At 55.8% G+C, this 69,483-nt stretch overlaps 1 protein-coding gene and 1 long non-coding RNA gene across 2 annotated transcripts; one reads left to right on the top strand and one right to left on the bottom strand.

The window, feature by feature from the left end:
* Positions 1–9,943: 9,943 nt before the first annotated feature.
* Positions 9,944–36,470, bottom strand: WNT4 (Wnt family member 4). The gene is made up of 5 exons (XM_052657954.1): positions 36,394–36,470; positions 20,813–21,048; positions 11,301–11,432; positions 11,039–11,181; positions 9,944–10,411 (listed from the first exon to the last, which is right to left on the bottom strand). The coding sequence occupies exons 1-5, from the start codon at positions 36,468–36,470 to the stop codon at positions 9,944–9,946; spliced, it is 1,056 nt and encodes a 351-aa protein (XP_052513914.1).
* LOC128064936 (uncharacterized) lies at positions 26,714–28,115 on the top strand. Its single transcript, XR_008201025.1, has 4 exons — positions 26,714–26,805; positions 26,891–27,050; positions 27,237–27,371; positions 27,940–28,115. It is a non-coding gene; the product is annotated as an uncharacterized LOC128064936 (long non-coding RNA).
* Positions 36,471–69,483: the final 33,013 nt, after the last annotated feature.

The following is a 69,483-nucleotide window of genomic DNA, read 5'->3' as shown; positions in this document are numbered from 1 at the left end:
TGTTTTGGCTTCCAGATTCAGCAGTCTGGGTTTTGCTTCCTTCACGAGTTTTTTCCCTTCAGATGTTAAAGGGTAAACAACCTTGCTTTGAGATTGGGAAACTGGACGTTAGGAAAGAAGGAGCATTAAAAGGGTTGCAGGGTGGTTTTAAAATTAACATGCAGGCTGTAGGCATTGGAGTAAAACAGATCTAGGTTTCAAACCATCTGCTACTGAACACTTGTGACTTTGGACAAGCCCATGAGGCCCCTCTCAGCTTCAGCTTCTTCCTTAAAATTGACCAGTGCCCTTGTTAGAGGGTTGGGGAAGATCGGAGATGGGGCACGGGGAATGGCCTGCATGCTGCCCCGGGGTCGGTCCTGGGTTGTCTTCTGCTCTGGGGAGCTGGGAGCAGGAATCCCAGGCCTGGTTCTTGGGAAGCTCACCCCAGCGGCTATAGAATCTGATGCATTTGCCCTTTCCCAGGAGAAGGGGGAGGATGTCTTTAAACTTCTTTCTGGCTGCTGGGCCCTGGGACAAAGGGGAGACAAGCCCCAGGGCTGAGACAATCATGTCTTTATTATCTCAGATGTCTCAGGCCTGTCCCCCGCCTGGAGATATATGGCTAGGAAGGCTAGCTGCATGGCCTCGGCGCAATTCCAGGTTCTCGGAATGTCTGGCTGTTTTATAGCAAACAAGATCACGCACAACAGCCCAGCATCCAGGCATCTCCGCCCCAGCAAGTTCTTTCTCTCCGCCAGCTTGTAAAACAGTGGGACCTACAGCAGTGTGACACAGGCCCCATGCCTCTTGGGGTCCCAGCAGCCTGGTACAGGGTAGCAGTCCTGGGCAACGGTGAAGCCATCTAAGGCTCCGGGCACAGGGCCAGCAGTGCAGGCCTGGCCGTACCCAGGGACAGTCTTTCAGGCCAGGCCCCGCCTGGCTCAGTCCTCACTTGTAAGCTCTGGGCTGCCCTGATTCTAGCCCGCTTCTCTCCCTTTTGACCCCTGGGCAGCAGCTGTAGGGAGCCACTGAGAAGGCTTGTTTACAGATGCATTTGGCACGGGCTGGGGAGACCAGCAGTGATGAGTCCTTGAGTTCCAGCTTCCAGCTGCTCCCAGGTGTTGAGGAGCCTTGCACTCTGGGCCCTGAAGAAAGAGTCCTCACTGTTGTGTTTGGCTGAGGCTTCGGGAACTTGGAGCTGAGGAGACCAGGAGACAGTGGGTCAGATGGCCGTCAGGGCATCATTTATAACAAAGCCACGTGGGCTGGCCCTTCGGGAGGCCTTGTGCAAGAACCAGGGCTTGGGGGGCCCAGGTCGGGGCTTTTCTCGGGGGCCCTGAAAGGGGAGTGGGCTCCTGCAGTCCTGGGTACTGGTGGATGGAGATGCTTTAATCTACTCTCGACTCCTTTGTGCTGGAGAAGGAACCGAGAGGAACAGCCATAAAGCTGTAGCTTTTCAGAGCTTCCAAGGGTTCGAACCCACTGCTCTGCTGCCCTTTATCAGGCTGGCAGCCCACTGTGCGGCTGTCTAGGGCTTGGCAGATGTCTGCGTTGCATTTCATTCTGGAATGCATGCCTCGGGTCACTTGACATTTATTCAGTGCTTTCTGAAACCCTCCTGCCCTTTGCCACGTAAAATAGATCAGATCTCGGCCTGAATCGGGAGAGTCCGAGGGGGAGAGTGTGAGCGTTCGAAGCAACAGCATGTGTGACACAGTGGACCTGCGAAAGGGGCCCCCACCCGTTCTCTACTGCATGCGTCCCTTGCCAGCTGAAGTCTGGGGTGTGCACCCCGATGCACCCCGCCCCGCGAGTCTCCGCCTGGCGAGCGTTCTCTGCCATTAGCAGCAGTCATGATGGCCCCGGCTGAGTACCCGCTGTGTTGTGTGGTGGGCATCATACTAAGTGCCTGATGTGCTTTACCTTCCCAGCGGCTCTGTGGATCCCTGAGGAAACAGTTGGAACAACCCACGCAAGCGACACGGTGGGACACGGTGGAGCTGGGATTTATTTGACTCCAGAGCTTTTGACCATTAGACTCCCCGGGAGAGGAAGTATTAGAATAGCCAGGGGACAAATGGTGTATGTAATGTGAAGTGCTTATTTAAGTCACAAGATTTATTTTGAAATGTCAGATAGAACTAACAAAGCAAGGGTGTTTTGTCACTCAAAGGCAGGGGGCATAGGTTAAAGGTTGGGAACCCCTTTCTTGCTAATGAGCTGAGCCCTCTCCTGGGTGAACTGGGCAGAGCTCTTACCCTTGAGGGCAAGTTGGAGGGGAGTCACCTGCCTTTCCCCTCACCATGCTAGGGTCCTGCTATCAAGTGAAGCCTGTCAGGCTTGCAGACGGGTGCCTGAGCAGCCTGGAGCCCAGGAATCATGTTCCGTATTGAGCTTCCCCTGGTGCTGAGAGGACAGGGCTGAGTATGTGGGTGTGGGTGTGGGCAGGCGGGGGTGGGGGGGGGGTGCGATGACACCATCAACCATGTTGCTTTGGTACCTGGCCAGATGGGAAGGGGGGAACAAGCATCCCAGGTCACAGTGAAGGGAGTGTGGCAGAGAGCTCACTCAGTGGACCCCCACCGCCATCATGGTCCAGTTCAGTAGGCTCTGAGACGGCACCAATGGGGAAGCTGAGACTGGGGCTAGTGTCTCTGAGGCCACTCAGCTAGTGAGAGGACCCAAAGACGGTCAGTCCCAGGCCCGTGCGGCTTCAGCTCAGGCCCTGTCCACTGTGCGGTGCCTGTTCTCTCGAAGCATGATTTTAAAGTCACTATTCCTTACCCCCTTCTGATTCTAATGAGCGCTCTGCCCCCCGCCTCCCGGACTGAAGCAGCCTCAGTTCATTGCAGCAGCCCTGCGTCCTCCTGGTCACTTCTCTGGACCTGGACCCAGTCCAGTTCTGTGATGAATCAGAGGCGCAGCAGTGCACCCTGTCCTGGCTGTGATAGCCATCAGCTATCCCTGAAACTTCCCAGGTGGCTCCAGCCGCAGTCCCAAGAAGGAAGGGGAGGAGGCCCAGGCTGCAGGAGGTGCTGAAAGGCGGGAGGAGGAGGGATGGGGAGACTCCCAGAGGATTCTTGTGTCATCTGAACCTGATGGCACCGGGATCCCACAGTGCCGTCCCCTGCACCCCAGCGAACGCCCTGCCTCATTCTTGAAACAGGCAGGGTGCTGGCCGAGGAAGACCCTCAGCGTCCTTTGCTGCCCTTCCCAGTCCACAAAGCGCTTCCCCACTCACTGCTTCCTGAGAGCCACGGTGGTGGGGGGAGGGGGTGGGGGGCTGTACAGGAAAGAGGCTTTGGAGTTAACCATGAGTTAGTCCTGCTCTCTGCTACAGGTGAGGAGGAGAGGTTACTAACTTGCTTCAGATGCCACAGGCAGCCAGCCGTGGAGCTGGAATGAGAGCTCCATGTCCCGGGGTCTAGAAGGGGCTTCACAAGACCAGAAGGGAGAAGGAGCATCCATAGGACTCTGGTTCGGTGCCCGTTGAAGTTCTGTTTAGGAATCTGTTTGTTTTCCTTCCGTTTCCTAGTAGAAGATCTTCCTGAAAAATACCTCCCTTTTTGGCTGAACTGAAGGGACTCATCTTTTCACCTATACCTTGGTCCAGGCTAGAAGCTCTAGAGCCAGGTATTGGAGCAACCCAAAGAGTTCAGCGCTGTTTGTGGTGGGCAGGATGCTGACAGCCTCTCTGACAGGCTTGGAGCCAGGCCTAAAGTCTTCGGCCATGCAAGCCAGGGCAGTGGGTACTGGGCCAGGCTGCCGTCTCCAGCTGTGGCTTTGTCAGCCCTAGCAGAGTGACACCATTCTGTCCCCATAGTGACAGCTTCCCCATTCTCTGACCCAGAGAAAGCTGTCTACAGAGCAAAGTGTAGCTTCCCAGCAGAGGGGCAGAGTTGAGCTGAGCCCAGCTAGAGATGGATAGTGCTGTTAGTGGGGAGGGGTCAGCCCAAGACTGAGGCTCTTTGGCACAGGAAGCACCAAAGGTGGGTCTAGGCCAGCAATGGGATTGAGGAAAGATGAAGAGTCTTGCGGGTGGAACTGGAGGGGGTCCCGGTGACACATATCCTGCCCGGGAGCCTGGAGGTCTGGCTCTGGCTGTGGGCAAGTCTTCCCTTTTGTGGGCCTCAGTGTCCTTGTTTGTAAAATGGGGGTAAGTCCTGCACTTGCCTCCCAGCTGGTTTATCCAACAGGAGGTATTCCTGTTCCATTATTCGCGTGTGACCGTGGCACACGATAGCACTGGTAGACTGTGCTAGTGGGGGCCTGACTCTGCAGCCAGTCAGTGTTCAGTCCGTGGCGATGGTGTTGGGTATTGGTGATAAGCAGAGCGTCCCAAGGGGCCTGGCCAGGCGGGAAGCCATGTCACTTCCCCAAGCTCCGAGGAGGCTGTGCTTTCCTGATGCTACAAAGTCCCTGGGTACCTGGAGGATGCAGAACCAAAATGAGGATAGAGGGGTTAGCTCAGAAAGGAGATGCTCCCAGGCCGCAGGCTGGTGAAGGTGGAACTGGGCTGGGAAGAAGCGAGGCTGCAGGAGTAGGGCCTTGTCTTCAGGCTCGCCCAGTGGCTGCCGGCTTCAACCAGGACCAGTCTGTGCCAAAGCTTGTTCTGTATCCCTCCTGCCTCTCTTGGCGCCATCTCCCCATCTATCAATCTCTGGGCCGCAGGTGGCTTCTTCTGGGTCCCTATTTATCTTTTCAGCTGTGGGGTTTTGCCATGGCCTTGCCAGGCTTGGGGAGTGGCCGAGGGGCTGGAGACTGGCCCTGCTCCAAGGTCACATGCAGTCTGTTCTCTCGCGAGACTGGGAGTCCCCTGAGGGCAGGGTCCAGGTGTGAATTGTCTCTGGGTTCCCACGTCCAGCGTGGAGCCTGTAATCCTTGTGTCCTGACCATAGGGCCCAGCCCCTGCTGGCTTCAGTTGTTGGGCAGGCAGAGTTGGCCCTCCTCCCTCACAGGTGGCATGGGTGGGAGTGGGGGTGGGTGCCGAATCAGAGTATATGGCTCCTTGTGTCCAGCTTCCTCTTCCTGGCTGGCCCAAGGCTTGGGAACAGTGGCTGCCTTTCTGGGGCAGCTTGGGGCACCTGGCCAGAGTATGCTCTGTCGGGCACTGTCAGCTCTTCAGCAAGCCCCAGTCCTCCTCTTAACCTAGAGAAGGCCCCGGGTTATTGGTGTTGTTCTTGGCGGACCACCGGGCCCCTCAGCAAACAGGGAGGCGAGTGTGCACCCGGCCTGGGCCTGTTTGTGTTGGCCTCGCCAGGCGGGGGATTAGCTCAGCTGGGCTGCTAATTGCCTCCGAAGTGCCGGCCGGGATGCTGACAAGGGCTGGGCCTCCACGCCCCTCCTCCCCAGCAGGCATGATGCCAGGCCTGGGGGCCTGGCCCAGAAGGGCCCCCTTCTCTCCCCTGTCAGCGTCTGCTTGGCCTGGACTCTTGAGAGGCGGGCAGGGGGTCAGCAGGGCTGGCGGCTCAGGAAGGGCTGGGGGAGATGCCTATGAAGTCATCGCCTGGGCCAGGCCAGGCCAGGCCCCCCTGCCCCCGCTCCCCTGCATCCCGTAGACCTTCTTGAGTCCGACGCCTTCTCCTGAAGCTCAGCATTTTCTTCTCTTAGGAAGCTGCCGGACTCCTCTGCCCATGCCTTCTGGTCCCTCAGCGTCTTCCTGTCTCCTGGTGTCTTCTGTTTCCGTGTCTGCCCGCCCACCCTCTGCCTTCCTCAGCTCCTCTCAGTTGCTCAGAACTGTATCCTTCCTTCTCCTCTTCATTTCCCTGTGTTCTCTGCCTCTTTCTTGACCCAAGATCCACTTTAAACCCTGCCTCTGGTCTCTCCAAGACTTCCTTGGGCCACTGGCTGTCGAGAAAGAGCTGAGAAGGAAGTCTGCTTTAATCACACGCTTTCCAGAACCCTTCAGGCCTGAGTCTGAGGATGTCGTCAAGGATGGATCTGGACATGGCCTCTCTCTGAGCTGACCGGGCCTAGGAGTCCTGGAAACCTTCCATCCTCAGAGGCTGAGCTGCTGGGCCCCACTGCCTAAGCTTCCTGCAGCTCCGGCGTGCCCCCCTCCACTCCTGACCGCCCTCCTTCACCCTCCTCCCTGTTCTAGTCCCGCTTCTCACCCTCGTTGGGACCTCAGTTTAGCCTCTCCTCTGGGGCCCAGGGGCAGCTTTACCACTGCTTGACTGCTCCAGGCTGTCTCGGTCCTGCTTTCCTTCCTGGAGATCTCTGCCCTGAGCCGGCTGCCGGCTTCTGAGCTCTGAGGGGCAGGGTCAAAGCAGGACCAGGACCCTGGGACCCTGCCTTCAGCGCCTGGCCTAGTCCACAGTCTGCTCTCCTCTTCGTCGCATTCTCTGTCTGACCCTCAATCTTAGAGCTGCCTTAACTGCCCATGGCATTCCTGAGAAGGGAGTAAGATTTATAGTAGTCACTGCCATTTGTTGAACTTTACATGGTTTATTTGACACCCCCAGTAAATAGATTCGATCATTATTTCATCCTATATGATGAATGAAGTTGGGGCAGGGGAACAGCCCCATATCACAAATGAAGAAAATGAGTTCCAGAGAGGGGCAATGCGTTGCTCAAGGCTCCATGTAGTGAAAAAGTGGCAGGGCTGGGATTCCAACCCAGGTCACTTGGATGGCAAAGCCTGGGTCCTTCTCCCGCTTCTGGAGAGTGGTTGGGCAGGGACATCTCCACCGCTTTGCTCCACCGTCTTGGACCCTCTGTATCACCAAGGATTTCACCCTGATTTGAGGATGTGTCCTGTTCTGGACCCAGTCCCTTCCCCCAGTCCTTCACCAATTTGTGTGTAGCCCTGCTATCCTGAAAGCACTTGGCTTTGGCCCTTTTATACCCCACTAAATGTTTGGAAAGCCAAGCACATAGCAGCCTCACTGTTTTCCAGGCTGGTGTGGATTTGCTGCACAAGTCCAGGGTGGGGGTGGGGGTGGAGGACCATGGCCCCCTTGGGAAGGATGAAGACTTCATCCACTGGACTCGGGTTCCTGAGAGGCCACCTTGGGCCTCGCCCATAGCTGTGACAGAGTTCTGTGGAGTTTTCCATCCAGACTCCTCATCCTGACTGGGCTCCAATCTTGGAATTTACTTTTAGCCACAGGCCTTGAATACTTGTGTCCTTAGGCAGGAACTAACTTTTTTTTCCATTTGTCCCCCACCTCCTCAGTCCCCACCACTTCACCAAACCCTCCTCTGACCCTCGTATCTGTCCCTCCTTTCCACATCAATGCCCAAGAAGGGTTCTGATACCTTGGATCAGGCCAAGGTTTGAACAGTTGATTGTGGCTCAGTGAAATGCAGATACAGCCTCTGGGTGTTAAAGGTGAATTCCAGATAGCAGGCAGGTAGGTCCTTAGAGCCATCCAACCACTTACCCAGGAGAGGGAGCAAAGAGGGTCCCCATATCTAGAATTGGCTACTGTGTATCTGCTTTTCCCACGTCCTTCACCAAGTCTCTCTGCTCCCTCTTCTAAAAAAAAAAAAAAGTCACTGCCACAATTGCAAGATAAAGAAATAATCATTTTATTGTGCACCAGACTATTTCATGAGGATGTCACAAAGGCAAGGAGCCTAGTATAAAAGTCAGGGCATGGGGTGGGGGCAGCAGGGGGTAGCAGCATCCAGAGCTGGGACTAGTCCAGCCCGAGGCCTCAGAGGACACCTTGCCTTGTGATCAGACTAGTGGGGAGGGTTTCGGGCAGGGCTTGGGCCCTCTGGCCAGCCTCCAGAGTGGGTGACTGCGTCAGTCATTTTCCTGCAGCCGTGGAGCCCTTTGGGGTGCTGGTGGCACCCCAGCAGTGGTAGGGCTGGGCAGAAGTTGCTAGAATCGAGTCTGCTTCACTGAGGCTACACCCTTCCAGAGCCACAGGAGGATCAGCTTTGAGGAGCCCCCTGGTAGGTGGAAAGATGAAGCCTGTGAACAAGCACAGGCCCTCTGACTTCTCCCTGGGGCGGTGCCCATATCATACCAGCATCTAGCCGGAATCTATTCCCCTGCCTCTGGGGACAGGACCTGGGGTGGGGGAGGGGTCTCTACCGCTTCCTTTGTGTGGGTCTGGCCCATGCCAGTGAGGGATAGTGTTTTTCCCTGGCGCTGAGCAGACAGCTGAACAGAGCCCGCCAGAGGAGCAGTGAGCCCAGCTGGGCAGCTAACCGTGGGGACACTCAATCGGCTCAGCTTTCATCCACATCAGAGCTTGCCTGCCCCAAGATTATCCCTACGTTTGAATGTGGGTCCAGCATCTCACTTGGTTTTGGCCTTCTTTTCGGATGGACACTGAACAGAGAGCTTGGCTAGGGGCCAAGGGTGTTGACCCTGTCTTCGTGAGGGAGCCAACACCAGGAGGTACAAACCTCAAGGCCCGGAGAAGCGAGTCTAACAGGCCAGAGCCTGTATTGTGGATCTGGGGCTTTGAATTCAGATACTGAATCTTGGAGGCAACAACCGGGAGTCTTGAGAACCTGCAAGGGGGGATCCTGAACCTCAAGACCTCAAACCAGGAGCAGAAAGCCTCAAAGTTGGGGCAGCTTGGAGAGTGGGCTGGGAGTGAGGTCCCGGGGGGGTCAGGAGCCCACCTGAGAAGCAGCTGGGTCAGGCCGGGGCTTGCTGTGTACAGGTCCTGCCCACAGACGTCTGGGCTGGGCTCCTGATGGTCTGAAGGGTGCACAGGGCCAGGCCTAGGCTGTGGGGCTGGCTCTGGGGGCGCTGCTTCAGGCCCCACGGTACCTGGGGGCAGGGGTGCCTCCGTGCTGAGACCTCGCTTTGTCAGCCTGGCTGCTGGCCCCCGCTTTCCTCCGAGCCGGCTCTGCCCTCCTTGGGGAACCACGTGGGCTCCAGCTCGGCCTGTGGTCTGCGGCTCCCGCTGCTGGAGTCCCGTCCCTGAGGCTCCGACCCAAGGGGGCCCTACAGTCTCTGGGACTTTGGGAACAGGCTCCCAAGAGGAGGCTTGGCTGGAGAGCTCTTCTGGCTCCGTGTCGGCATCTATGGGTCCTGGACCCAGCCGAGCTTTGCCCTTTGTCCTGTGAAACGAGCACAAGTGTGCGTCCCTGTCTGGTTGGCCTCCCAGGACTGCCGCAGTCATCCAGTGAGACGGCCCAGGACAGGGCCTAGAACAGTGTTTGCTCAACAGATTTGGTTAAGAGGGTGAAATGAAAGTCAGGTGAGGGCTTTTGCACATGGCCCTTTCCCGCGTATGACGTTAGTGTTCTTAGTTTCATGGAGGAGCAGCCCTGTGAAGAGTCACGGTGAAGGCTGAGCGGGGGTCTCTGATCCAGGCTGCAGCCGCACTCCTGCCTGGGCGGGACCGGGAACTGGGGGAAGGGGCGCGTCTCCCTCTCTGAGGGTTGGGGTGCTGCAGCCTGCGCTGGTCCTGGCCTCATCTGCTGCTCTTGCCTAGAGGGTCCTGCAGAGATTGAACCGCTGGCTGCCCATGGAGACCTGGTGTGTCTACCCACTCCTTTTCCAGGGGGCTTGAGGGGTGATGAGGCTGAAGCTGCCAGGGGCCCCCGCGTAAGTATCAGGGCGAGGCTGCCATCAAGACTGCACTGTTCCCCAGCCACCCCTCTCCCTGAACGGCAGGGTCAGTCGGCATGGGTGGCTGGGACACTCTCCGTTACCCACCTGAAGTCCGCAAGTAGAAAAACGGGTACAGACAAGAAGTGAGTGGTCAGCGGCGGCCACATGTGGACAGCCAGAGGCGCAAGCAAAGTCCCTTTGGTCAGTGGCAGCCACAAAGGCCCTCGCTTCAGGGCGGCCCCACGGTCAGTGCCCTTGGGACCGCCCGCCCAGTCCGGGCAATAAATAACACAAGGGACCCAAAAACCAAACCAAAACAAAAAATAACAACCAGTATCTTTTGGGGCCGTGGTGGCTGGCTGGGGGCACTGTTTAAATTATCGGCCTTTCCGGGGGCCACGAGGTGGTCGCTGGGCGCCGGCCGGGCAGCGGTCACCGGCACGTGTGCAGCTCCACCAGCCGCTGGCACTGCCGGCATTTGACGAAGCAGCACCAGTGGAACTTGCAGCTGCAGCGCTCGGCCAGCTCTACCTGGGCCGTGTGGAAGCCCCGGCCGCAGCACAGCAGCTCGCAGCCGTCGATGGCCTTGGACGTCTTGTTGCACGTGCGGCCCCGTGTGCCCAGCACGCCGCTGCGCACGTCCTGCTCGCAGAAGTCCGGGCTGGGTTCCAGGTACACCAGGTCCTCATCCGTGTGCGGCTTGAACTGCGCGTTGCGCGGCACCAGGGCCCTGGAGGAGCCCACGCGGCGGGGCTCCACCTCCGTGGCGCCGTCGAACTTCTCCTTCAGGGCGTGGCCCACCTGGCGGAAGGGCGGCACGGCTCGCCAGCACGTCTTTACCTCGCAGGAGCCCGACACCCCGTGGCACTTGCACTCCACCCGCATGTGTGTCAGGATGGCCTGCGGGGGAGGGGGAGGTGAGAGGGGCGTCAGGAGCTGTGGGGGGGTGGGTGGGGGCGGGGCTGGGGAGGGGCCGCCGCGGTTGGGGGTGGACCGCGGAAGGGGGCGGGCGAGGTTGGGATGCCGCAGGATGGGAGAAAGGGTGGCGCTTCCTCTGTCTTAAGCCCCTTGTGTATGCCACAGGAGCTGCTCAGCTATGTGGGGAACAGTCCAAGATACTGTCCTTGGTGTCGGGGCTGCGCAGGGTTGATGGAGGAGGGACCCTTCAGAGGGCAGTGTCATTGGAACCAGTGACAGCTGATGTGAGGGGAAGGACAGGGCTGCATTGCACCTGCCACTCAAGGACCCTCGAGGAGTGGGTATTGAGATGGCAGACGGTGTCACAGTCAAGGCCACGGTCCTGGCAGGGACGCAGAGCAAGGGGTGGGTGGTGTGTGTGTGACGGAGGGATGGAGACACACAGCTGTGTGCACACACGCATGTGGATGGCCATTCACACTCCGTGAGGCCTGCTCACCTGTCTGCCCTCTTGCCACACACCCCGCCCCACAGGAGGGGCCTGGCAGGGAGGGTTTGGGGCCCTTGCCGAGCCTGCCCTTTCCCGGCAGGGAGGGGGGCCCACGCTACCTTCCTGCCGGCCTCATTGTTGTGGAGGTTCATGAGGGCCCGGCTGGATGAGGCCCCCTTGCTCCTCTCTCGGACGTCCACGAATGACTGGGAGAAGGCCACCCCATAGGCGATGTTATCCGAGCATCCTGACCACTGGAAGCCTGGGTGGGTGGCAGGGCGGGGGGCACCCGAGACCACGGGTGAGTGAGGGCTTGGCCCAGGCGCCCCCCCCATGCACCCCCGGCCACCCACTCATGCCCTCCCCAGCGCCCCCACTCACCCTGCGGGCTGACCCCGTGTACAGTCCGGTCACAGCCGCACTTCTCCAGCTCCCCGCTGCTGCACGCCCGCGTCACCGCAAAAGCCACACCTGCCGAAGAGATGGCGTACACGAAGGCCGCCTCCCGAGTCCCTGTGGGAGGCAGAGGGGGGCAGGGCTGGGTCCCAGCGCTTCTTTCCCCTGGCACCCTCTTTTATAGAGGGGGGTCGATGGGACCCTCCTGGACGATGGCGGCCAGGGAGAGAGACAGCGAGACAGCGACTCTGTGGAGCCACGGGTTATGCTGAGCTGACACTCTCAGCACACCAACGACCGGACACAGCGACACCCGCCAGGCACTGCCCCGCGGTCTTCACACGTGCCAGGCATTTGTCCGCCCCACACCCATCAGTAAGTACAACTGTCATCCCCATTTTCAGAGAGATGAGCCAGCTCATCCCAGGCCACGCGGCTCGTAGCTGAGTGGCGCCGGTCCAGCTTCAGTGCTCTGAGCTACCCCCAGATCCTGCTCTCACGGCCTCTCCGGGAGATGAGTGATGCTAGCGTCCTTTTGTGAGCGACAGGGCAGGCAGGGAGAGGTGCATTAACGTGCCAAGACTGCAGGAGTCCCGGGGCGGGCCTGTCTGCCTGGCTCTTCTTGCCTCTTCTGAAGTCTCCGAGGGGGTCCCTCGCCCTGTGAAGCTGCCCTAGCCCCTCCTCGCTGAGGCTGGACCCATTTCTGAGACCACCTTGGTTCCTTAGACCTTTCAGGGTAAATGGCAGTAGCAACGGCCCCACCACTTACCAGGCAGGGCCACTGCCAGTGAGGGGGCGCCCTCTACCTCCGGGGAGCTGACCATTTCACAGGCGGCCCGGTGCAGGTCTGGGCAGGGGAAGTGGGTCCCAGTCGCCCGTCAGGAAGTGACAGAACCAGGACCTGAGCTCCGGTCAGTCCGCCTCTGCTCCCTGTCTCTTCCCTTCCGCCCCCTGACTTCTTGGTGGTTCTATTTTGGTGTCTGCCCGGTTTCTCGCCTGAATGGGTGTTTTTATCCTCCTAGGAACTGTGCCTCGGGGGGTGTAGCTGCTGTGTAGGCTCTTTCTGGGGATGTGGATGGTGGGAGGGGGTATATTTGTGTGTGTGTGTGTGTGTGTCTGTGTGTGTGTAGTGCGTGTGCGCACGGCTGGCTGGGTGTGTGACCGGACGGGCCCTGCACCTCTCCTGGGCCCTGTGAGGGCCTCTGTGTGCCCGTGACTGTCCCTCTGTCTCTTGTTGGAGTGTCTGTGTCCGCAGGAGCGGAGGGGGCAGGCTTTGGCCTCGCGGTTGGCAATTACCTCTGCGACACCCAGGTCTGTGCTCCCGGCTGCCCTGGGGAGCAGTCGCCGTGGTCAGGCGGAAACAATCACCTCCTGTGTGCCCGCGTCTGTGGGCAGGGGTGGGGGGCAGCCCTGGCCCCCGTGGCTCAAGACGCCCTGTTCTCGGTCCGGCCCTCGAGCGAGGGATCCTGCCCGCCGCCCACTCCCCGCGGCCTGCCCTCTACCGTGGCCTGGCCACTCTGGGCCGGCGTGAGGGGCTTGGCCAGAGCCGCGGGGGCCGACAGCCTGAGGCGGAATCCTCTCCAAGTTAATCGAGGTTAATAGCAGGATCATGTTGGTTGGTTTCGTGCTGTGGCCGCCCAAAGAGAGACGACTTTAGTTTCTGGTATTCCTGGTATTTCCAGGCCTGAACCAGCACAAATCTTTGCCCCAAAGACCAAGGGGGAAGGGATGGCAGGAGATAGGGTGGAAGGGACTGGCAGGATGGCCCTAGCTCCTGGCCGGGCGCAGTCCCGGCTCCTCTGCTTCTCTGGGCCCTCAGGCGGCCCCCAGCCTGCCCCAAGCTCTGGGCCTACCTCCTCCCCTGCGCGCTGGTCGCCTTGGGTGCAGGGCGCCCCGTGAGGTGCTCAGGGAGACCTCCGCCTCATCCCCAGCCAACACCCATCTGCCAGAACTTCAGGCCCCCCTGTTGCGGCCTCGGGAGCAAGGGCACTATGGTTCTCTCTGCTTGGGTGGAACGGAAGAGGTTCTGGAATGAAGATAATAGCATGAGCTGAAGCTTAGAGCTCACTCTGTGTCATGCAGTGTCTGAACACAACATCCCTGTGAAGTAGAGACTTTTACTCCCCATTTTACAGATGAGGAAACTGAGGCACCGAAGGGTGAAGCGACTGGCCCAAGGACATCCAGCCAGGAAGCGGGGGAGGCAGAATCAGACTCAGTCAGCCTGGCTCCAGCGTTTCAACCTTGACACAGTCCTGCCCCCTGGAGCCCAGAGTCCCCAGGAATAAACAGCCCATCTCTTCTCACCTCTGTGTACGAAGCCCTGAGCTGTGGGACCTGTCCAGTTCCTTTTATGGGTTCTTTCTGGGGGGATGGTGAGCAGTGCTCCGCACGGGAGCCCCCCCCCCCCACTACCCCCGCCCCCAGGCCTGGAGAATGTGACCAAGCCCCTCTGTGCTGAGAGCTGATGGCAGCGGTGGCGGCCTTTTCTGAGCAGCCCTGAGTCCCCATCCCTTGACTCCAGCTCTGTGGCTCCTCCCAGCTTCTCTCCTGTGTCCCGGATGGAGGCTTCTCACCAGTGGGACACCGGGCAGAGACCACTGAGACCCAGAAAAAGGACTGCGGTGCAGCGGTGAGGGCCGCGGAGTGGAGTTCCCCAGCAGCCTGGTAGATGACGGCTCCCTGGTCAGAGGGTTTGCGCATGCCAGCTGCAGGGGGAGGACAGTCCTGGCTTTGTCCTCCTGGGACGGCAGAGCCAGCGAGGGGAAGGCAGAGCACTCGAGAGTGCTAGCAGCTGCTCGCAGCTCCTGCCGTTTCCATAGCTCGCAGCTCCTGCCGTTTCCATAAAGCCATTTGCTCCATTCCACATCCAGCCCCTTTCTTCCTGCTCTTTTCTGTACCTCCTTCCCTGGCTCCAAGGGTCTAAATCCTGAGCGTCCTCTGGGTCCCACCTCACTGTCCTCTTTTCCAAGGTGCGAACGCTGCCTGCAGCTGGGAAATTCAGAGTCGTCCTCAGGATCCAGGGATAACTACCCTTTCTGAGGGCCTCCCACATGCCAGGGCCTGTCCACGTGCTCATGATGACCTGAGCCACCCAGCTCTCTCCAGCTCTGCTCCTGGAGGGAAAACGAGGCTGGTGGCTCACCTAGGGTCCCTCAGTCAGCCAGTGGACGAGCAGGAACTGGGGCCTGTGCTGTCCCGAGCACATCACATGCACTGTCTCCCCAGATGTTGGAAGGAAGGGCGTTTAAGCAGGAGGGAGTGTTGGGAAGAAAGGCTGAGTTGGGCTGGAGAGGAAACCGTGGGCACGGGGATGCCCTGGGGCACCAGGCAGGTGTCCTGGTGGCACTGGCATTCCGAGCATAGCTCACGTTTCCAAAGTGGGCCCAGCAGGAGTCCTAGGAGGAGGGGCAGGACAGGCTGGCCTCTGAGAGAGTCCTGACCTTGGTCTCTCCCCATCCCTGCCCCTCGCTTGACTGTCCAATTTCCTTTGCTATCTTGTCGGCAAAAGCTGTTAGTTTGTTTTTCTTGAAACCTTCTCCAGGAAGCCTCTCTGGATTTACAACACAACGTAGGACAGGGGAAAGAGTAAAGGCGCTGGAGCTGGACAAAGCTGTGTTGTGCCTTTTTCCAGTTCTAACATGGGGAAGATAACGCTGCCCCGGGAGGCCAGGCCCTGACAGTTCCTCCCACCCTCCATCACGGATTCCTGGGACCCTGGGTCCCCTCCCCGGCTGGCTGTCCACTCTGACTGTTTCGTCTTCTAAGTGTCTTGTGTGGCTTGTCTGCAGCCAGACGGGAAGCTCCAGGGGCCACGCTATCCCTCACCTCCTCCCAGTACAGAGCTGGCAGTGACGGGCCTTTCCCAGCTCCCTGGAAATGGAAAGGGTTATCGGGAGGAGCGTGGATGCTCAGCCAGGCAGGCCTGAAGTCTGGTCCCGGCTTGGTCACTTCCTAGATGTGAGATTTCGGTTTCTGTGTCCAAAGAACGGGGCTGACATCGTCCTGACCTCTTCAGGTGGGTCTGGAAATCTACTGACGTCAAACACAGGAAATGTTTAGTCACTGGCCCAGAGCAGGAGCTTGAGACAATAGCTGCTGTGAATGTTACTGTTGGGTGAAATTAATGCCCTTTTATTCATTCCCTAACAAATATTGGTAGGGCAGTTATACCCTGAGGGCCACTTGTCCGCATGTTGGCCATTGGGCTGAAAGCTTCCTTAGGGTGGAGGCACCTCCTCCTTCACCAGAGGGTTACCTGCTGTGAGCCAGGCCCTGTGCCAGCACCAGGGAGGCCCAGAGGAACCTGTCCTCAAGGAACCCCTAGTGCGGAGTATCTCCGGGGCACCCCCTCCCTAGGCCTCCTGTGACTTATCTGATGGCACCAAAGGCTGGCTCGAGAGGCCCCCTTCTCTGGTCCAACGTGATGTCAACATCGAGGACGAAGGTGAGAGCACAGGTGTCAGGGAGTTGCAGCCCAGAGAAGCATCTGCTCCCCGCCTCCAGCCTGATGCTGCCACCAGGAAGAGGCACCGGGACTTCCCTGGTGGTCCAGTGGCTAAGACTGAGCTCCCAAAGCAGGGAGTGTGGGTTTGACCCCTGGTCAGGGAACTAGATCCCATGTGATGCAGCTAAGACCTAGCACAACCAAAAAAAAAAAAAAAAAAAGATGCCCTGATGTTCGAACTCGGGGACTAGAAAGACAGCCTGGGCTGAATCTTCACTTGGCTGCAACTCATCACCTGTCCTGTCCAGGTGGCAGGCAGGGCCTGACGGGGCCTCAGAGCTCAGGGAGGCCGCTCTCTCGGGACAGGGGTGCAGTGGAGCTCACAGAGCGGGGTGTGAAGAGGCAGGGGGGCCCCAGCATCCTGCACAGAGGGAAGGAGCGGGGAGCCGAGGGGTTGGTGTCTTCCCCACCTTTCCACATCCTGCTCGGGCTAGCCCCGCTCGGAGACCCCCGCCCATCCTGTTCACGGTGACCCTGAACTTTGACTGGACCGCACAACCTCTCCCTCCCTGCTCAAGCCCTGGTCATTCGTCATTCCTTCCACAAATGTTTATCAGTTACGTGCGCAGATGCTGCCCCAGGCGCAGGGATCCGGCAGTGACCGGACCGCACAGAGGCCATCCCACATCTGGCCCTGAGCGCCTGCCCCGCCAAGAACCTCCGCCTGCCCCATTCCTGCCGCCCCCCGCCCCCTGCCGACTTCACCAAACTCCTGGCATAGTCTCAGCCCAGAGCACATGCCTTGGCCCAGACTTACACACTGTCTTTATGGGTCACCGTCTGTCTTGCCTCTGTAGGCCAGGAGCGGAGGGGGTCCACTGCCCGGGGGGTAGCGGGGGTGCAGGGTTAGAGCCGTGCTGCCTCAGGCAGCGCTGGCGGTAAGAGAGCCGTCCCCACCCCTGGGAGTCATTCAGGGATATGGAGACATCATCTCTGAATCCTGATGCGGGGACAAGGATTGCCCCCTAGCCACCTTTCCAAGGGATATGCCGCTGAAGCTTGGACACGGGATGGACTTTGCCCGGGTCTCTGCCTGGATCAGGTCTGGATCTGGGTGGGTTACACCCTCGGCCTGCTGCACCACTTGTCTCAGCTGTAACGTGGGAATAATACTACATACTTGGAGTTGTCGTGAGGGTGGTTGGACGCGAGGCAGTGCCCTCCACAAATGGAGCTACTTTTTTCCTCCAAGAATGGCCTGGCTCCTGGAGGGATCTGTGACCTATTACCTTTCCAGGTCTGAGGTCATGACCCCAGCCAGGCTGCTCATGAATCTGGGAACCGGCCAAGCCTCCTGACCCCAAAACCTGGGAGTTGTGAGAGAGGCCTGCCCAGGCCAGTTGCTGCCCCAAATCACAGTATCTGGTGACGACTCTATGAGTGAGCGCAGGGGAGGGTCCCACTGGCAGGTGAGGACTCCGAGGCTCGGAGGGTGGTCCCTCCCCCAAGGCCACGCTGCCCACGCTCTTTCCCCAGCGTCTCAGCCACCCTGAGAGGGATGAGTCCCTTCTCTTGTTCAGTGGGGATAGAGTAAGGCTTTCCCAGGAGGCATTTTACTAGGGAAGAAAATGGAAAATGCAACAGTGAGGAGATGGACGGGTGGGAAGAGCTCAGACTCCTCCAGAACATGACGGCCCTGGCCCGGTGTGGCTGCCCAGTATGACGGCCCGGTGTGACGGCCCAGTGTGACGCCCTGGTGTGACACCCTGGTGTGGCGGCCCGGTGTGGCGGCCTGGTGTGATGGCCTGGTGTGGCCAGCCAGTGTGATGGCCCGGTGTGGTAGCCCAATGTGGCCACCCTGTGTGATGGCCTGGTGTGGCCGCCCAGTGTGATGGCCCAGTGTGGCTGCCCGGTGTGATGACCTGGTGTGGCTGCCTGGTGTGACTGCCCAGTGTGATGGCCTGGTGTGATGGCCTGGTGTGGCTGCCCAGTGTGGCCGCCCGGTGTGATGGCCCAGTGTGGCCGCCTGGTGTGATGGCCCAGTGTGGCTGCCTGGTGTGGCTGCCTGGTGTGATGGCCTGGTGTGATGGCCTGGTGTGGCTGCCCAGTGTGATGGCCTGGTGTGGCTGCCTGGTGAATGCCCACCCTGACTCAGCCCTGAGGAGACTGGATGCTTGACTGAGTCACTTGGACTTTTAATCCCGAGCAGGCTCCAGCCAAACCTGGTCGGAGTCTCGGCGTCTCCCTGAGCTTGCTTGGGAGGGCTGGGCCCCCTCCCTGGTTCCTGGCGCAGACACAGGCGAGGAAAGCACTTCTCAGCAGGGTCCCTCACCAGCTTCGGGCTGCACCGATCTGCGCCTCCCCTCCTCTGCCCCTTGAGTCCGTGCCCTGACTTGCTCTCTGCCATTGGATGGCATCCATCGACTGTATCCTCCATGCCAGGCTCGGCCATGTGCTGGGAAGCCGGTAAATGAGACATCTGTCTTGCCTTGAAAGAGTTCAAGGTTTAGGGATGGAGGTGGGGGTGGGGTGGGGGAGAAAGCCAGCACAGGTCAGTGTGAAAGGTGCACTGAAAGCCACATGGGCACACAAGGTTGAGACAAAAGTGTGTGTGTGTGTGTGTGTTAAGGGAGTGAGAGAGAGAGAGAATTTGATGAGTCAAGTGGGTTAAAATGTAAATAGCTGGTGAATCTAGGTAAAGAGGCTACGGCAATTCTTCATAGGAAAAATAGAACTCATACATTCAGAGAACAAATTGGTGGCACCAGAGGCAGAAGCAGGGGGTGGGTAAAGGGGGCCAAAAAGTGCCAACTTCTAGTTATAAAAACAAATGCATCAGGAGGACGTGCTGTCCGGTGTAGTGACTATAGATAGTAATACTGTACTTCATGTTTAAAAGTGGATAAGAAAGGAGATCTTAGAAGTTTTTGCCACAAGAAAAAAATGTCTACATCTGTGTAGTGATGGATGTTAACTAGACTTTCTGTAGTGATCACTTTGTAATATATACACGTTATTGGCTCATTATATTATACCCTGAAACTAATATAATGCATGTCAATTATTCCTCAGTTTAAAAAAAAAAAGGAAGATGAGAGCTGACTGAATAAACCCGTCATATCCTCTTTTTATAAAGAGTATATGGGGGGACTTCCCTGGTGGTCCAGTGGTTAAGACTTCAGCTTCCAGTGCAGGGGTCATGGGTTCGATCCTTGATTGGAGAGCTAAGATCCCCGACGCCTCAGGGCAGCCCAAGATCCAAACAGAAGCAATATTGTAATAAATTCAGTGAAGACTTAAAAAATGGCCCATAACAGAAAAAAGTCGTTAAAAAATGAGAGTATATGAGAATTCCTTGTACTATTGTTGCAAATTTTCTCTAAGTTCAAAATTATAAAAAAAACAATTACCAAAAAAGTGGGGGAAAACCCCAGCATGAACAAAGAGCTCTGGAGCCCTGAGGAACAAAGCAACCCCGCTGCCTGCAGGAGCTGAGAAGATTGGAGGAGGGAGAAAGAGAAAGACTGGCGGAGAAAGAGGACTGGGTGTCTGGGTGGAGGAAACAGCACGTGCAAAGGCACGGGGGTATGAGAGCACCTGGCGTGTGAAACCCTGCCCATCTATTCACCAACCCTCCTGAAACCCAGAACACCTGTTGTGTGCCAGGGGCTTCCTAGGCCCAGGGTCTGCTGCTGAGCCTAGGATCTGGGCCTCAGCAGACAGACAGACACTCGGGTCCTAGGAGGGCCTCAGCTCCCCGGCTGCACCCTGGGGCTCTGCTTCTTCCACGAAGCAGCAACATTCAGCTGGGCCAAGCACGATCGTGCCTTCTTTGGCCCCTGCCAGCTCTCAGGAGAAAGGCTTCCAAATTTCTATCGCAGTTGGTTTCCAACAACATCTAAATGGTTTGCCACAAGCCCGGCAGTCGCAGCCTTCCAGGCTCACAGGTGCCAAGACAAAGGTTGGCCCAGGATCGCCCTCCTGCTGCCCAGGCACATCACGGGGCCCGTGGACAGTCGGTGGCCCAGAGTGTCAGTTTCACGCTCAGGAAGTAGTAGAAAAAGAGGAAGCTGGTTCACAGCGTGCCCTGGAGGACAGCAGCTTGACCCGGTGCCCTCCTGGGGAGCCTTCCAGTTGCCTGGAGCGTCCTCTATGCCCTGGCCTACCTTCCTCTGGCTTGAAGGCCTTCTCATACTCCTGGTGTCAGCTGAGGGCCTACCTCCTTGGGGGAGCTTTCCCCCTGAGCACCTGCCCTGGCTGGGGCAAGCTCCACCCCAGGCTCCCAAGGCTCCTGTGTCCCCTCACCGTGGGTAAGACAGAACACGACCTGGAGCTGGACCTTGTGGGCTCAAGGCCTGGCTCAGCTGCTTTTAGTTCTGTGGCCGTAAGCAAGTGCCTTAGCCTCTGGGTGCTGCAGTTTCTTCATTTGCAAGATGGAAGCCTGTCTCAAGGGGCCAGATGCGTTCGTATCACTTAAAACACTTCAACAGTTGGTCCCTTGCCGGTGCTATGGGTGTGAGGGCCACTGCCCCAGCTGGACTGTCAGTATTGACCTTGACCGTGAGCCTGGGAGGACAGGATCCAAGTGGTCTTCCCAGGGTCTCAGAGCCAGGCATGGTCAGGTTCCCAATAGGGTTTGTCAAAGGTACGGACGAAGGAGGCAGTCTTGCCTACGCGGCAGGCTGAGTGCTAAGGTAAGAACGGCATGGGGCTGGAGGTCTGGAGGCCCCGGATCTCATTTCTGATTCTGCTGTTCACCCTCTGAGGAGCTCCAGGCGGCTCCATCCTTTCCCCTGCCCGAGTCTTGGATTCTGACTCTGAAACAGGATGATGACCCCGGGATTGAAGATGCTGCCCAGGGTATTGCGCTACAGTGTCGGTGAAGGAAGGCCCTCCTGCCTCCGACCCCTGCCTCCGCTGCATCCTGCTCACTCCCGGGCCTCCACCTGCCATCCTGTGATGAGCGATGGACCGGTCAAGCCACTCCCAAGCACATGACTCCCCTTCCCGCCCCCCGAGGAGACGGCACCCGCATGAGCCCCGCCCTCACCTTGCGTCACCACCTTGCCGAAGACCGGCAGCGAGTCGAGCGTGGAGCAGTTCCAGCGCCGGTTCCGGAACTGGTACTGGCACTCCTCAATGGCGAGCTGGGCGCCGCGGCGCACCGAGTCCATCACCTCCAGGTTCCGCTTGCACATCTGCACTTGCCTCTGGATCAGGCCCTTGAGCTTCTCGCAGGTCTCCTCCTCGGAGATGCTTCCCACCGACGACAGCTTGGCCAGGTACCTGCGGAGAGCGGGGTGGGGTGCGGTGGGACGCCAGGCAGAGCGCCTGCCCCCCTCCTTCCACCCCCAGGCGGAGGCCCCCCGCCCTGTCCAGGGCTCTGGGAGCCAGGTGCCCCAGCGATCAGGCCCTGGCTTCTCTCTGGGTCCAGGGACAGCCCTCCTGCCTGGGCGGTGGGGGGCGCAAGTGGGGAAGGGCTGTCTTGTACAAGGCCTCCATCTCGGCTGGAGTTAAAGGAAGCCCTAGGAGAGCCGCTGACAGCCTCCGTGGGATGCCTCCCCGCCTGGTGGCCCCCTGGGCCATGGGCATCTGGGCCCCGATGTTACACCAGATATTGTCCCTGCGTGTCGAGATGCTCTCTGTCTGGGAGCCTTGGAGCCACTGTCTGGTCTGCTGTGTCTCTTTCCCTCATCCCCAGGCAGGGACCCCCGCAACCTAAGCCCACCTTCTGGCTAACCAACGGCCGATATCCTCATTGCCAGCCATTTCCCAGACCCCCAGGCAGAGACCAGCATCACAGTGGTGGCACTTAGGACAGTGCGTGCAGTGAGGACTCAGGGCTGGGGACGGCGATGAAGGAGTGTGAGCTTTGAAAACAAAGTGTGCCGGGCTCCCCGCTCAGCCTCTGGATTCTTTACCACCCGGGAATGAGGCACCAGCACTTGCCCCACCTCACAGTGTTGGAAGGGGATCCCAGGCCAGATAACACGGCTTTCTGTCAAGGCACTCTGCAATCAGGCGCATGTGAGAGGGGGCTTCATTGCATCCATTTCAACAGACAGAGCATGACTGTTTGACTTTGTAATCTTTTGACCACACCACATGGGATGTAGGATCTTAGTTCCCCAACCAGGGATCAAACCCACTTCACCCCCAATCTATGAGTTGACAAATATTGTGCCCATTTCATGGACTCCAACATAAAAGCTAAGAGGGTGACATGCCCACGGGGATCCAGGTAGCAAGTGACAGAGCCGAGCTTCAGACTCCTCTGACCCCATGGGCCTTTCCCCTGCCTGTCCTCCTCCATAAGGGCCCCAGAGGGCTCTGCCCTGTCTGATGACGATGGCTTTGTGATGTGGGCCTGGATGTAAGGGGCCCCGGAGCAAGATACGAGGACGCTCACTGGGGTGGGAGCAGAGCTGGGGAAAGACCCTGTGAGGAAGAAAAGGGGTTTCTCTCTCAAGGGAAGAGTGTGCATTCACTGAACACCTACTACGTGTCAGGTCGTATTTCAAAGCAGGGAGGTGGCCATCGGAGTCACCCAATTTGTAAGGAAGAGCAGCCCTACATTGCATCTGGGTCTGGATGACCCCGAGGCTTGTGCTCCAAACTCTGCCCCTGAACCTGTCCCCACCCACCCATCCCAGCATCCTTGGCTGAGGCCAGTGCACGTAGTAGGCGCACAAGTAGCACCCTGATGGTGGAAGGAGAGCTGAGCGGTGACTCTGGAAGGTCTCCTTTTCCTCCCCTGCCTCCCTTTCTGCCTCTTCACTGGGAGGTGCCCCTGCCACCGCTTAGGGCAGGGCTGCCAGGCGCTGCCTCCCAGGTTCTTGGAGATACAACAGAGCACACAGAATCACAGCCTTCAGGAATGAGACAGCTGGTCTGGTCCAGACTCCTTATCTTACTGGTCAGCTCAGGGAAGGAAAGGGACCTTCCCACCAACTTCCCACAGGAGACTCAGACCCCAGCTCTACCTACACTCAGCCTCAGCCCCAACCTCACAGATCAGGGGCTCTGAATATAAAGAGAGGAGGTGTCCCGCTGCACCAGACTCTACAGTGAACCAGCCCAGCAACCCAGGCCTCCTTGAGGCAGGAGCAGTGGTTCTCCGGGGTGGAGGTGAAGATGCTGGTGCGTCTCAAAAGGGAAGCTGTACAGATTTCTATCAGAAGAAAGATAAAGGGGGAAGGTCACTGCTCTGGGACTCAGTTTTCCCACCTGTAATGTGAGGGGGTGACCACCAGTTGTGGCCAAGTCAAGGAACCGTTGTCAGGCCACTACAGGGATCCTGTGTGAAAGATGGTCTGAGCCAGGCCTCAGACGATGGGGTGTGAACTTGACATCTGTTTGCCCAGTGAAGGAATGAATAAATGCACGGTACCCAGACAGAAAATCACACCGAAATCCTAGTAAGACAAGGGAGATTTTTATGACAATGGCAATAAGAATAACTAATTTGAAGGGTGAGTGCCGAAGAATGGATGATTTTGAATTGTGGTGCTGGAGAAGACTCTTGAGAGTCTCTGGGACTGCAAGAAAATCAAACCAGTCCATTGTAAAGAAAATCAACCCTGAATATTCATTGGAAGGACTGATGCTGAAGCCGAAGCTCCAATACTTCAGCCACCTGATGAGAACAGCCGACTCATTGGAAAAGACCCTGATGCTGGAAAAGATTGAAGGCAGGAGGAGAAGGGGGCAACAGAGGATGAGATGGTTGGATGGCATCGCCGACTCAATGGACATGAGTTTGAGCAAACTCTGAGAGATAGTGAAGCACAGGGAAGCCTAAGTTGCTGGGGTCGCAAAGAGACACGACTTAGCGACTAAACAGCAACAGCAATGGCCCTTAATCAGTAAAGCCTAACGCTTCACTTACGTGATTGCATTTAATCCTCAGCAAGCCAATGAGCTCCCATTTTACAGAGGTTAAAACTGAGGCACAGATACTTTGCCTTGTGTGCAGTGTCACACAGCAAGTAAGAGGCAGAGCCAGGACTTGCCCCTGGTTTTGCCTGACTTCAAAGCCTTTTGTAGAGACGATATTCTTTTAAATGGCTCAAGGACTTGAATGTCACCGGTGGGCAGAGGCTGCTGGGAGCTGGGTTCATTGGACCTAAAGACACGGGCCAAGGTGTAGATAGACAGTGGGCTACCTGTGGGTTGCCGAGCTCTCCCCACCGGCAGTATACCATCAGCAGCCGGATTCTTTTTGTCGGGCGTGGGGGCTGGACCAGAGTGATGGTTCTCAAATCTGACTGTGCAGCAAAACATTTGCGGGCTTTGCTGAAAGCGCGGGTGTCTGGGCCCCACTCCAGGCGGGGCTTGGTGGGTATGTGGGCTTTGGAACACATTCCCCGCAGTAGCAGTGAAGCCAGGCTGGAGGGGTTTTAGGGGAAGCCCATGGGTGACCACTGGTGGTGTTCCCTCCCCAGTCCCCCAGGAACCTGATTCTGGCGCCCTCTCTCCTCACGGCTGCACCGCCCCCCTGCTTGCCGGGCCTCCCTGCATCCGGCTTTCCGGGAAGTGGAGGTGATGATTTTGATCCCCAGGCCGCTGGTGCGATGCGGCTGCTGCGTCTTGCCCTCAGCTGATTTTTGGATGTGCCGCGACGCTGAGGCTCTCGCCCTTCCCTGGCAGCTCGGGAGGTGGAGGTGGGTGGTCTTGGGGAGAGGCAGTTCCCCCCCCGCCCCCACTCCCCCCATTGCCTGCCTCCCGGGAGGCTCCCAGTCTTTGCTACTGAGTCCTGCCCAGAGGAGGCACAGAGGCTTGGTAGCATCCCTGTGAGGCCTGGGCAAGATGCCTGAGCATCTCAGAAGGGAGACAGGGGTGGAAAGATGGCTGAGGGTCCGCGGGACGGTGCCTCTGCAAGGGGAGGGGGCTCTGTCTGGGTCCACGGTACCCCCAGCCCAGCTGTGGAGCTGGCACTGCTTGGCACTCTTGGCCTGCAGGGGGCGCCAAGAGCCTGGCTACTGGCCATGGGCCAGGTCCATGTTGGGAGGCCACCCAGTGATGGGGGACTAGGAGTTGGGCCTACAAGTTGGATCCTCTCCTGGTCAGATGCCAGAGCTGGCTTCTAGGAGAAGGTGGGGGGGGTGGTGACATGGGGGCACAGAGCTGGCCGGCCCCCGCCTCCGCTCTGCCCGCTTCTCGTGTCTTGCTGAGGGGCTGGGGGAAGGGGAGGGCAGGTGGTGCGGAAGCTTGGCTTCTGTGTCCAAGGTGGGGGTTCTCCGGGCAGGGCGAGCAAGCAGGGGAGGCCTGGCGGAGCCACCCACCTACAGTGCGACCTTGGACCAGTCCCCGCCCTGTTGGAGCCTGTCTCTTCAAAGTACTACTGCAGGCGAAAGGGCCAGAGCCCGCGGGGATGGAGGGGTTTAAGCCGCAGAGGCCTCTGGCCCCATCCCATGTAGGCTGATAGATGGAGGCCCTGCCATTGAAGGCGGGGGACATGGACCAGCGGAGCCCCCTACTCTCCGCCCACCCTCCGCCTGCCCCGCTCAGAACTCAACGAGGGACACAGGCTGAAATAACAGTAGAAGGGATTTAGGGGTGAGCTGCCGGCCTGCCACGGCTGTGAGTCACCGGGACGGCTTCCAGGAAGAAGCTGAGAAAGCTCTTCCGCTGAGGAGTGTCCCTGCCCCCCAAGGCTGGCACCAATGCCCACCACCCTCGGCCCCTGCTTTCATCTGGCCCCTCAGCTGACCCCTCCCATGGGGAGGCCGCACAGCCCTAACCCCCTCCGATTCTCTCTTGCCTGGAAAGGGTGGGAAGTCAGAACTGGAAATGGGACTGGGACTGGAGAAGGGGCGGGGGGCTTAGGACCCCAAGCCTCGTGGGCCCTGGCCCGCACTGCTTCTTCAGTTAGGATGCCTGGCTTCATTTTACAGATGAGCAAACTGGGGCCCAGAGTGGGGTGTGACATCCCAGGGTCACACAGCTAGTGAGCAGCAACGCTGGAATGCAAACCCAGCTCACACTGGGACCTTTTCTCCCCTGCACCCCGGTTGTGGACCTGCCTCGCTTGACAGCTGCAGGGCGTCACGCCCCGCTCGGTGTGTGTCCAGCCTGTGGCCTCCCCAATGTCCAGCACAGGCTGTGACCATAGAAGGTGCTCAGTGAATGCTTGCAACATAGATGGAGGGCCCTGTGCTCACGAGGTCCCTTCAGCTCCCCTCCTGCAAAGTGCTCAGGAGAGGGGAGGGCAGGGGTGATTGAAGAACCTGGGGGCTCCTTGGCCATTGGGCCTGCTGAGGACTTAGAGAGCCCAGGGGGCAAGGCCCAGTTGGCCCCAGGGGCCTCAGGAATGCCCTCCCCACACTCTCAGGTGGCTCAACCTTTCCCCCAGAGACACGCGTGCTGCTCTCTGACCTGGGGCTGGGCTTGGCTCAGATGTCAAGCGCACAGGCCATTCCTGGGGAAGACGCGGCCAGGCGGCGGAGGGCCTCGGCCACCCCTGCCTCTTCCCTCATTGGGGTTACATTGCCCCCGTTTAGGCTGCTTCCGGCTGCTGCTGAGCACAGGCTTAGCCATTTGCCACCCACTGCCCAGGGCCACCTAGGACTCCAGCCACAGCCGTGCCATCAATCAGGTTACCCCCCCACCTCCCCACCCTGGGCTGCCCCACTGCCAGCCAGCGCGTGCCCGTCTCCTCCCGCAGGGGCTCGGGGTACGCCAGGCTCCTCCCAGGAGGCCCTCCCTGTGGCCCGTGCTTGCCGCCTGCGAGGCCGGAGGGCCGTTGGCCCTGCCAGGGAGATCAGATCCTCTCAGCCACCTGCTGTTTTCATTAGAAACTAAAATTAGCTGGGCTTGTCCCAAGCTTTTCCAGGTTTGTTGGCTTAAAAAAAAAAAAAAAAAAAAAAAAAAAAATATATATATATATATATATATATATATATATATATATATATATATACACACACACACAAATTCCTAGAGGAAAATCCGCACCTCTCCGCCTCCTGCCCCGGCTCTGGCTCTGCGCAGTCAGGAGGACCAGGGACGGGAAATTGCTGGAGCGTTTGGGAGGCCGGGCGGGTCAGTGCCCTGGGTCCCGGCCCGTGGTGGGCAGGTGGGGGCTGGGAGGTCGGCCCGAGCCTCTCTCTGCCCCCTCCTCCCTCAGGCCTCCCTGTTGCCCAGGCCGCATTTAGAGCCTCCCGAGGAGCGGTCGTGCCTGCTGGGTGACACCAGGAAGGAAGGAGGCCAAGAGACTGGGAGGAGGAGCCCGAAGGAACCGGGTGCCTGCTGATCAGAGAGCCGCCTGCCCAGGGAGATGCGGCCGGGTGAGGGAGAGAGGGTCTGCGACCCATCTGGGGCCCCCCCGGCACTCCTGGCGGGTGGGGAGTCCGTGGTTTCCCAGGAGCCGTCCACATCCCCAGCGGTTTTCAGGCCTCGGGGGGGCTTCTGTACCCGCAGTTTCAGTCGCCTTGGTGGCCCTGTCCCGAGACTCTCATCCCTTCCCGTGGCAGGTGGTGCGAGGCACTGCCCAAGAGAGATGGACAGACTGGGTCAGCATCCTGTCTCCGTGTTACTGGCGGCAAGAGAGGGGCCGTGTCCTCCCCTCTAGGATGGGGCGAAGAAGCATTCGATCTCCGGAGGCTGAGGTGGGTTAAACAGGCACACAGCAGGCACTCCTCTCCTGCTGGCAACACGATTATATTATCGCTATTCCGTATCATTAGCATGTTCATCAGCAGCGTCAGGATCCGTGCCCTCCCAAAGCCTCTCCTTAGTCCTCTGAGCTGCCCCCTCTTCTGGGGGACCCCAGGCTGGTTCAGCTCGTTTGTCTTTGGCTTGGCTCCATCCGCTCCCTTCCACCTGGGTTCCCAGCCCTTCTTTCAACTGAGCATCCCAGAGGGCAGGACACGTGCCCTTTGGGGACAGTGGATCACTTCAGCCTTGATCCCAACTGTGGATGGTTGACGGAGTCTCCTGATGGAGTCCTCAGAGAGAGAGGGGGTGTTCCCAGTGGGTCTGGCCTGTTAGGTGGGTCCTCTAGGAACGGGTGGTCTGGGGACTCGGGGGATGGTGCTGTTAAGAGATTCGGAGCTGGGGACCCCGGCGTGAGGGTGGCAGGGATAGTGGTGTGCCCAGGACACCTGGAAACCATTCTTGGGACTAGATGACAGGAAGAGGGACCTTACACCCCTTGTCACTTTGCTCCTCAAACAGCAGTCACGTGCTCCACTATATCCTTACATGGACGCGTGTGTGCTAAGTCATGTCCGACTCTTTGTGACCCCGTGGACCGTAGCCCGCCAGGCTCCTCTGTCCATGGGATTCTCCAGGCAAGAACATGGCAGAGGGTTACCATGCTCTCGTCCAGGGCATCTTCCTGATGCAGGGATCAAGCCTGCGTCTCCTGTGGCTCCTGCATTGCAGGTGGGTTCTTTACCACTGAGCCACCGGGTAAGCCACCTTACATGGATATAGAGTCGTAAATTCATGCAGGATTCTCCAGGTGGGTATCATCCCCTCTGTTTTACAGATGAGGAAACCGAGGTTTAGAGAGGTGCGTGTTCAAGGCTGTGCAGCCATTCAGGGGTGGTCAAGACTTGAAAACAGGTCCTTCTGGCTTCTCAACCTGGGCTGGCTCATCAGGCTCCAGCGATGGCCCAGGGCACAAAGGACTTGGTGGTTTGGCATCAGTGGGCACCGGTCTGAGGAAGGCAGTCTTATTCTTCCATTCTCTTTCTAGAGACCCTGTGTCTTTCCTGCCCGACAGTGAAGGCGTCTTTCAGGGGTGAGGGGTGCTGGAGAGGATGATGGCTTGGAGGTTACGTGGCCGCTCGGACAGTGTCTGAGTCCGTGACCTCTGCAGCTTCTCAGGCAGTGGAAGGAGTTGTGGCCGTTGGCCGGAAAGCCCTGCAGGGGTAGCCAGCGAGGAGGGGCTGGCCCTGGAGATGCCCGCAGGGGCCGTGGGGTGGTGGGCGCTGCCTGCATGCCACTCTTCCCCCAGATGGAGCGCGGCTCCATAGAGCTCTCAGTGCCCACGTCAAGCTCTCTCTGCCCCCAAGCGCTTTCCCTCAGTTGCGAGCGGAATGACAGCCTCCCTGCAGCCCAAGGCCCTGCTCTTGTACCCTAGGGTGCTGTCTGCTCGGCCCCCCTCCCCGTCTCCTGGGATCCCTGGCTCCCTTTACTCCCCATCGTCAGAAGCCTCAGCACCCCGATCTTCTGTCTCTCTCCTTATTTTTTTTAATGTGTTCAAAAACATCTACTGAGCAAGGGGTCATAGCACGCACGCAAAACGGGGTGGTCTAGCTGAACATGTGTGACGAATCAGCATTGAAGTATTGTGCATGTTTCATCTCTACCTCAATGAAAAAAAGATGGGTTATTGTTGCAGTGTTACAGTCCCAGAATTGTCTGTCTCTTCCTCCATTTCGACATCTCACTCCCAGCCCAATGTGGCCCCCACGTCCTTACCTGCCATTCCTGGCATCCCGCCCCACTCCCCATTTCTTATTTCCCATCTCACAGGATTTGTTCCCCGGGGAGCTGGTGGCTGACTCAGGGCCAGCAAATAGCAGCTCAGACCTGAACCTGGCTGTTTCCCGAGCTGCGCCAGGCGGGGAGAAGTTTCCTTCTCTCTCTGGGGGAAGGTGTGGCTGTGGGCCCAGTGGGCGTTGAATTTAAGGCACTTCCTGACCGTGGCTCGCCCCCGAATTTGCCAGCAGAGAGCGTCTCCCTTGCAAAGACCCATCTGACCCTCCTCCCTGGAGTGCCTTGCCTGCCTTGGAGCTATCAAACTGTTGAGTGGTTCTCCGCAGCTGGGCTGGGGGAGTCCTAGGGAGGGGTGCCAGGAGGGATGGGGAAGCCGCCTGAGCTGTCCAGAGGGCAGTGCGGGCTCCCTTGAGTGAGGCTCATGCGCTGTGTCTTTAGGTTTCTAGCGAGTTCCTTGGCCTTGGTGCACCCTTGCTCAAGGCCCAGGCCTGGGGGAGCCAGCGGCTAAGCCCACACTCGCACCCCAACAGGGCTGGCGGGAAAACCTGAGCTCCTCCCTTGTCGCTCATCACCTCCAGCAGGGATGATGGGCAAGGGGGGTGGGCTGCAGGCCTGCTTTCACCTGCTGCAGGGAAAGGTCCGGAAAGCAGTCAGAGACCTCGAGTGGCGTTCCAGGTCTACCACTGCTGTGCCCTGTGACCACCAGGTGCCTAGCACGGCGCCTGATGGAGAAGCTGTCTGGACAAGGAAGTGCTTGCCGCCATCAAACAGGGCTCGCCAGCCACTCGCCCTCCTGCTCGGAGGCTCGGTGTCCCTGGAGGAGGCTGACTTGAGCACTTCCAAGAGCCTCTGACTCTGATGGCTGAGATATCCTCTCAGCCCCGGGATGCCAGGACAGCCAGGCATCCCTGACTCAAGGGGGGTACCCTGCGTGCGGTCTCCAGTCCTTGGAGAGGAGTTCTTGAGATCCAGGTCTACAGTGACTTGTGTGTGAACACAGTGAGAAACGGTCTAAGAGGACCGTTTGGAGTCACAGCGGCAAAGAGGCCCCTCTGGTCTCATTGGCGGTGTCATGCTGCTTCTAAGGGGCCTCTCCAAGTTCCCTTGTGAGCTGAGAGCTGTCGGGGGGGTTCCCTCCCTCCTTATACTCCCCGCCATCCCCCGCCCTTCGCCTCTTTTCTCAGACCAGGTCCCCTCCGCTGCGGGGGTTCTGACTTGGCCAGGGAACTAACGGAGCTTGGTTTCGAGTTTGCCAGGAGACGGGGGAGGCAGAGAGGGGTTGGGAGGGGGAGAGGGGGAGCTGGGGGTCACGGCAGGGAGCGAGCCTTCTTCCAGCTTTGGCTGGATCACAGAAGATGCAGCTCAGGACTCAGAGATAAAACCTGGCAACTCCTGTGGAAATCTGGACAGCAACCATGGGGTCACAGCCCTGCCTCCCAGCTGAGTCCACCGAGTGGCTCTTGCAGGCTTGTTTGGAGTGGGGGTGATGGGGTGGGCAAATGTCACTCCCCGCACCCCCCTCATCGGTGGCTCCCTGGCCAACTCCATGCCCAATTGGCTCAGACCAAGCCCTTCTTCCCAGAGCGGGGGACAAGAGGATGAGGCTTGGTGCAAATGCTCAGCTCTCCCAAGGCACCCACAGGGCCCAAGCTGGGCGAGTTTCAACAGGTTTGGGGAGCACTGTCTTGTCAGATGCTGAGTTGCTCAATTGCTAATCCAGGGTTGAGGGAAGAAAGTCAAGCCACGGCAGACAGCTGGGCCGTGATTGCTGCTTGAACAAACCCCTCAGGCAGGCCTGGTCCCGGGGCCCTGAGAGGAGGGTGAGGGGAGAAAGTGCTCTTAGCCTGGCTCTGAGTGGGTGCCCTGGCCCAGAGCTGCGGGTGGGCCAGAGCCGCGCATCTGCTGGCCGACAGCCGCGTACCCTGACACCCACTTTGGCACACCTGAGCATCACCGGCGACTCGGGGCAGTAGGGCAGAGCCTCCCTCCCACTCAGAGGGGGAGGGCCCACATCGGATGGGGCCTGATGCGACAGCAACTTAAAACCCTCAGGAGCGAACAGGCCTGTGCTTCCTTTGTTCATGAAATGTTGACTGAGAAGCTACTACAGGCCCGGCAGGTGCCAGGCGCTGAGGCTGCTGGGAGGTGTTCATGCCACAGCCTTGGCCTCTGGAAGTTTCTAACCGTGCAGAAGGAGCCACATTATTTGGAAATGGCAGCCCACTCCCATATCCTTGCCCGGAGAATTCCACGGACAGAGGAGCCTGGTGACCTACATACAGTCCATGGGGGTTGCAAAGAGTGGGACACGACTGAAAGATGAAACAACAACAATATATGATAGGAAACAGTTCTCTAAGGAGAGGATGGAAAACCACGAGGTCTGGACATCTGAGAGCGAGTCAAATGCTGCTCCTGGTATGCAGGATGCCCCTTGGGGAAGCCACCGCACCTCTGGGCCTTTGAAGTGGGGTTGGACATGGACTCCCTCCTCTGAAGGGGAAGGGGCAGAGGTTATGTGGCTCTTATAAGGAAGTGAAGTGAAGGCGCTCAGTCGTGTCTGCCTCTTTGCGACCCCATGGACAGAGGAGCCTGTACCAGGAGCTGTACCCCCAGCTCCCCCTCTCCACCTCCCAACCCCTCTCTGCCTCCCCCGTCTCCTGGCAAACTCGCAGGGGTCCCGGCCTGTACCAGGCTCCTCTGTCCATGGGATTTTCCAGGCAAGAGTACTGGAGTGGGTTGCCATTTCCTTCTCCAGGGAATCTTCCCGACCCAGGGATCGAACCCGGGTCTCCCGCATTGTAGACAGACGCTTTACCATCTGAGCCACCAGGGAAGTCTTATAAGGAAATGGGTGTGAAAATGCTTCGTAAGCCATTGATTCTCAACCAGGGGTGATTCTGCCCTCCAGGGACATTTGGCAAGGTCTGGGGACATTTCTGGTGATTCCCTGGCTGGTGGGGTGTGTGTGGGGGGGAAGGTGGGGGGCAGGGCGCTACAGGTGTCTGATGGGTAGAGAGGCCAGGGATGCTGCTAATCATTCAACAACGCACAGCACAGGCTCCAAGTACCAACAGAGAGAAATCCCAGTGCAAACTGTAAAGAGCCATGGCATGCCAGTGATTGTAATCCAACGCCCAGAGCCGCAGGAGGGGACCCACGGGGGTGCGCATTTGCTCTTTAGAAGGGAGCGGGGGTTTCAGCCAGAGACTAGGGGGACACTTCCTAGGGCAGACAGACCACGCCTTTAGCTGCGGGGCTGGCACTGCACATCTTGGCTGGCTCTGGCTGCACCCGGCCCAGAGCGCCAGGCGTCACTCCACTCGTGGGCAAGGGAGCGGCACCACACTCCAGCGCCTGCTGGGTGAGCAGGCCCATGGGAACTTGGCCGGGCGACGGGGAGGCATGCCTGTGAGGAGTCGGATCCAGCGTGGAGCGATATGCCCTCCCCAGGGGCAGCAAAGGGAGCTCCTAGCAGCATCCCCTCCAGCCAGCAGGGTTTGCCCAGGAGCCGAGCTGGCCTTCCTGGCTTGGTGAGGCTCTTGCAGGGGCCCCGGCTGAAAACCGGGGAGGCAGTAGCCTGGGATCCTCCCTGTGTGATTAAAGTCACAGGAGGTAGATGGCAGTTTCCCGAAGGCCATTTCTCTCCATCGTCTCTGTAACCAGGAGTATAGCTCAGTGACAGCTGCCACCATTCCCGGCAGCCTCGTCCACGGCTGCCCTTTCCATCACTGGCTCTGTGCTCAGCATGCCATGTGCACAGGCTCTCTGTAGCCTCAGCACCCTCACGTGTCTGTCCCATTTCACAGATGAAGAACCCGAGGCTCAGAGAAGGTAAGTACCTTGTCCGAGGTCACCCCTCTGGTCAGGGGCAGACCTGGGATGGAACTGTATGCCATCTGCCCTTGCCACCCTGCTGGACGACCTGTGAACGTAGCACAGGCCGCCTGGCCGTGCCTACTGGGCCTCCGAGGGGGCCCCAGCTCAGCACGTCACCGCCTTTCTTCAGGAAATCCTCCTTGATAAAACCTTAGTTTATCTATTCTATCTTAGTTTATCTGTCTAACTCTTCCCATACTTCCATCTGGGGTTCAGAACAATCTGCTGAGGATTGTGGCCCAGAGGGAAAAAGAGACCATCCCAGGCCACCCAGCTCTGGGGACCAAGTCTCCTGACTGCCAGCATGGCCCCAGTGCCAGGGGAAACACTCAGAGACATTTACAAGCCCAGGTCTGTGGAAGATCCAGGCCTTCCACTGATGGACCGTTTCATCCATCACTCCCTCTCTCCCTCCCTCAGTGGTGGGAGCTGCCACAAGCTGTCAACTCACTCCTGGTGCCAGACACAAGTCTAATCAACAGCTTCTAGCTTCTCTGGGCTTGCCCAGGCCTCAGGCTACAGAGCCCTCCCAGCTCCAAGCTCCATCCTGCCCAACAGCTGCACGCAGCGGGACACCTGGCCTCTCTGCCAGGCCACCCGCCCTACGGAGACAACAGACAGCATCAGCTCTTGCAACCGGCCAGCCAGCCGGCCCTGGCTGAAGCCTGATTCTAGGTACTGGAAGGGGAGGGACACCCCGGCCTTGCCCCTCTGAGAGTGCTGCCAGCCATCCTCTTGGGGCCAGACCTCCAGCATGGCTGGAAAAGACACAGTGCCAGCCATCATGCCTGGATGGACATCTGCCTGCCAGAAACTTTTCCTTCTACAGGCAGCTTTTGGGTTAGACGCCTCTGCCATTTACCAGCCAGGTGACTCGGGGCCGTTACCTCCGTGATGCTCAATTTTCTCCTCTGTAAAATGGGATTCAGGTGCTGTCAGGATGTAGCCAGCACAGGAGGATCTATTCTAATGATCACTGTTAGGACTCTACAGCCTTCAGGCCAGGTCCCCTCCATGACCGCTCCAGCTCTCACTCGTCTCCTTCCTCCGACAGCTACCGCATGTTCACGCTCTCAGGCATCCGTGGCCTGCTTTTACCTCGTCTTCCTCCAAGCTCCTTGGAGGCCCGGCTGTGACATCTGTTTCCCCCAGAGCTGGCCCAGTCCCTTGCCTGGTGATGGACCCATTCTTGGAATATGCCCAGAGATCTCTTCTCCATCACAACCTTTCTGGATTGGTGGGGGTCCTGGGAAGCCCCTTGTTTCTCCTGCCTTGGGCCGAGCAGAGAGACCCTTGGCTTGAAGCCCGGGGTGGAGCAGGAGCGAGCTGGGTCATCCGGAGACCTGCTACATGGCAACCCAAACCATCGCGGCTGCAGAGAACAGGTTTGCCAATCTCCCTTCTCCTTCTAGGCCGCCCCTCTTCACCCCACCCCCCACAGCGCAGCAGGAGAACTGAGCTGTTGGAATTCCCCACGGTTTGCATGACCCAAAGCTGGAGCGGCCTCCCTGGTTGGGATTTGGGGCTTGGATGTGGCTGAAGGTGGGTAGTGACACTACCTGGGCCATGCTGGCTTAAGTTTGGGACGGCTTCAGGGAAGGAGGTATGTCACTGCCTGGAAGTCAGAACATCTGGGATCAGTTCTCTGCTCTGAGATGAGCAAGTATCTTCCCCTCCTGGGGCCTCAGTTTCCTCATCTGTAAAATGGGCCCAAACACTAGATGCTCTTGAAGAACTCCACTGTGGATGTCTCGCTCTCCCCAAGGCTTGGGTCAGACCCTTGAACTGTCACTTCTTCTGCCTTTTTGTAGCCCTCAGCCCTGGGCCAGTTCTTACTCCTGCTAGCTTTGGAGACCCTGGCTCTGAACCCATGCTTTCCAGGGACCATGAACTTCCCCAAGTCCCAATCAGCCCCCCTCCTTGGCTCTGTGACCCCCAGGCCCCACTTGGGGTGGGAGGATGGGTGGCCTGCCGAGGGGTAGCAGGAAGAGGTGGTGGTACCCTGCCACTGCCACTGCCCCTGAAGTGTTAATCAAATTAAGTCTCCAAAAAAAACAAAAGCTCCGCAGCCACTTTGGGCTGCCTTGGAGGCGCTCACTCTCGCTCTCAGAACAGCTGGGAGAATTCCACATCACCTCCGTCCCCCAAGCCCTGGGTGGCTCTGACCCCAGCAAACGCACTCCTTTCAGCCTGCAGGGCCCCAGCGGCCGCAATGACCTCATAGCAACAGCCATTGGACACTCGGGGCAATTTCGTGGGAGATATTTGTTCTTTGGTCTTGATGCAGAGAGAATTTTTTCCTCTCCCACTGTCTCCATGGAAACCCCAGCTACACTGTTGGCTATCCCCCTTCCCACCTCATGCTTTTCAGATCAATATTGGAGCTTGGCTCCCCACTGACTGCCCACGGCGGCCGATGGGGGCAGAGTTCTGGGCAGAAGCAATGGGGACCAGGGTGAAGCCTGGGGCAGGGGTGAAAACCATCACTAAGGGGGATGAAGAAGGGATCCAGGGCCCTCTTGCTTCCTTGTTCACCCACTCATGGAAGCTCATCCCTTTAGAATCCCTCACTGCCCCCAGCGAACCTTCAGCCCCTTCCCAGGGAGTCCCAGGAGCCAGGCCCAGTCAGGGAGAAACAGGTCACCAGCGGTCACTGCCCCCCCTTCTTAGGTGAGACTTAGGGAGCCGGGGGCTGCTGCCTTCTTAAAGCTCTGGACAGAGTTTCTTCCTGCTCCAGGGAGAACCAAGGCCGGCCAGCGCCAGCTGCCGGAGGCCGGCCGGTCTCTTCCCTGCTTCTATCCCGACTCCTGGGCCCCCAAGCAGGACAGGTCCCTGCACGCCTCCGGCCCAGCCGGCAGCGCCGCGCGGGCAGCTGGGCGCGGGGAGCTCACTCCTGGACGTCGTGGGGGATTAACCTGCTCTTAGCAGCCAGGGCTCTCGCCCGTCATGCGCTTCCTCGGCGACCTGTCAGCCCAGCTGGGGCTGCGCCCCGCACCCGGCACCCCGCCCCTGCCGCCGTCCCGCGCTCGCGCCCCTTGCGCTCCCGGGCTCCCCAGGCCGCCTCGGGGTGCGGGCGGTCGCCGCCACTGAGCTGGGAGCCGGACACGGGCAGAGGGGTGTTCAGAGGGAGGCCGGGGCAGTGGCGGCGGCGGCGCACAGGGCGGTCGAGCCTCGCGTCCCGCGGCCGAGACACCTGCCGGGCGCCCCCGCGCCCGCTGCCCCCCGCGCCGCCTGGCACCGGCCGCGGCCCCCGGGGCCCGCCCCGCCCCTGCCCCCGCCCGGCCCCGCCGGGTCCGGACTTACAGCCAGTTGCTCGCGGCGGCCGAGAAAACGGCGAAGACCAGGAGGCGCAGTGAACGCAGGCACCAGCGGGGACTCATGGTGCTGCCGCGGGCGCCGGCCCCGGGCAGCGGCTGCGGCCGCGGGGGCGGGTGTGGGGGCGCCTCCCGTCCGGGCGGCAGGTGGGCGCCCCGCGGGCGGGCTGGGGCGCGGCGCCGGGCGCGGGCCGGGGCGCGCGCGGCGGGGCTCTGCCTCCGTGCCTGCCGGCAGCCCTGCCCGCTGCTGCGCCCGCTGCCCGGCGCGGACCAGACTGTCAGCGCCGCCCCAGAGCCGGGATGCGGCGGCAGCGGCGGCGGCGACGGAGGCGGGCGGCCGGGGGGGCGGGCCGGGGGCGGGCCGAGGATGGGGTTACCTGGGCGGGCCCAGCGGCCCGGGACACCCGCCCCCCCCAACCCCCGGGGGCGGGCCGGAGCGGCGGCGCCCGTGGACGCCCTGGCCCGCGGGACTGGCTTCTCCCAGGCCCTCCCCGGCCGGGTGCCCGGGAGTCCTTGGGGCCGGAGCCCGCTCTAGGCACGCCTGGCTGCGCGTCGCCTGGCTTGGCCGGGCGAGGGAGCGGCGCGCCGGCTGCCCGGTCCCCGACCGAGCCTGGGGGACAGGCGGGCACAGCTCCCCCAGCCCGTCGCTGCGGGCACTGCAGCGCCGCCCCCCGCCGCACCCCTCTGCCGGAGCTTGGGAGCCCGACCCGGCCCGACCGCGGCGATCCCGCCCGAGCGCTGCTGTCGCTCGAGCGCACCTAAGCCGCTGGCGCTCCAGGCGCCCGGGGCCGAGCACCCAGGCTGCGCACCCGGGAGGTGGGTGCCGCCCGACTACCCCTACTCACCCCCCCCCCCACCCCCACCACCGACACCCGCCGCCAGGCCCCTCCCTGCCTCCCGGCCGGCGCGTCCTCTGGCCCGGCCCCTCCCTGCCCTCACCTCCCTCCAGCCTTCCGGGAGCTGGACGGGGCCTCCCCATGGTTCGGGCAGCTTGGGACAGTGGCCGGAGACTGCCGGAATCTGAAACCTCGCTTCTGGCTGGCCACAAGATCTGGGCGCGCCCTAAGCTGCAGGGTATTGACCTAGCCCCTTACCTCTCCGGTCCTCCGTTTTCTCATCCGAGAAATGGACAGGAGACGGGACGGTTGTGGAAGGAGATTAGAGGAGGAAGGAGATTATGGAAGGAGATTAGAGGAGGTCTCTTTTCCGCACACCCGCCAGTCTTGCCTTGCCTTTCGGTTTTCTGTGTGCCTGTTTGATCCTCCCAGGTCCGGCGGATCAGCCCCTAGCTGGCACAGCGTGGGTGGCTGCAGTGTTCCAGCAGTGAATGCACGAGATGAAAGGGACTGCGGTCTGTGACCTGCTAGTGCAAAGTGCTCAGTTCCACACCTTGGTAACCCGAGAGTTAGGGGCCCATCGCCAGGTCACGCCCTCCCAAGGCCCCTGACCTAATTGTGCCCGACCTCACCCTGCTTCAGCCTGGGTACCAGGGCCCCTTAGGGCGAATAGAATCTGTTGTCTAAACGGGGAGACTGAGACCCAGAAAGGGGCAGGAAGCTGCCTGCCTCACTAGGGTTGGGGCAGAGCCATAGACCAGGTCCACGCCCCGCCGCCCTTCACTGGTTTAGCATTGCCAGGTGTGCTCCCACATAGATGGTCACATTTGGGTGCCGGGAGGGTGCCCTTCACCCCATGGAGTCCCCTGGGCTCAGCGCGGAGGAGGGGCTCAGTAAACATTTGGCGTTGAGAGTGGGCAGGAGGTGGCAGGGATTTGTGGGGCCCAGGGAGAGTGCAGATGGAGGCTCACATACCATATGTCTAAATATTTGCAAGTTATAAATCAAGCTAACAAAATGTGAAATAAAATATGTTCTATTCTCCTACCTTGACAAGCACACTTTCATAACAACCTGGAAGGCCAGCTCTGAATGAGGGCTCCTCGGACTCCTCAGAGCCTGCGCTGGAGCTTGGTAGGGCAGGGGGCCCTGTGCACACGTGCGTGGACATCTCAGCCTGCGCACGCCTGCTCGGTGCACACCGCTCTACTCCTGAGAGAGCTGCCCCTGGCCACCCTTCTGCCCCAGAGCTGGGCATGTCAGTGGCGCCATCTGACCTCCGAGGTTGGAGCTGTAGAAGAGACCCTCCCAGGTCCTCTTGGTATTGGGCTTGGGGCCACCTGGGCACCCAGAGTGATCGAGAGGGGGCACAGGCTCCAGGTGGCACATCACCTTGGCCCCAGGGTCTCGTCTCCCTGCGGTGAGAGCTTAGCTGGAGGACTACAGTTTGAGGTCCCCAGGGCAGGGCTCACGTTCACCCAAGGGAGGTACTGAATTACTGAACTGTTCTGAGTCAACATATATGATTCTTAGAGTCTCAGTGTGGTATGGTGGAAAACAATAATAGTAATAATCATCATAATAATAATTTAAACAGCTACAGGCAGTTATTTTAGAGTGGCCATATAATGTTTTTCCAAACTGAGACATTTTTGAGAGTGACCAGGGTCTCCAACTGGAAGATTTGCCCGGGGGTCAGGCATAAAGCAGGACTATGCTAGGCAAACTAGCACCTCTCATTTTGCTAAGGTATTGAGCCCTCATGTGCTAGATGTTGTTTTCGGGGTTGTCACGCATTCAGTCCTCACGAGAGACCTGGGAAGGTCTTTTCTTTCCGTTTGACAGATGAGGCCATGAGGGTTGGAGGCGTGACTTGCCCAAGAGAAGTGGTGGTCCTGGGACGGCGGAGCCGTAGCCTTGGTGCCTGCTGCTGCTGCCCGGGGCCTGGGCTCTGGTGTTTGGGCTCCTGCACCGAGGCACATGGCCCTGACGTCTGGGGGGCCGCTGGACCGTCAAGTGGGGACAGTGTTACCCGGCCCACCTTCTCCTGGGGCTGCTGGAGACACACACGAAGCGGTGGGTGTGAGTCCTGTGAGCTGGGCAGGAGGATGGACGGAGGGAAAGGCCCAGCCAGAAAAGCCCGCCCGGCCGCGATAAGGGCGGGGGAGGAGTCCTCCGGTCTGGGTCAGTGGAAAGTCTTCATGCGAAAGTCCCTGAGAAAATGCTCTTCTACCTTTCAAGATTCAGCTGTGAAGATATAAATAGGAGTCAGTCAAAGTTCAGTCTTCAATAGCTCTCTCATCTGTAATCACATACAGTGATGGCAACTGTGTCGCGAGTGGCTTTCCATGTGCCAGCCACGGGTCCAGATGATTTGCTTACGTGAACTTATTTCATCCTGGCCACGGCCCTGGGCAGTATGTGTGTGTGTGTGTTAGTTGTTGAGTCGTATCCGACTCTTTGTGACCCCATGGATTGTAACCCGCCAGGGTCCTCTGTCTGTGAAATTCTCCAGGCAAAAATACTGGAGTGGGTGGCCATTCCCTTCCTCAGGATCGAGCCCGGGTCACGTGCATTGCAGGTGGATTCTTTACCATCTGAACCACTAAGGCAGCCCAGGAAGTACATAGATGCTGTTGTTATTCCCACTTAGAGGCGGTGAAACCCAGGTGCTGCTCTAACATGCTGCGAGGCAGATCCATGAACCTCTGGCGTTGGTACTATTGTTACTCCCGTTTTACATACTGAGAAACTGAGGTACAGAGGGCTTGCTTAAACTCACGCTGCAGGTAAGTAGCATGGCCAAGGTTTGGACACAGCTGTTCTGGGTGCAGAGTCACCCACTACACTGTTCAGTAGACAAGAGTCCTCCGCATGTAAGGATTAAATCCGGGCCCAGAAGAGGAAGGTTATGGGGTTTCTCCAGGCTCCTCCTGGCAGTTACTAGAAATCTCTGTGGACTGAGGTGGGGGTCTCCCCCTCCATATCTCCTCTCTGTGCCCACTGTGGTGAATGCCCCACGCTAACGGAATCTGAACAAGTGTTAGTTGTTTCCTGATCCTTGGTTGAAGGAAACAATTCCTTAAGGTTTGGAGTGTGCTCTTTTCTTCTTTTAATTGAAGTGCAGTTGATTTAAAGTGTGTTAGTTTCTGCTGCACGACAAGGTGACTCAGATGTGTGTAACTGTGCGCGTCCTTTCTTCCTGCTTTTCTGATTATGGTTTATTATAGGCTGTTGGGTATAGTTCCCTGTGCTGTGCGTTAGGGCCTTGTTGTCTCTGTTTTACATACGGTAGTGTGTATCTGCTAAGCTGCTCATTTATCCTACCCCTGCCCTCTCTCCCCTTTGGTGACCGTAAGTTTGTTTTCTCTGTCTGGGAGTCTGTTTCTACGTTGTTAATAAGTTCATTTGTGGTTTATTTTAGATTCCACATAGAGTCATCTCCTGTGATGTTTGCCTTCCTCTCTGTGAATTACTTCACTTTAGCATGAGCATCTCTAGGTCCGTCCATGTTACGGCAAATGGCATTATTTCTTTCTTTCTTTTTTTTTTTTTTTTACAATACTGAGTAGTATTCCACTGTATGTATGTACCATTCTTCATCCATTCATCTATCGATGGACATTTAGGTTGGCCCCATGTCTTGGCTATTATACACAGTGTTGCTATGAACATTGGAGTATCTTTTCAAATTATAGTTTTCTCCAGATATATGCCCAGGGGTGGAATTGCCAGATCATATTGTAGCTCTAGTTTTAGTTTTTAAAGGAACCTCCATACTGTCTTCCATAGTGTCTGCACCGATTTACAATCCCCCCGAGACTGTAGGAGGGTCCCCTTTTCTCCTGGAGTGGCCCCCTTTTCTGGAGTGAGTTCTCCTTTACTGCCATAACAGTGAAAATTCACCAAGGATGGGAAACATGGCCAGGTTTTTAATCAGAAACAATCACAGACTGTGTGTCTAAATTATCACCAGCTCGTGGTAAATGAGTCCAAAGCAATGCGGTTGGCTGCACCTCCAGCCCGGTCTTAGATGCACCGAGTAACAGGGCATACGCTCAGCTGGTGAGCGGGCGCTCCTGTCCAACTTCCCAGATTTTTGAGATGGAGAAACCGAGGGCTTAGGCTTGTGCTCTAGAACGTTCTTAAGCCTATCCATACATAGTTCAAGGAGATAAAAAGTAGAGGGTGCCTTTCCTCTGCCACCATCTCAGGCTTGGCTGCCTGGATCTCACAGTCACCTTCTCCAGGGCAGTGCACTCTGGGGTCCTGTTCCAGAAGGCCACAGGAAGCCTGCTGGGTCTCTGCCAGCCCAGTGTGTCTGTGTGGCCACGGGCAGTGCCCTGCCTCTCTCTGGGTCTGCCATTTGTTCCCAAAAGACACTTCTAGGAATCTGGAGAGGGGGAGAGAGTAGAACTTTGAGTTCTCAAGAAGACCCGTATTTGCTTCCAGCCCTGCCAGGTCTCTTGGCCAGTCTGAGCCTCGGTTTCCTCATCTGTGCAGCGGGGATCGTAAGGGAGACTGCGAGGAGTCAGCGCTATTCTGTGTAAAGCCTTCTTCCACACACAGAGGGCTCAGCGTCAATGCAGGTTAGCTCTTTGCTTGTTCTATGGTTTAAACCAGCAGTCACACTCCAGTGGTCTGCAGGTGTGTTTTGCTTGGCCCGCCCAATGTTTTTAAATATATGAATTTGTTGACAACATTTCAAGATCGGGAGAGTTCACATAAGAAGCGGGATCCCCAGCTTCTCTTGAAAAATGGGAAGATTTGGCAATAGGGCACCCACATTCTCTGGCAAAGAAAGTGACCTCTACACATCTTTAACGGCTCGCACGTGTCCCTGCAGCAGCCCCGCAGAGCCCTGGGGGAAGGGAGGAAGCCAGGATTTCCTGAGCATCCTACTGTGTGTCAGGAGCTGGGCCTATGAATTGCAATTTAATTCTCGCCACGGGCCATTCCTACCCTTGTTTTGCCAACGAGGAAGCAGGAGCTCAGAGAGTTGGGATGAGTTGCCCACTCTGTCAGCAGATGGTACAACCCAGGACTTCCAATCAGACCCCCTGTCACTCTTCTCTTTTGGGGGCTCCCCTTCCACCCTCAGCCCAGCCGAGGGTCCATGGAGACATCTTGGTTATGACCTGTTGATGGATTGATAGATGGATTTAGGCATGTGATGTCAATGCCTGTGGTTCCCATTCTTTATCTTCAGACCCCTGGGGGCTGTGGAGTTAGGGTAGGAGTCCAGGAATCAGTGTGCATACCTAGAAGCCTTGGAATAAAGCTCTCTCGCTTATATATATATATATCAGATGATGCTTTCATTTTAAATGTTTTATTTTGATAATATTCAAATATACACAGTAGAAGAAAGTCGTGGTTGAATAAACTCCCATGTATCCATCACCCAGATGCAGTCATTGTTGATGTTTTGTTCCATTTGCTTCATTTCCCTCTTTTCTGTTGTCTTTCTCTTTTTCTTTAGGGCATTATTTCAACACACAGTCCAGATATCTTGTCGTGTAGGCTGCACATAACTTCAGCGTAGATCTCCAAAACCAGTGGAGTGTCGGAGCCAGCTGGTCCTGGCTGCTGAGGGCTGGCTGATTGTGTGGCCTCTTCTTGGCTTGGCATTCCGTGATGTCGAGCTGGTTGCTTGAAATCAGCTGGGGTAGGAGTATTTACACCACGGAAATGGACAAATGCTACGAACCAGAGTTCCCTTCACTCCCACCCCCGGGAGTTGGTTGTTAAACATGTACCAATATACTGCTGTGGAAAACACACAACGCAGGCATTTTCTTACATAATCACCGCGCTATTATCTTCCCTAATGAAATTAACACTCACATCCTAACCACATGTCCCCAGTAGTTTCAAAAATGTCTTTTTACAGATGGTTCATCTAGTGAGGACTCAGTTCAGTTCAGTTCAGTCACTCATTCGTGTCCAACTCTTTGTGACCTCATGAATTGCAGCATGCCAGGCCTCCCTGTCCATCACCAACTCCTGGAGTTCACTCAGACTCATGTCCATCAAGTCGGTAATGCCATCCAGCCATCTCATCCTCTGTCGTCCCCTTCTCCTCCTGCCCCCAATCCCTCCCAGCATCAGAGTCTTTTCCAATGAGTCAACTCTTCGCATGAAGTGGCCAAAGTACTGGAGTTTCAGCTTTAGCATCATTCCTTCCAAAGAATACCCAGGACTGATCTCCCTTAGAATGGACTGGTTGGATCTCCTTGCAGTCCAATGGACTCTCAAGAGTCTTCTCCAACACCACAGTTCAAAAGCATCAATTCTTCGGCGGTCAGCTTTCTTCACAGTCCAACTCTCACATCCATACATGACCACTGGAAAAACCATAGCCTTGACTAGACGGACCTTTGTTGGCAAAGTAATGTCTCTGCTTTTGAATATGCTATCTAGGTTGGTCATAACTTTCCTTCCAAGGAGTAAGCATCTTTTAATTTCATGGCTGCAATCCCCATCTCAAGACAAGGTCAAATATCTACCTGTGATGTTTATTTTATTATTATTATTTTTAGAAGTATTTATTTATTTGGCTGCACTGGGTCTTAGTTGCAACACGTGGGATCTAGTTTTTCTGACCAGAGATCAAATCCAGGTACCCTGTGTTGGGAGCATGGAGTACTTAGCCACTGTACTCCACCAGTGAAGTTCTATGTACTATATTTAGTTGCTACATTTCTTAATTTTTCTTAGTCCAGAGCCTGCCACTTTATTTCCCACCTGAGTTTTCTGGTTTTGTTTTATGGCTTTGATTGTTACAGACATCAGGGTGATTGATCTGTAGAGGGTCCCCATTCTGTGTTGGCTGTATATCCTGTCAGTTCATGTGCTAAGAGATTCGGCTCAAGTTTTCGGTTGGTTCGTTTGTCCTTTTGGAGGGAAGGAAGCCAGAAGACTTCATAGATGGTGCTGGGCTGTTTGATAAACCGTTTGATGTTTATAGATAAGTTTGTGATGAATGAAATGCAAAGTCACAGAAGAGCATTAAAACATTCATGGTGCGTGCTAAGTTGCTTCAGTCGTGTCTGACTCTTTGTGACCCTAAGGACTGTCTGCTGCCCGGCTCGTCTGTCCATGGAAATCTCCAGGCGAGAATGCTGGAGTGGGTTGCCATTTCCTCCTCTAGGGGATCTTCCTGACGCAGGGACTGAATCCTCATCTCCTGTGGCTCCTGAATTGCAGGTGGATCCTTTAGAGACAATTCTGTGATGAATGAAATGTAAAGTCATGGAAAAGCATTAAAACATTAATAGTAGCTTCTTGCTATGCTGTCACCGATTAGGTGACGAGTACACCCACCGTGGAATCTTCGGCTCTGAAGGAGGGGTCGTCAGACTCAGGAAAGCCGGGCCCCTCTGATTGGGCCTCACGGGTCTGGGCAGGTCTTTCTACATTCCTCTCTCAGGGGTGAAGAACTGCCGTCGGGAGTTCATTCCAGGATGGGGTCACTCGGATGGTCAGCCATTCCTATCTCACGTCTAACTGCGGTCTCTCCTGCTTTAGGTCAGGCCCATTTTCTCTACTTAGAACCCTGGAATTTCTTAATCTTTCTGCTCTCAAGTGTCTTCTTGAAAGCTGAGGAGAAAAACAAACCCCAAATACCATGTGATTCCAGGAATCTAAATCCTATGCCTGACGTGGTAGTTGTTTCACCCTGGAGCAGTTCTAACTTTGCTGCGCCCTCCGCCCCTGCCCAGGAGAAGCTGTGCGTACCTTCCCCACTCACCTGCAGGAGGGGGTCCTCAGGGGTCCGGACAGGGGATGTTTTCCTTTGCCCATCAGTCTGGGGTCCCGTTGCACTCTCTGGCTGGTAGACCTTGGATCCTGTCCGCCCGCCCAGCCTTAGGTTGTGTTTCCAGTCCCCAGTAGGGCTTTTGCTCTGGTCCGCTCTTCCCATCTGGACTGATGGAAGCTGATTCCTCACTACCTTCAACCTCTGGTCTGCTCCTTCGGGCCCCAACCCCACCTTACCGAGTCAGCAGGGAGCTTGCTGTTTCTTTCCAGAAGCAGGGCTGGGGTGAAGACACTTCTTGTGGCTGAGCCTTCTGCTAGACTCTGGAAGATGGCATGAGCAAGAAGTGATGCTGGTCGCTTAGGGAAGCAAGTGGCACCTGAGGAACGTGGAAGCTTCGTTAAGCACTCTGCCTTGAGCCAGAAGTTTGAATCTGAGCCGGTATGGAAGCTGCTGTTAGAACTCTACCCAACAAACAAACCCTTCTGGGGTGGGACAGCCCTGTCTGACCCCTCCCTTCCACCTTGTGGAATTTCAAAGCAGTTCATTGGCCTGAAGGGAACTTGGGGGTGGGCAATATGAACTTGACTTTTTCTCAATTCAGATTACCAATGAGTCCTTTGACACCTGTAATCATAGAGTCTTAGAAAAAAAGAGGTCTGATTTGTAGAGGATTATCCAAGGTAAGTGAGAAGAGCCATTCTGTTAGGGTCACGGTAATGGGGTGTCACCGACAGCTAAGGATGATTTCATGGGGTGCCAAGTTGCTCTTGAATGTTTACATTTCCTGGCTTGCTTTCACTAGGACTGAAATGGATGGCTAAGATGTCTTCACCGAGGACTTTTTATTTTCTCAGACCTTCTCTAGTAAAGTGTGTGTGTGTGCAGTCTCTCTGCCGTGTCTGATCCTTTGCAACCCTATTGACAGTAGCCCGCCAGGCTGCTCTGTCTGTGGACTTTTCTAGGTAAGAATACTGCGAGTGGGTTGCCATTTCCTCCTCCAAGGGATCTTCCCAATCCAGGGATCGAAACTGCGTCTCCTGCGTTGCAGGACTCTTTGCCACCGTGCCGCCTGAGAAGCGTCTCTAGTAGTAGAAGTGATATTAATCTGTTTGTCATGTTTCTCTCTGAAATCTGATGTTCTGGACAAGGAGGCAGTAGTGGAGGCAGCCCCTGTGCTGTCTTCCTTCAGCAGCAATCTGCCCTCGTGCTTGTAGGAGGCATTAGCCAAGGCCCTGGGGCCGACTCGTCCTGGGATCTGACCTAGGCCTGTGCCTTGCTGGCGGTGTGGCCTCCAGCAAACCGTCTATTCTGTCCCTCCATCCCCCCTCCAGGCCGTGGCATGTGCCATTCTGGTGGCTGGAATGCTCCTCAACTTGCCTGTTACTGGGCTGATTCCTTTCAGGTCTCGGCTTACATGTCATGTCCGAGAAGGCTTTCTTGGTCTCCTGGTTACATATTTTCTCTCAGCCCTTTGGACTTTTCCTTTGAAGCCCTATCCATCTCATCACAATGGTTATTAAATAGTTCTGTGTAAGATTATCTGTGTGATGTGTCTCACAGCGGATTATGATCTCCAAGGGGATAGGGATCGTGCCTGCCACGTTCCTAGTGCCACTGTACGCCTGGTGCATGGTGAAAGCTCAGTCAGTAAGTGCTGAATGAATAGATGAAGTGCATGTCCCCCAGGCTCAGTGTCTTCATTCAAAAAAAACGGGCCAATGAATATCTTTTATTTATTTACTTTTCAAACCCACATCCCCTGCATTGCAAGGTGGATTCTCAACCACCGGACCATCAGCAAAGTCCCTATCTTTCTTTTAAATGGGAAACCCAGGTCTCCTGCATTGTAGGCAGATTCTTTACCATCTGAGCCACCAGGGAAGCCCAAGAATACTGGAGTGGGTAGCCTAGCCTATCCCTTCTCCAGTGGATCTTCCAGACCCAGGAGTCAAACCAGGCTCTCCTGCATGGCGGGCAGATTCTTTACCAGCTGAGCTACCGGGGAAGCCCTTTAAATGGGAACAGATATACCAGACAAACATCAGTTCCTTTTCTAGTCTCATGGCATGGAAAAAAGAAAAAAAACACCTCAGAAGAAATAAATGATCTTTTAAACTGTTTGCCTGAAAAACCCACAGCTTCAGTTTCATAAAGTTGGAACTGTAATTCTGTACTCTTTTTTTTTTTTCAGCTTTACTATTCAGCTTAGGATTCCTTGGTGGTACAGTCGGTAGAGTCTTTCTGCAATGCAAGAGACCTGGGTTCAATCCCTGGGTCAGGAAGATCTCATGGAGAAGGAAATGGCAACCCACTCCAGTACTCTTGTCTGGAAAATCCCATGGATGGAGGAGTCTGGTGGGTTACATACAGTTCATGTGGTTGCAGAGTCAGACATGACTGAGTGACTTCACCACCACCATGCAGCTCGTGGGATTTTATTTCCTCGACTAGGAATTGAACCCAGGCCATGACAATGAAAGTGTGGAGTCCGAACCGCTGGACCACCAGAAAACTCCCTGGATGGTAACTCCGTAATGACTGAGGTATCTCTGGTTTCTGCCACAGGGCTTGGACAAAATGACTCTCTCAGATCCCGAGGTGAAGGAACTTTTTCTCCTGGGGATGAGAGAGCTGGTTTGCCTGTGTGCGCTCCCCTGCGCTGGTCCCCTCCTGGCTGAGACGATGTCTAAGTTCAGGCTTGAAGGGCGAGGAAGGTTAGCTCAGCCAAGGGTGAGAGGATGACTGTTCTAGACTGAGGGGATAGCGGATGCGGAAGTCTGGAGGGGAGAGGGCATGATGTGGCTGAAGAATGGAAGCAGCTCAGCATGGCGCGTGGGCAGAGGTGGAGGAGTGGGCCCTGCGAGGAAGGTGGAGGCGGTCAGCGTAGGTCAGGGTGAGAGCTGAAAGAGGAGACCCCCCTACACGTGAGGGATGCCCTGGAGGCGACTGCGGCTTGCGGGACGTGCTATGCGTGTGTGAGCGTGTGCCTGTGGGCACCCACGTGTGTGTATGTGTGTGAGTCTGCAAGGGGGCAGTTGAAGGGGTCCGGGGCAGCCCCCATGACCTCCAGCCAGGAACCCTGCACGCGGATGCCCAGTCAGCATCCCCTACAAATGCAGACACCCCGGCACTGGAGCGTCGGGAACCCGCCGGGGCAGGAGCAGCTGCTTCTAAATCAAGGCCAGAGAGGCAGCCGAGGGGCCGGGCTGGGTCTGGTTGGCTCTGCCCTGAGGGCTGATGTGGGGGTTGGGGCGGCAGGGGGCTCTCTGTGAGGGATTCTGGGCCAGAGTGAGCCTGGCTGGTTTGGGGGAAGTTTATTTTGGAAGCTGGGATGATGCAAAATTAAGTGGGGAGCAAAAAATAGATGAGGCGGCGGTGAGGGTCTGTCTGTGGCCGGCGGGACTGAAAGTGTCCAGCTAGCAGAGCGTTGTTGGGTAAACAGATGGGGGTGGCAGCTTTGCTGCGTGTCCACTATAAATACCCGGCAGCTCGGCCGCCCCACTGGGGTTTCCTGGCATCGTGGGTGCGGAGATCAAGGTGCAGACACAGGGCACTTCCGGGAGCGGCAGAGGGTGGCCAGGGCCCGGCTCAGATCCGAGTCCCCTAGGGGGCGGGTGGAGGGCTGAGGCTGAGGCCCTCCACGGGGGCGGGAGGTGCCGCTCACCGGCTGTGGACCTCTGCGTTTCCTCCCCCGCTAAGATGGGGTGAGAAAACGCGGCAAAGGCAAGCGCTGCTCCTGGCGGTGACCGGCCTCCTGCAGACCCTCAGGAAATGCCCTCTCCCAGGGCCAGATCTCTTTAGGTGCTACCTAGGAGAATTCTCTCATTGAGCTGGCCCTCTGTTGCCTCATCGAAAAGATGAGAAGAACCGTGGTCTGGGAGGTGGAAATGGACTTGTGAGTGCAACAGCAGACAGCAACGTGAGTGGTCTCTCAGGGCTAACCGTGCGTGGGGCTGGAGCACCCCCCCAGCCCTCCGAGCCCCTTATTGCTCTCATCTCCACCATAGTAAAGCCCTTAGTAAAAATCATAGTGGTGATGTGAACAGCCATGCCCACTGCAGGCTTGTGATATGCAGGAACTTTGCAGACTAAGGTCTATGTTTCCTGAGTTTGTTTCCCCAAAGTCCCATCTTACAGATGAGGAACCTGGGGCTCAAGAGAAGAGACTGCCGGGAGGAACAGATCTGGGATCCATAAGATCCTCTCTGTTTGGTCAGTACACAGTAAAGATAAACCACATGCGAGGTGCTGGAGATTTAAAGGGTCTGCGCGTCCATGGAGCTCAGAGCCTGGTGGGGGAGATGGGCTATGAATCAGTGAACAAGTGAGGCACAGATAAGCCTCCAGCATCTGAGATGACCTGGGCCCTCCTGTTCGCCTGCGTCTCTAGCGGATGTGTCTGGACTCCTCCCAGGACCGAGGGGCTTTGTCATCCAGTCACCCAGAGTGCTGGCCCTGGAGTCGGCAGGTACCTGCTGAAACGAACCAAGAATGAATCAATTCAGTTCATGCAAACGTTGCCTGAACGCTATTCTGGGCAGGACTTGTGCTGGCAGCTGGAGATCCAGGAATGATGGGCCATCTGGGGAGATGGTGAGGATGAAAGCAGTGCCTTGTACACATCTGTGTGACATGTCATGACGAAAGAGACATTGCCATACTTGTGAGAGCTCAGTGAGTTAGGCAGGGCTGTTCATCATTTCACAAAGTCGGAAAAGAAGGTTCAGGGAGGTAAAGGGACCTGCCCAAGGACCTTCATTTGAGATGTGGCCACACAGGACCTGGAACCCAGGACCATCCAGCTTCAAGTCCAGTGTTCCTTTCCTTGCAGATGGGAAGGGGGCTCAAGGCCCTCCGAGGCCTGAACTCCATGTTTGCATGCAAGTTCAGCAGTGGGACTCTGACCTGGGGAAGGGCAGGCATTTCACCCTTGCTCCTTCATCCCATTTTGAAGATGGCTGCCTGCAGATGGAGGGAGGAGAGAACTCTGGAGAGAGTGTCTGGAGACCCAGCATTTCCCTTTACATGCTGGGCCATGGGAATCCAGCTCACCCTCCCTCAGCCTCAGTTTCTCTCTGTGAATGAAAATGTTGGACTAGATAACCTCCAGGGGACATGAGGGCTTCCCTAGCAGCTCAGTTGGTAAAGAATCCGCCTGCAATGCAGGAGACCCCAGTTCAATTCCTGGGTTGGGATGGTCTGCTGGAGAAGGGATAGGCTACCCACTCCAGTATTCTTGGGCTTCCCTGATGGCTCAGCTGGTAAAGAATCCGCCTGCAATGTGGGAGACCTGGGTTTGATCCCTGGATTGGGAAGATCCCCCGGAGAAGGGAACGGCGACCCACTCCAATATTCTGGCCTGGAGAATTTCATGGACTGTATAGTCCATGGGGTCACAAAGGGTCGGACACGACTGAGTGACTTTGACTTTGATTTTCAGGGAACATTTCAGCTTCTTGTTGTTCAGTCGTGTCCGACTTTTTGTGATCTGGCAGCACGCCAAGCTTCCCTGTCCTTCACCATCCCCGGGAGCTTGCTCAAACTCATGTCCATTGAGTCGGTGATGCCATCCAACCATCTCGTCCTCTCTCACCCCTTCTCCTCCCACCTTCTATCTTTCCCAGCATCAGGGTCTTTTCCAATGAGTTGGCTCTTTGAATCAGGCGGCCAAAGGATTGAAGCTTCAGCTTGGATGCCCTGTATCCCTCTCCCGGAGCCCCATGGCCCCAAGGGCATAATTGGGAATTAAGGTCCCAGGACATTCGTTTGAAACTGGACCAGGAAGGAGTTATTCTCCAGCCTCTAAAGCAGACATGGGCTCACAGCTGATTCTGGTCTCCCCCCACAGTAGACAGGGCCAAGGGGCTGGGGAGTGAAGATGCTCAGGGAGATGCCGCCAGGGTCCTAGTTCTCTTTCCCCTGCCCTACCTGGCCTCCATCCTGCTAACCCTGGGGACAGTGTTCCTGGGCAGCTGGAGCAGGGCATGGCACATGTGGTGGCCTTAGGGCTGTTCACAAACCTCCAGGGTTCCCTCTTTCTGGATCTGTAGTGGGAATGCCCTGTCCACTCCTTTAAAGTTAGGCAAAATGATGTGACAGGCTTTGGCCAACGAGATGGGACAGCCCCCAGCGACCAGCGGGACGGTAGTGGCTTGCGACCTGTGTGAGGACCACAAGGAGCAGAGCTCCCACCAGCCCACAAGCACGTAGTGTGAACAGGAACTAAACCTTCGTCGTTTGGAGTCACTGATGTTTTGGAGTTGTTTGCTGCCGTGGCATAACCCGTGTATCTTGCTGGATGGATTCTGGAGCAGGGAAGCGATGGGACAGCACGAGGGACTGCAGCCTTGAGATGAACTGATGGGTCCTTCTTCCTTCCTTTATTTCTCTAGCCCTTCCTCTGTCTGTCCATCCATCTACCAGTTCACTCACCGACCCATCCAGCCACCCATGTGTCTATCCAGTCCATCCATCCCTTCACCCGTCCATCCATCCATCTAAGGATACTCAGGTCTGCTTGGCCATGAAGACTGACCTTGTCCTTTGGGCTAGGGTGCCCCTTTGGAGGAGATGTACCCTTCTCTCTACCTGCCCCAATCCTCTGTCCACCCTCCCTCCTCCAATAAGCCTTCCCCGACCTGCTTCCAGGCCCAGCCAGGGTGTCCAGGGGGCTGGAGCGACCACACGGCCTTGATCACCATGACCGGCCCATACATGTTGTCAACTGAATCGCAGCCTGGAGGCATAACTGCGTTTTCCCAGAGACCGGCTGAAGCATCCCAGGAAGTTGGCTGTAGTGGCCCCAGGACCCCAAGAGCCACAATGGCCCTGAATGAAGGGGGACCCCCATCCTCAGTAGGCTTGCGTCCATTTTGGATTTGGCAAATGTGATCACTCTAGAAATGTGCCCCCCATGACAGCTCCATTCTCAGCCCCTCCAGGCTTCAGTGGGCTTGGGATCCACCTTGAAACATAGGCCTTTTTTTTTTTTAGGGAAAAAAAAAAAGTGTGTGGGGTAGTCCTTGATGGAGAGAAATTGACTTTTATGAAACTGCCACACACTGATTTGTTAGGGGAAACACTCAGGCCTTGCAGTCTCCTGTGGAGTTTCCCCAGCTCCTCATGCTGCAGCAATGAGAGAGAGGAGGCTTCCCTCCACCTGGAAAGCAGAGTATCCTAGCAGTAGAGGCCTGGGCTTTGCAGGTGGACTGTGGGATTTGAGTTCCTTTCCTTTTCCTTGTGGTCCCTGAGAAGAAACGTCACATCTCTGAGCCTCGGTCTTCACATCTGTTGTTGCTGTTCAGCCGCTCAGTCGTACACGACTCTGTGACAACGTGGACTGCAGCTTGCCAGGCTGCCCTGTCCTTCACCATCTCCTGGAACTTGCTCAAACTCCTGTTTGTTGGGTTGGTGATGCCATCCAACCATCTCATCCTCAGTTGTCCCCTTCTCCTTCTGCCTTCAATCTTTCCCAGTATTAGGGTCTTTTCCAATGAGTCAGCTCTTCACAACAGGTGGCCAAAGTATTGGCGTTTCAGCTTCAGCATTAGTCCTTTCAATGAATATTCAGGACTGATCTCCTTTGGGATGGACTGATTGGATCTCCTTGCAGTCCAAAGGACTCTCAATAGTCTTCTCCAATACCATAGTTCAAAGCAGCAATTCTTTGGCACTCAGCCTTCTTTATGGTCCAACTCTCACATCTATACATGACTACTCAAAAGACCATAGCTCTGACTATGCAGACCTTTGTTGGCCAAGTAATGTCTCTGCTTTCTAATTTGCTCTCTAGGTTTGTCATAGCTTTCCTTCTAAGGAACAAGCGTCTTTTAATTTCATGGCTGCAGTCACCATCTGCAGTGATTTTGGAGCCCAAGAGAATAAAGCCTTTCTGTTTCCATTGTTTCCCTATCTATATGCCATGAAGTGATGGGACCCAATGCCATGATCTTAGTTTTTTGAATGTTGAATTTTAAGCCAACTGTTTCACTCTCCTCTTTCACCTTCATTAAGAGACACTTTAGTTCCTCTCCACTTTCTGCCATAAGGGTGGAGTCATCTGCATATCTGAGATTATTGATATTTCTCCCGGCAATCTTGATTCCAGCGTGTGCTTCATCCAGCTTGGCATTTCACATGATGTACTCTTCATGTAAGTTAAATACACAGGGTGACAATATACATCCTGATGCACTCCTTTCCAAATTTGGAACCAGTCTGTTGTTCCATGTTTGGGTCTAACTGTTGCTTCTTGATCTGCATATAGATTTCTCAGGAGTCAGGTCAGGTGGTCTGGTATTCCCATCTCTTTAAGAATTTTCCACAGTTTGTTGTGATACACACAGTCAAAGGCTTTAGTGTAGTCAGTGAAGCAGAAATAGATGTTTTTTCCTTGAATTTGCTTGCTTTTCCTATGATCCAACAGATATAAAATGGGCTTTCACATCTGTAAAATGGGCTTTTCCTCGGCTTGAGGAAGGGTTGTTCTGAAAATGATGGGACAGTGACGGAAGTGCCTGGCACATAGTAGGTGGGCCACAAGTGGTAGTCACTATTGATGATGGCGCCTGGAGAGGACCTTCCTCGGTGACAAACGTGCAGAGCCTTGCTGGCAGAAATGGGGCCGATGGTGGCAATGTAGTTTTGAACTAAGTCCAGTTTCTCTTGTGGAGGAAGCTTGGTCCCTGGGGTTAAATGTTAAGAACCAGGGTCACGGGCACAATTCAACTTCTATTTATAAAGAGAAGGGAATGTTTCTTTTCTAAAACTCCTGCTGGACTTCCCTGATGATCCAGTGGTTAAGAATCCTCCTGCCAATGCAGGGGATGCGAGTTCAATCCCTGGTCCAGGAGGATTCCACATCCCACAGGGCAACTAGGCCGAGGAACCCCAGCTACTGAGTCGGCACTTGACAGTCTGTGAGCTGCGGCTACTGCAGCCTGAGAGCCCGGAACCTGTGCTCCGCAAGCGAAGCGCTGCAACGAGACGCCTGCGCACCGCAACTGGAGGGCAGCCCCGCCTGCCGCAACTAGAGAAAGCCGCCTGGAGCAACACCGCCAGCCAGAAAATAAGGCACCCTGCATGCTGGGCGCCCAGGCAAGCAGAGTAGGGGCCTGACTTCCTGGGAGCCTTGCATGGGCTTTAAAGGGGACTAGACCCACTCTACAGATGATGCAACTGAGGCTCTGAGGCCAAAGATCTGGTCAAGGCCACAGAGTGAATAGAAGATGGCAGACGATTCCAGCCCCAGTCCCGTCCTGCGCTCCTTCTTGCATAAACAGTACCCAGGCCTCTGGGCTGGTCCCTCTGTCCACTGCCAGTCAAGGTCATGTAATGGCCCCGGCAGCTTTGCCTAAGCCTCTCATTATCCCCGCAGGAGGCCGCCGTGTCCTGGGGCTTGGCTTTGGTGGCCACCCTGGTGGGAATGTGGGCTCAGCTCTGCTCTGGGTCAAGCTCCCCAAGGGCCCGTGGGCAGGAAGGGCGCAGGAAGTGGGCGGCTGGGCAGCAGGTGGCTGTGGTGCTGGGCAGTTCTTGCTTCCCGACACTTCGCTCCCAGGGTCCTTCCCTCTGCTCAGGGCCACCACCACCTGCATTCCAGAGCCCATGTCCCTCCCCCTGGCCAGAGGAGAGAGTCAGCCTGGGGCCCCTGCATTTGATTCAGGCTACGGTCCCCACCGCGAGCAAACTGAGGCTCAGGGACAGGAAGAGAGACTAACCCCAGTGGCAGAGGCCGAGTCAAGAGAACTGGGCTCCAGGAGCCCCGCCCAGGCCCCTCCTCCTGTGGAACTCCCCCCCGCCACCCCCCAGGATGTTCCAGGCAAGAATACTGGAGTTGGTGGCCTTTTCCTTCCCCAGGGGAATCTTCCTGACCTAGGGATTGAACCTGCATCTCTTGTGGCCCCTGCATTTGAAGGCGGATGCTTTGCCACTGTGCCACCTGGGAAGCCCCAGGAAGACCCTACCGTCCAAACAAGTCACAAGCTAGTTCCCATGGGAAACGGGAACAAATGATATGACATCAGAATAATCACGGAAAATCTGAGACACGAGTCAGCACAACTAAACCCTCAAGCCTCTCCTCTTGCATGGTAAGCCCCCTGCCCCCCGCCCCCTTCACTCTCAGGGGCTAAATGCACGGCTTCTACCAGGAGTCAGAGTGCAGGGCAATGCTTAACCCAAATCCCCAGCTTCTCACGGTGAGATTTCAGGCAAGGTGGCACACCTGGGCAGGGCAGAGACTTTAGGGCTTGGGGACCTTTCTAGCTGCCCTCTCTCTAACTCCATGCGGCGTTTGGGAAACCTGACCAGAGCCCTTGTGCCAGGCCGGCCTCCTCAGAAGCCCGTTTCTGTGTCTTCCTGTTGCGGTTTTGACTTTGGAGAAATGCTCTGGCCTTGAACTCACCAGGGGCCGGCCCCATGTGAAGCTCGAAGTTTGTTCAGCCGTTTTGGGCTCCTGGTGGCAAGCGAGCTCGGCCTTAAGCAAAGTCCAAACTGACCGCAGGTTTCCAGGGTGACTCTGGAGCGGACGGGCCTATTTATATGTGGTGGGCATTGTATCACCACTTCCCTCCACGCTGAGTTTGTGAAGGTTTCTCTCTCGGGGTGGAGCGTGCTCTTCTTTCCACCATCGTTCTTGCTTTTCCTGGCTTCTCAGAGTTGGGAGGCCCACCAGCCAAGGAAGACAGTGCAGCAAAGTGGAGAGGGAGAGGATGCAGAAAGACTTTAGGTCTCACTGCAGATGTCACCTCCTCCAGGAAGCCTTCCTTGCCCACTTTACTGTTCTCACAGTATTTGCCACCATCTGGATGATCTCATCGTACATCGATTCGTCTCACTGTCTCTCCCACCAGGATGCAGCTCCAAGGTCAGGGGCTGTGTCCGTTCACAGATTTATCCTCAGGACCTAGGGCAGTGTTGGGCCCCCTGGAGGTGCTCTGTCAAAGAATTCTGAATCGGTGTAGGAATGTGCTCCCTCCAACAGTGGTTCCCAAATGTCGAGGCGCGTCAGAGCTCCAGAGCTCTTCCTCACCGTGATGACCTGGGTCCTGCCCCAGAGAATGGGATTTGGTGGGTCTGGACAGGCAGCAACAGCAGGTCTGGGAAGCACCATGCTTTGGGAAACACTGGCCCCAAGCAGAGGGCCCAAAGCATGGCAGGATGGGTGCTGAGCTGTGGGTGTGCCCCCCGTGCTTCCCGTCCTGGGGGGGGAGGCGGGTCTCGGGAGGTAGCTGTGTAGCAGGAGCGGCCTTGGACCCTCAGAATGGGCAGCAGGGGCTTTTCTGATGGCTCAGTGGTGAAGAATCTGCCTGCAATGCAGGAGACCTGGTTTGATCCCTGGGTTGGGAAAATCCCGTGGAGAACGACATGGCAACCCACTCCAGTAGTCTTGCCTGGAGAATCCCCATGGACAGAACAGCCTGGTGGGCTACAGTCCAAAGGGTCGCAAAGAGTCGGACATGACTGAGCGAATAAGCCACAGCAGTATGGGGCAGCAGAGGGTGGACCCTTCTCCCTCCAGGTGAAGCCAGGCTCTCTTCCCTCAGCCATCTGTATCACGGATCTTTTCCTATTTTTGTTTTGTTTTTGGCCGCAATGCATTTTTCCATGCAATACGTGGAACTTCCCCAACCAGGGACTGAACCCGCGATGCTCGCAGTGGAAGCACGGAGTCTTAACCATTGGACCACCAGGGAAGTCCACGGATCCCACTTTCTAATAATTCCTTGCTTAATGTCTGTTCTCTCTGCTAGACTATAAGTGTCCTGAGGGCAGGGTTTGAGTCAGGTTTTAACTGCCCATAGACCTAGGTTAGATAAGCCCTGACCTTGCTCCTGGACCCTGCTCTGGTCCTCTACCGTCCACACTCCATCCCACAGAGCGAGGGACCAGCGGGAATGTGCCCACTCAGAGCTCATACTCTATCTCCTGGTGGACCGTCCTCTCGATGCTGGAATGCCCGCCCGGCTTGAAGAGCCCTGAGCCTGCTCTCGCGGTCTCTGGGGGCCCCTTCCCTGGGACCTGTTCTCCCGAGGATGGACTGCACTGCAGCTATGAGCCCTGCTAGGCCGAGACGGCCACAGAGCAGATGTCTGGTGGCGGGGTTGGGGGGAGTGGTGGGCAGAATTTGGATGTACCGGCTGGGGTGTCCACACTGAGCCCAGGGTGGGAAGAGAAGGGGCCAGGCTGGGCGGGCAAGTTGCAGCGCTTCATCTTGTGCCCACTTGGGTCCCAGGGCCGCTCCGGGCCTGGCCACTGCTTCCTTCACTTTTCCCTTCTCCCCGGCTTCTCTGGTTTAAGCCTGCGCCCTCCTTAGACAGCAAGCAAGGGAAGGGTGGCGGGACGAAAATGTGTCATTTCCTTGCCACGTATGTTCATCGTTTATGTAGGGCTTGCTGTGTCCAGAGCTTCTTTAAGTTTCCATGTTTAATCCTCAGCATGTCCAGGGGGTTAGGTAATGTTTTCCCCATCGTATGACGCTCAGAGAGGCGAGGGGACTCATCCAAGGCCACACAGTAGAACACCCGTGCTTGCTGACTCCAAAGCCAGGGTTCACAGGTTGGGGAACAGATTTTTTTAGGAAAGGGCAGAACTCTGGGGAAATCGGGTGTGTGTGTGTGGTGTTTTAGGAGTGGTGACAGGAGGTGGGTATGGTTCTGAAGATCCTGAAAGGGCAAGGACAGGGCCCAGTCACAGAGGCAGCCGTCAGCAGTGTCCTGGGACAACTTGGGGGCCCTTCAGACCCCCATCCCACCATTAGATGTCCCAGAGCCTCCCCACAGATAACACAGGTGGAGTTAATACAGGGTCCTGGCTACACAGATAAGGCTCCAGCTCAAACTCGCAGGTTCCCTTCCAACCAAGTGCGTGCATGCGTGCTAAGTCGCTTCAGTCGTGTTCAACTCTTTGTAGCCCTGTGGACTGTAGCCCACCAGGCTCCTCTGTCCATGGGATTCTCCAGGCAAGAATACTGGGGTGGGTGGCCATTTCCTCCTCCAAGGGATCTTCCCGACCCAGGGATCGAACCCGCATCTCTCATGTCTCCTGCACTAGCAGGCAGGTTCTTCACCCCTAGCGCCACCTGGGAAGCCCTCCTCCAACTAGGTGGCCACCCCTAGAAGCAGGATTTACCACGGGGTGAGACGGGACTCTCCCAGCACAGCATCCCCCGCCTTGCAGGAAAGAACTGACTCTCACCATGCCCCCAGGAAAGGGCTGAGGCCCTGGGCCAGGGCCCCTCCAGTCCGTCAGTGTTAAGTCGCATGCCAGGCACTTTGCCAATTTCACTGCCACAATGGCTCAAAAGGGGTGGTCGCGCTTAGCACCCTAGTGCTACGCAGGGAGAAATGGAGGCTTGGGAAGGTGGGGCTCCTGGCTCGAGGTCACAGAGTGGTAGGTGGAGAGAGGATTGGGACCCAGGTCTCTGTGCCTCCGGAGCTCAAGGACTTGGCCTCCGCCGTCTGCCTGGTGTTTGCTGACGCCTCGGGCGGTGGGACCGAAGGAGCAGGAAGAGGTGAGTTCTGACTGTCTCTCCCCTTGGATCCCAGACAGGCCAGACTCTGAGTGTGTGATGCTCTGGGAGCTGTGGGGAGCCGGCGGGGGGGGGTTGGTGCGGCAGGAGCGGTGGTGGGTGGGGGAGGGCGGTGTGTGGATGGATAGGAAACCCAGCTTGGCAATGCCAACCTCAGCAGGAAACACCTTTGCTTATTCGGCCAGGCTGCGGGCAGAGGGCAGCTGTGTTGGGTGCCCACTGCCGCAAGCCAGAGATGGTTTCTAAGGGCAGAGGGTAAACAGTCGCCGTGGCTACTTGGGTGTGCACCTGGGTGACAGGTCAGTTCTGGAACATTCCGGGAACTGGAGGAGGGAAGCGAGAGGCCTTGGGTTCTGAGAGCAAGGGGGCGGGCGCGAGCAGGAGGGCCCAAGGGGAATCTGCTGCCCCAGAGGCTGGCCCAGTGGGTTGGGAGGGTCTCCTCCCCCGGGAGGAGGGCCCTGGAGTTGCGACATCGGGGAGGCGCTTCTCTGCTCAACCTGGCTGCATCTGTGAGATGGGAGAGGAAGAGGACCCTCACCTTTCTTTTTTCGTTTTAAAAATTTTTATTAAAGTCGAGTTGATTTACAATGTTGTGTTAGTTTCAGGTGGATAGCACAGTGATTCATATATATATATATATAAAGTTGGAACTTTATATATCCATATATAAAGTTTTTATAAATATATTTAAATCTTTCTCAGATTCTTTCCCCTTATAGGTTAATTACAATATATTGAGAGTAGTTTCCTGTGCTACACAGCAGGCCCTTGTTGGTTATCTATGTACATCACTTTCTTTTTTAATACTCACACACACACACACATGTGTGCATGGGTGCATGCTAAGTCGCTTCAGTCGTGTCTGACTCTGCGATGTTATGGACTGTAGCCGGACAGGCTCCTCTGTCCATGGGGATTCTCCAGGCAAGAATACTGGAGTGGGTTGCCATGCCCTCCTCCAGGGAACCTTCCAGACCCAGGGATGGAACCCGAGTTTCTTCTGTCCCTGCACTGGCCGGTGGCCTTCTTCCCAGAGGAAGCCTATATATATCTGGCTGAGCCTGGTCCCGGGTGCAGCACGGGGAACCTGCGATCTTCGTTGCGGCCTGCTGGATCTTTAGTTGCAGCTCGTGGGACCTTAGTTTCCTGACCAGGGATTGATCCCACATCCCCTGCGTTGGAAGGTGGATTCTTAACCACTGAGCATCCAGCAAAGTTCCTGGGCCCACTTCTGAGACCACTGGTGGCGTGTGTGGGGAGGCAGCATTCTCTTAAGGAAGAGGCAGAAACACCTTGTTCGTGACTGAGAAAACAGACATTCAAGGACCAGTTCAGCTGTAATGGTGATTGGTGCCACAAAGTACAGAGTGAGGCCATTAAAGGAGGGAGTCTGATCAGGTCTGAGAAATCAAGGAAAGCTCCCCGGAGGAATTAGCCTTTGGATAGGGGTTTGACACAGAAGTAGAAGTTAACCAGCTTTGAATGGGAAGAGGGTCACAGGCAGAGGGAGAAGAGGCTGTGAAGCTGGGTGCAGAGTGCTCTGGGGAGGGTAGGCTGATAGGGTCAGCCCACACGGCCTCTGTATGGAGGCAGCAGTGAGAATTTTGGTGCTTCCTTGAGAGCAAGAGGAAGCTGTTGGAGAGTTCTAGCTGGGGGTGATATCACTGAATACATGTTCTATAAAGATCTCTCCGGCTACACTGCGGAGAATGACTGAAGGGGACAGGCAGGCACTGAGGGACGGTTGGCTGTAGCAGGAGCTGATGGGGGCGCGAATGAAGGAAGTGACATAGGAGGCAGCATGAATGTGCAATACATTTTGGAGATGAACAAAATTTGGGACTCGCCTGAGTAGGGGAGGAGCGAGAGGAGATAAACATTTGCAGGATGGCTTCCAGATTTCTGGCTGACACAGAAACTCTTGGAGTGGGGACCATCAGCTCTCATTTAACCGCTCTGGAAACTGAGGCTCAGAGAAAAAAGACGACTTGCCCAAGGTCACACAGCACGTGAGCTATCAAGCCTGCATTCAAAATCTGCCTGTCTTCCAAACCTGTGTTCGTCTTCTCCCTGGTCTTTCTCGGCAATGATCTCTTCCATGAAGGTTTTGAGAAATGGGGAGCAGGTTTATAGATGCTTGGGGAGCTTAGCTCCCCACTGGTGCAGCACTTGCAATGAATTGCCTGACGCTTCTAGAATATCCATAGCCAGGAGCTCAAATCAGAGGGCTAGACCGAGAGAAGCCTAGAGGAGGCGATTCCGGATGAACACAGCCTCCTTCACCCATGACAGCCAGGATGTGCACAGCCTGGGGGTTGCCAGGATCTCAGAGTAAGCAAGGGCCCTGGAGCCAGGCCGGGGGATTGCATTCCAGCCCCCATGACTTCTGAGCCCTGTCTCTAGGACTCAGTTTCTTTGCTTGTAAAATGATGTCTACACTCCTTCCCATGCCTTCCTTGCAGGGCGATTCCAAGACAGATGAAGACAGATGGAGGCTTGGCACTGAGAAGGGGTATAAACTGTTGCTATTAAAATTCTTATGCCAACCCTGGGGGTTGAGCAATATCAAGAGAGTCATATAGGCTTTCCTATTTGGGTTTCTGGGATGGGGATTCCCTGAGGCAGGAACACTGCAAAGACAACTCCCCAGGGCACATGGGGGAAGTGGCTGGCACCGGTGGCCAGCCCACACACCTCGAGTTTGTACCCTGACTCTCCTTGCTCTGCAAAATTTGTTTCTCTCCAGCCCACCCCAATCCACAGCACATCCCCCATCCTCCAGGCCAGGAATTCTCAGTGAACTTGTACCCGATGTGGCTGTCTTCTTGCTGATCTGACCTCTGCGGGTGACCCCTCAGCTTCCAGAAAGTGAGACCAGGTAGAGTTGCCCAGCCAGTTGAGTGACCTGGAGTGGCTTAACCTTACTGTCCGTCTGTTAACTCAGGAATCCAGAAGCAATAAGACCACCTTCCCCAGAGTGTATTTATGGATTCATTGAGATAATGTATGTGAAGTGCTCGTCACAGCAAAGTATAGTGCTTCTCATTGGGTTGTGTTTATCGGTTTGTGCCTGTGTCCCTTTCTAGGCCATGAGTCTCATAAGGAACGTAGGGTTCATGCCTCACTGACCTCTGAGTACTCAGAGTCTGGCAGGATGCCTGATGCATTGTAGGTCTCAGTTAAGTCCTGTTAAATAAATGTACCCCTTTTTTGGAGTCCCCAGAAGTGCCCAGACCATTATTAAGAGGCAGGGTGGGGTACAGGAGCATGGATTTTGGGATCAGATAGATTTTTGAGTTCATATCTTATCTCTGGGCTGGATGAAGCACAGACTGGAATCAAGATAGCTGGGAGAAATATCAATAACCTCAGATATGCAGATGACACCACTCTAATACGAGAAAGTGAAGAGGAACTAAAGAGCCTCTTGACAGTGAAAGAGGGGAGGGAAAAGCTGGCTTCAAACTCAACATTCAGAAAACTAAGATCATGGCACCTGACCCCATCACTTCATGGAATAGAAGGGGAAAAAGTGGAAGCAGTGACAGGTTTTATTTTCTTGGGCTTCAAAATCACTATGGACAGTGACTGCAGCCATAAAATTAAAAGACACTTGTTCTTTGGAAGGAAAGCTATGACAAACCCAAATAGCATATTTAAAAGCAGAGACATCACTTTGCTGACAGAGGTCCGTCTAGTCAAAGCTATGATTTTTCCAGTAGTCATGTACGAATGTGAGAGTTGGACCATAAAGAAGGCTGAGTGCTGAAAAATTGATGCTTTTGAACCGTGGTGTTAGAGAAAACTCTTGAGAGTCCCTGGAACTCCAAGGAGATCAAATCACTCAACCCTAAAGAAAATAAATCTTGAGTATTCATTGGAAGGACTGATGCTGAAGCTGAAACTCCAATACTTTGGCTATTTGATGGGAAGAACCGACTCATTGGAAAAGACTCTCATGCTGAGAAAGATTGAGGACAGGAGGAGAAGGGGACGATGGAGGATGAGACGGTAGGATGGCATCACTGACTCAGTGAACATGAATTTGAGCAAACTCTGGGAGATAGTGAAGGACAAGGAAGCCTGGTGTGCTGCAGTTCATGGGGTCACAGAAAGTCAGACATGACTCAGTGACTGAACACGGCAACAACAACAACGACGACAACAATCTTGTCTCTGACTCATAACGGCTATGATGCTTCAAGTCACTTCATTTAACCTGCTTCCTTCTCTGCAAAATAGAATGGAAAGGCCACCTCCCAGGCTTCAGTGATGATCTGTTAAATCGCATAACTCATGCGTGTGGCGTGCTTAATGCAGTTCATGACAGGAGCTGCAATTATGATGATTAATCAACTCGCTTTCATGTATGTGGCTGCTCAATGCAGTGGGCCCATGTGCATGGCTTTCCCAGAACTCCTCTGCCCTCTCAGATAGCCTTGATTTTGGTTTCGGGAGCCATGTAATTGCACAGACTGATTCCACTTCTGGTGCCAGGCTGGAGCAGGGCTAAGTCAATACGTGAATTTCAAACACCTGGCTCAGTGACTTGTTTAATGTTGGGCATGTGATCTAGACCTGTCACTTCAGAGTGACTCTTAGGACTTTTCCTGGGAATTCTGGAACAAAGATGCTCCTCTGATACCCTCCTGATCACGAATGAGGCAATCTTTTTCTTGAGAACTGCTGGTAGGTGTCTTGGGACTGTAAGGGAAGCTAAACTTGAAAAAGGCAAGTTGAGTAAGAGAAAGTAACTGGGTCCTTGTTAGCACTATTAAGCTGCTGGATCAAGCCTTTCCTGAAGGACTTTTCAAAAAATGTGAGCCAATAAATTGCCTTTATTATTTATGGCTGTTTGAATTGAGTGTTCTGTTCCTGGTAACCAAAGTCACCCATACGGATACAGCACATGCATCTCCCCACCTTGTGCAGCTGTCACTTCCTTTCTGTGGGTGTGGTGACATCGGCTCAGGCCACACTTCCTCCATGAGCGCATGGACTCTGTGAGAACCAGCTGACGCTGCTGCCTGTCGGAAACCAGACCACCCAGGAGCCGAAAGATTATGGAAACCTAAAGAAAACCAGAGCAGGGAAAAATCCAAATGAATGCTTCCAGAATAACCAAAAAGAAAAAAAAAAGTGGTGGCAACTCTAATAGCGAAATAATTGACTGCCACACTCCTGGTTGAGGAGGGTGTACCCCAATCCACGCCACCTGAAGGGTGTGTCATCCCTGGGAGAGTGTTCCTCACTTCTGGCTGTCAGAATCTCCTCCCCTGCAGGCCAGCACTCTGGTTTCCTTTCCTGGAATTACGGCAGGGGTCCCACCTTTTCCCAAGCCAAAGGTGGGCTAAACACAAGCTCCTTTACTGAGATCAAATCTTTCACTGAAAAGGCTGGCCCACTACCTCTGTGTTGGGGTCCTCTCCTTAGTATTCTAGTTGTGAATGTGATGTTCCTTTTGCTATCTAACGTCCACGGTATCCTTGGTTCCCAAGCCTGGGACTTTGGCCCCAATGGATGCTGTGAGCTCCCAGGAGCTGTTCTTCCAATATTTTTTTCCTTTTATTGACGTTGACAAGATTCATTTCTGCTGTCTACTACCAAAGACTCCTCAGTGATACACCTGCCAGAGAGGCAGCAACAAGGTGGGAGAGGCATCTGTCATTCATTGAGAAGCCTTGTCAAATGCAGGGCTGGGTGAGTCCCCACAAGACTAGAGATGCGCCGTATGGGTTCATTCTTGGAAAGGCACACTGGTAATTGTGAAGGGTGTCCTCAAAGTCATAGCGCATTGTCAGGCATCAAGCGTTGTCTGCAGGCTGAGTGCTGCTGCTGCTAAGTCACTTCAGTCGTGTCCGACTCTTAGCAACCCCATGGACTGCAGCCTACCAGGCTTCTCCATCCATGGGATTTTCCAGGCAAGAGTACTGGAGATAATGTTGCTGAAGTGATTAGTAAAATACTAGTTTGTTTCAAGTCATTTCTGAATTTACATTTAAAAAATTTTTTTATTTTTACTTTATTTTACTTTACAATACTGTATTGGTTTTGCCATACATTGACATGAATCCACCACGGGTGTACATGAGTTCCCAAACATGAACTCCCCTCTCACCTCCCACCCCATATCATGTCTCTGGATCATTCCCGTGCACCGGCCCCAAGCATCCTGTATCCTGCATCGAACATAGACTGGTGATTCGTTTCTTACATGACAGTATACATGTGTCAATGCCATTCTCCCAAATCATCCCACCCTCTCCCTCTCCCTCAGAGTCCAAAAGTCCGCTCTACACATCTGTGTCTCTTTTGCTGTCTCGCATACAGGGTCATCATTACCATCTTTCTAAATTCCATATATATGTGTTAGTATACTGTATTGGTGTTTTCTTTCTGGCTTACTTCACTCTGTATAATCACATTTAAAAGAACCATTAGGTGGTGTATCATCTAACCAGTACTAAATGTAAAAGCTGGAAAAATATTTACGTGGCAGTGGCGTGCTCCTCTTGAAACTGTTAGAATCGCAGTTGTGGGGGTGTGATGAGCAGAGGCTGTGTACTGCGGGACTTTGGTGGTCACCTGCCCTTCCTGCCTCTAGACCTCACTTTTTCTTCCTGCGGGACTGCACCCTGATAGAGCTCTGGGAAACTGGCTCCTCCCACTGACTCCAGAGATGGTGTGTGACTCAGATGTGGCCAATCAGAACATTGGATTTCCCTGGAAACACTGATTGGCTCAGGGATGGCAGTGACCCCCCACCCCCACCTTGGAGCCAATGAGATTCACTGGGTATCTCCTTGAGGCGTCTGGGAAAGAGCTACCCACTATGACTTGAAGGATTTAAACTTGAAGTTGCAGTGGTCTGCAGTGATGTGTTCAGAAGGGAAACTTATATCTGAGTGGGGCAGGCATGCAGGAGAGGGAAGCTGAGCTGGAGAGAGAGGAGCTTTCAGAACTGGGTTTGAGCCTCTGCTGGGGCCTCATAGAGCCAGCTCATCCGTGGATTCCTCAGTCACTGGAGCCAAAGAATTCCCCGTCTCTTAAGCTGTTCAAGGGGCCTAATGGACACATAGGAGAGGTGGTTCTGGAACTCTGACACAGCTAGTTGCTATCACCCCAGAGAGACCAGCTTCTCCAAAAAGGCACATTCAGTGTAATTCGACTGAGCTGTATCAAGGGACTTGCTTTCCTGGAGGAGTGAGAATTCCAACTGGGACCCTCCTCACCCAGGGGACTCATTTTAGAACTATCAGATTTAACACATAAAAATGCAGAACAGCTCCTTAAGTTTGAATTTCAGATTAACAGCAACTACTTTTTTTTTTTTTTAGTATATCCCATGCACCATTCAGAAAACTAAGATCATGGCATCCGGTCCCGTCACTTCATGGCAAATAGATGGGAAAACAATGGAAACAGTGACAGACTTTATTTCTTTGGGCTCCAAAATCACTGCAGATGGTGATTGCAGCCATGAAATTAAAAGACACTTGCTCCTTGGAAGAAAAGTTATGACCAACCTAGACAGCATATTAAAAAGCAGAGACATTACTTTGCCAACAAAGGTCCGTCTAGTCAAAGCTATGGTTTTTCCAGTAGTCATGTATGCATGTGAGAGTTGGGCTATAAAGAAAGCTGAGCACTGAAGAATTGATGCTTTCAAACTGTGGTGTTGGAGAAGACTCTCGAGAGTCCCTTGGACTGCAAGGAGATCCAACCAGTCCATCCTAAAGGAAATCAGTCCTGAATATTCATTGGAAGGACTGACGCTGAAGCTGAAACTCCAATACTTTGGCCACCTGATGTGAAGACCTGACTCACTGGAAAAGACCCTGATGCTGGAAAGATTGAAGGAAAGATCTCTGGGAGGAGAAGCAGATGACAGAGGATGAGATGGTTGGATGGCATCTCTGACTCAATGGACATGAGTTTGAGTAAGCTCTGGGAGTTGGTGATGGACAGGGAGGCCTGGCGTGCTGCAGTTCGTAGGGTTGCAAATAGTTGCACACGACTGAGCGACTGAACTGAACTGATGCACCATTTGGGACCTACTTTTACTAAATAATTGTTGTGTATCTGAACCTCAGATTTAACTAAGCATCTTGTATTTAACCTGGCAAACCTACCCCAGACTTCCTCTGAAGTTGCTCTGAACAGATTCTTTCACAAGGTGAGGAGGAGGAGACAGGCATGGTGCATGGTGAGCTGTCAGTGGATGGGTGGGGAGCCTGGAGATGTAAGAGGTGACTGGGGAGATTGAAAGTGGGGGAGAGAAGAGAGCAGAGAGGAGCGCGGTCACTGAGGGTGTCAGCAGATGGGGACCCGGATGCCCTGCAGGGACGTATACCCAGCATGGCCATCACTGCACCTGCAGTGGCCGTGACCCAGGAAGAGGAAGCTCTCCCATCCTCAGCCCTGCTCACGGAGTTCACGTTTTCACCCCATGACCCTCCAGCCACAGTGATTTGGACAAGAATGGACCCAGAGCCAAAGACAGCCAATCCAGGGCCAGTCTTTCGCTGCGACTTGATGAGAGGAGCTGAACTGGCCTGAGCAGATCCCATACTTGAGCTTTGAGATGAGCAGAGGCCAGGGCAACCAGGAGAGGGATCTGAAGCTGGAGGACGGAGAGAGAGGCTGAGAGGCCATGAGGTGCAAAAGGGAGTCACGAGGGAGGGAAGCTGTGTGAATGAAGAGGATGAAAGTTCAGGAAACTAGGTCCTAAGCTAGCTTCAGGGGCTCCAGAGAGAACCTCACTCTTGAGGCCTCCCATTAGATCCCAGTCTAGTGGGATCAGACCCCTAAGGAATGAAGACCGGGCCTCAGTGTGCAGATAGGGAGATGAGCAATATGCTTCTGGGACTGCGAAGAAGAAGACTTCAACTCAACCTGACAAACTGAGGAGGGTTACCTAGAGGAGGTGGCATTTGAGCAGGGCCATGAAGGATGAATAGGAGTTTGCTGGGAGAGAAGGCAGGAAAGGCATTGGAAGTGAAGGCTCTGAAAAGCAAGAGTGCGTAACGTGTTCCTGATATGATGAGGTTGGATTGGAGATGAGGACCCCACAGAGAGAGCACAGACCAGGGCCACAGGCTGCTGCCTTTGGGGGTCAGGCAGGCACATGAGTAAGCTAAGTCGGTCAGATGTGAGAGAGATTTTTTTTTAAAGAGTTTATTTCAGCCCATTTATTTATTTAATTGAAAAATTTTGACTGTTCTGGGTCTTTGTTCCCACACACGGGCTTCTCTAGTTGTGGCCTACGGCCTGTGGACTCCGGAGTTTGTGGGTTCAGTAGCTGTGGCTCGTGAGCTTAGTTGCTATGCGGCATGTGGGATTTTAGTTCCCCGACCAGGGATCGAACGCGTGGCCCCTGCATTAGAAGGCAGATTCTTAACCACTGGACCACCAGGGAAGTCCCTGAGAGGAAACTTATGGCTTTGTGGGTCTGCTTCTATTTCCAACTTTTAAAAGGGCAGGGATCCAATAATTGCTCTCTAATTAGTAATAAAACAAACCACAGTGAAATGATGAAGCGCAAATGTCCCCATGGCCAAGTGGAAAGTCCACGGTCTGCCTAAAACAAATGAGGCTACCCACCAGAATCACCAGGGGCATTTTACAACATAGGATTCCTGGACCCCATCCCTGAAGAATCTGACTTAATTGGCCCAAGGTGGGGCCTGGACAGCAGAATATTTTCGTAGCTGCCCAGGTGGGTCTATGTTTCTAAGGTATAGCCAGCACGGAGAACCACTGGTCCAGTAGGAATGCCAGTTGGTGGCTTGCAGGAATGTATCGTCTCCTATTTTTGATTTTTCAAGAGAAGTCAGAAATCTGGATTTTTCTGTGAAATGTCTTTAATTTAAACTGTTGGCTTAGCTTAAAAAGGCACAGTTTGGTAGTACTTACCGTGGGTAGCTCCAAGCTCCTTTTCCTTACAGTGGTTCGGAGAGGCATCTGCCTCTGCTTCAGCAGGTGAGGAAGCAGGCACAGCGAGGCTGTGTAGCTCACCCAGGGACAGGTGGCTAGTCAGGGCCGGAGCAAGAGGCCTACCCCGGCCAGTCTGTTTCCGGAGTCCCTGTGTTTATCCATGGCACCCAGCTGCAGGCTGGACCTGGCCCCTGACTCAGCAGTTTGTGACCCCTGGTGGGTGAGCAAGGGAGGAAAGGGCCTGGAGCTGATGAGAAAGAAGGCGGAGAGGGCAGAGGGTGGGGTGAGCTGCACGGTGACTGCCGTCAGACCCTCCGTGAGTGGAGGGGGGGATGGAGCCCTTTGCCGTCAGAGACGGCCTCCAGCATCTCTGAAGCCCCAGGTGGCCCAGCCCAGGGAGTGGAGCCCTGCGGTTCTGCTTCCTGCGAGGCCTGGCAGGTTCAGACTTCAGTCTTCATCAAGCGCCCTGCCGGCCCTGGCAGTGTGGGCAGCCCTGGCTCTGCTGAGATGCTGCAGGTAAACAGACTCGCCTGGTGGTAGGGCCATTGCCAGGGGAAGCTGTGGGCTTTGTTATGTCTGTGACTCAAGGAAGGTCACCTTCTGGCAGCAGCCATGGCACCTCATGCCGTGGGCTCCAGGCGAGGGGGGCGCATTCTGAGGCTGGTTGGACCCACGGAACGAGCCTCCTCCAGTAGTCACCATATGAGGGGATGGGATCTCCCACTGGCTTTGAGGATGGGGCCTGGGGGAGAGTAGGGTGGGCATTCTGGGTAAGACGAGAAAATTCAGCCAACCAGTGGGGCTGATTAAAGAAAGAGAAGTGGCCATTTCCTCTGGACCTACTATGTGTGTTGGACTTCCCCGGTGGCTCAGTGGGTGAAGAGTCCACCTGACAATGCAAAAGACATGATTCCCGGGTCGGGAAGACCCCTGGAGAAGGGAATGGCAACCCACTCCAGCATTCTTGCCTGGGGAATCCCACGGGCAGAGGAGTCTGGCGGGCTACAGCCCGTGGGG

This window comes from Budorcas taxicolor, chromosome 2 (genome assembly GCF_023091745.1).
Source record: "Budorcas taxicolor isolate Tak-1 chromosome 2, Takin1.1, whole genome shotgun sequence".
NCBI lineage: Eukaryota > Metazoa > Chordata > Mammalia > Artiodactyla > Bovidae > Budorcas > Budorcas taxicolor.
Note: the sequence above shows the minus strand (reverse complement) of the source record. Positions and strands in the feature narration are given on the sequence as shown.

What these genes read in the sequence shown, in the direction of transcription:
- WNT4 (XM_052657954.1), bottom strand. Translation starts at nt 36,470, where the DNA reads ATGAGTCCCCGCTGGTGCCTGCGTTCACTGCGCCTCCTGGTCTTCGCC. An exon ending in CGGCAAGGTGGTGACGCAAG is followed by an intron (nt 11,433 to 20,812) that starts GTGAGGGCGGGG and finishes TGCCTCCCACAG; the next exon opens with GGACTCGGGAGGCGGCCTTC. An exon ending in ACAATGAGGCCGGCAGGAAG is followed by an intron (nt 10,412 to 11,038) that starts GTAGCGTGGGCC and finishes CCTCCCCCGCAG; the next exon opens with GCCATCCTGACACACATGCG.